Source organism: Dendropsophus ebraccatus, chromosome 10, assembly GCF_027789765.1.
Source record: "Dendropsophus ebraccatus isolate aDenEbr1 chromosome 10, aDenEbr1.pat, whole genome shotgun sequence".
In the NCBI taxonomy this organism is placed as follows: Eukaryota; Metazoa; Chordata; class Amphibia; order Anura; family Hylidae; genus Dendropsophus; species Dendropsophus ebraccatus.
The window spans coordinates 90,339,616-90,411,704 of record NC_091463.1 but is presented as its reverse complement, the minus strand read 5'-3'; the positions used below and the strand labels follow the sequence as shown (position 1 = coordinate 90,411,704).

At 44.4% G+C, this 72,089-nt stretch overlaps 3 protein-coding genes across 4 annotated transcripts; 2 read left to right on the top strand and 1 right to left on the bottom strand.

Annotated features, from left to right (window-relative positions):
- The first annotated feature begins 21,417 nt into the window (after positions 1 to 21,417).
- On the top strand, positions 21,418 to 22,373 carry LOC138766540 (olfactory receptor 2G6-like). Its single transcript, XM_069944129.1, has 2 exons — positions 21,418 to 21,782; positions 22,046 to 22,373. The coding sequence occupies exons 1-2, from the start codon at positions 21,418 to 21,420 to the stop codon at positions 22,371 to 22,373; spliced, it is 693 nt and encodes a 230-aa protein (XP_069800230.1).
- Positions 22,374 to 24,632: 2,259 nt separating this feature from the next.
- Positions 24,633 to 58,388, bottom strand: WDR62 (WD repeat domain 62). Its single transcript, XM_069943857.1, has 31 exons — positions 57,701 to 58,388; positions 53,022 to 53,113; positions 52,701 to 52,763; positions 49,384 to 49,441; positions 49,140 to 49,310; positions 47,439 to 47,576; positions 47,149 to 47,331; positions 46,807 to 46,967; positions 45,517 to 45,706; positions 43,761 to 43,895; positions 41,372 to 41,538; positions 41,164 to 41,255; positions 40,170 to 40,295; positions 39,101 to 39,171; positions 38,883 to 39,004; positions 38,649 to 38,721; positions 37,973 to 38,084; positions 37,344 to 37,407; positions 36,849 to 36,971; positions 36,512 to 36,633; positions 35,795 to 35,847; positions 34,854 to 35,072; positions 34,630 to 34,778; positions 33,545 to 33,624; positions 32,367 to 32,501; positions 30,966 to 31,077; positions 30,778 to 30,877; positions 29,071 to 29,128; positions 27,111 to 27,848; positions 26,513 to 26,598; positions 24,633 to 25,228 (listed from the first exon to the last, which is right to left on the bottom strand). The coding sequence occupies exons 1-31, from the start codon at positions 57,860 to 57,862 to the stop codon at positions 24,998 to 25,000; spliced, it is 4,386 nt and encodes a 1,461-aa protein (XP_069799958.1). The 5' UTR covers positions 57,863 to 58,388; the 3' UTR covers positions 24,633 to 24,997.
- LOC138766326 (oocyte zinc finger protein XlCOF8.4-like) lies at positions 58,113 to 64,059 on the top strand. Of its 2 annotated transcripts, none has more exons than XM_069943858.1 (6): positions 58,113 to 58,210; positions 60,940 to 61,062; positions 61,396 to 61,455; positions 61,860 to 62,034; positions 62,288 to 62,446; positions 63,157 to 64,059. In XM_069943858.1, exons 2-6 carry the CDS (start codon positions 60,952 to 60,954, stop codon positions 63,684 to 63,686), a joined length of 1,035 nt encoding a protein of 344 aa, XP_069799959.1. In that variant the 5' UTR covers positions 58,113 to 58,210; positions 60,940 to 60,951; the 3' UTR covers positions 63,687 to 64,059. The 2 variants fall into 2 exon arrangements, with proteins under 2 accessions (XP_069799959.1, XP_069799960.1); XM_069943859.1 differs by having other exon boundaries at positions 58,148 to 58,246.
- The last annotated feature ends 8,030 nt before the right edge of the window (positions 64,060 to 72,089 follow it).

Here is a 72,089-nt window from a genome sequence, read left to right as displayed (position 1 = left end):
ATTCTTCTATCATCTTACAATATACGGTAACAATATCTGGTGGAAACATAGGTCCCAACAAAATCCTTTCTCTGTTTAACACGGCTATTGTCCCCATGATGAACCCGCTGATCTACAGCCTGAAAAATAAAGATGTAAACTCAGCCCTACGAAGGAAATTCAGATTGTGTGGAATAAAATATTAAAAAATATTCAGATTGAAACTTTTTGAATATATTTGTGAATTCAGCCAAATTTAAGGATGAATCATGTAAATCTCTCACATATCTTTGTCCAGTGTTTAAATAAAGCTGTGAAAGTGGTCAAGTATTTGTTGAATGTGATGCCTCTCTTTAGGATCCCTGTCCCTTTCAGTATGATGCGGATTATAGCATATCCTCTGTATATCTGTTTGCAGTGATTGTTGTATTTTGGGATGCCTTATTCCAGTACAGTTTGCTTGAATATTGCCCAATGGTTATTGGCTCTTCCTTGTACCAGTACTTTGAAAACACTTCTGTAAAACTCAGTTTACCCTGTTTAGGTCCTGTACTATGGTTTACTGCTTATTCTTATCGCCCCAATTTCTGTTGCTTATTTTGCTATTAAGTCTATAGACCAGGGTTAACATAGGGATATTTGCAGTAACAATGACATTTTGTGGTGTCTGGTATACAGTTTAGGGTTCAGGGAAAGACCTAGGGAAAGATTAGGGATAGCTAGCATTTTTGTACTTGTATTTATTACCTTGTGATTCTTTTTGAATTTCACCATACACATTTGTGCCAATTGTGCAATTTATTAATTCAATGCAAGGGAAGGAAAAACAATGAAGTCATATAGAGTTTATTATCCCTCATTCCTTTCCTGAGGTAGAGAGTTCCACAGCCGGACTGCTGTTACTGTAAAAAAAAACCTTAATCTATATTTTCCTCTCCTTTTCTGCAAAATAAAGAAGGGAGACATTTGCGACAAGTTCTTCTTTACAAACAGGGGGCATTGATCATTAAGTGTAATATATGGCTGTAGGATGGAGTGAGATGCAGAATATCGACCCCTGATATAATATATTACAGTGATCACCACTTATTGTTCTTGTTTCTGCTGCCTAATTTGCTAGTAAATCTATAGACTAGGGTTAACATAGGGATATTTGTAGTAAAAATGTACAGTTTGTTGAAGTGTATATCTGTCTAACTGTCTAAAAATCTTTTTAAAGTTTTGTAATTTATTTTGTTGAAAATGACAAATAAAAGGGGGGGGATGTATGTTTTGTGTTTTTTTGGTATAAGGTTTAGTGTTCAGGGAAAGACATAGGGAAAGATTAGGGACAGCTAGAATTTTTGTTGTAGTTGTATTTATTACCTTCTGATTCATTAGTGACTTTCACCATACTAATTTCTGCCAATTCAATCTTCATTTGATCCATCACAAGAGACTGCCTCTTTATAGTATTGTATTGAGAACCACATAAAGGTCCCAGAGAAAGTGACTTCTCCAGGTGAAGCCTAGTTCTGCAGCCACAAAGATCATTGTTCAGTGTGTTCAGACTCAGAAGGGTATGTCTTTTTGACTTGTCTTTATCAGCACTTCATACCCCTTAAGGGTGCCTTCACAGATACCCGGATCTGCAGCGGATTTCACGCTGTCAGTTTGCAGCAAAATCCGCTGTGGATCCTGGTATAGTGAAGGTCTATGGGGTCACATACCCGCAGCGGAATTTTCATTCCGCTGCCAGTATGTAACCCAGCCCCTTTAATCCGCCGCCCACAGCCCCCGGCCCGGAGCATACATTACATGCTCGGCGCCATGGCTGTGTGAGGCTCCCGGCTCTCCCCATCAGCCAATCAGTGCACGGCAGCACTGATTGGCTGATAGGGAGCGAGGGGGAACCAGGTAATCCCAAACCAGCACAATGTGGCAAGACTGGGTTCCTGCAGCGCTCTTGCAGTCCGCTTAAAGTTTCTGTTTTTAGATGGTTACATTTGACGTACACAAAAACATGGTCAACCGTGTTTTTGTGTTCACTGAAAAAAAAACACATTTGTTTTGATCTTTTTTTTTCTTTTTTATAATGGAAGTCAATGCAAGAATGGATCCTAAAAGATTGAAGACAATTGCATCTGTTTTTGCATCCGTTTTTTTTTCTTCATAAAACATATACATTTAACGGACAGCAAAAAAGCAGTGTGAACCCAGCCTCACAGAGCCTTTTCAGACTCTATGGGTGATCTTTCCTGCTGTTAGCCACCTGGGTTAGCTCATGCAAACGGACTTGCATGTCCAGGTCCCCCTGCCATCTCTTTCTTTTCCTGAAATACCCCTTTAAAGGGGTTGTCCGGCGATAAAAAATTATTCACAGAATAACACACATTACAAAGTTATACAACTTTGTAATGTATGTTATGTCTGTGAATGGCCCCCTTCCCCGTGTCCCACCACCCCCACCCGTGTACCCGGAAGTGTGGTGCGCTATACATTACCTGTCACGTGCCGGCCTCCCGAAGAAGACGTCACTGCTGAGGATCGGAGACCGTGGACGACACGAGATGCGGTGAGTATAGCGCACCACACTTCCGGGTCTAGCGTTGGTGGGGGGAAACACGGGGAAGGGGGCCATTCACAGACATAACATACATTACAAAGTTGTATAACTTTGTAATGTGTGTTATTCTGTGAATAATTTTTTATCGCCGGACAACCCCTTTAAGCCGCCGCTTAGTAATGGATTAATTTAATAATAATACCTTTACAAATCCAATGTTGTCCACAGGATCTGGTATGTGAATCCGGTATCTGAAAAACAAAAAAGAGAAAAGAAAGTTGGTAAATCGCTCTTTCCTGCTACACTAGCCGCGGTGACTACCACATGCACTTATGGACTGCAGGTGGAACAAACACATATTTGGTAGCCACCACAGCTAGTGTAGCAGGGGAGAGCTCCTGCAATGTGCTTAAAGGATAACTCCTTTAACTGAAGCTCCAGTTGTTGTCTTCATTTTTCCTTCACTTCCTGGTTTGGGCTTTCCCATGAAGCACTTTGTCTCCTGTGATGTCTAACTGACTCTGTAGAACTGTTAGATGGCTTACAGCTTGCTCAGCCAATCAGAGCTGAGCAACCTGAGTCATCTGACAAAGGGAGGCTGGCCTAACAGGGCTTAGACCCGCCTCCCTCTTGATGATGTCGTTGTCACAAATTGGCTGCCACAGAGCAGCCTGGGGTCAACAGTCATTAAGTAAGAATGAGTTTACTTCACTTCCTGGCAGTGGCGGATTAAATGTACCCTGGGCCCCGGGCTGTCCACCCAACCTGGGCCCCCCCCCAGTCAATTCGCCCACATTATAATCTGCTACTGCGCCCCGCCCCCCACACTGTCCCCAATAAACACTGCCTGCCTCCCCTCCCTGCTGGCCCCAATAAACATAATGTTTGGTCCCTTGCTGCTACCCCCAGTAAGCATTGCCCACCCCACCTCCACTGCCCCCAATAAACATATTGCCACCTCACCTGGTCCCCTGATGTTGCCCCCCCCCCCCCCAAGGTCACAGCAGCACAGAGGATGTCAGGAGAGGAGGGTGCTGATCTTATAGGAGAGGTCACAGCAGCACAGAGGATGTCAGGAGAGGAGGGTGCTGATCTTATAGGAGAAGTCCGAGCAGCACAGAGGATGTCCGGAGAGGAGGGTGCTGATCTATAGGGGAGGTCCCAGCAGCACAGAGGATGTCAGGAGAGGAGGGTGCTAATCCTATAGGAGATAGTCCCCCTTTATAGATGGTCTCCCTCTTTCCCCCTCTATAGATGGTCCCCCTCTTCCCCCCTTTATAGATGGTCCCCCTTTCCCCCTTTATACATGGTCCCCCTCTTCCCCCCTTATAGATGGTCCCCCTCTTTCCCCCTTTATAGATGGTCCCCCTTTCCCCCTTTATAGATGGCCCCCCTCTTCCCCCCCCCCCTTATAGATGGTCCCTCTCTCCCCCCCTTTATAGATGGTCCCCCTCTTTCCCCCCTTATAGATGCCCCCCCTATTTCCCTCTTTATAGCTGGTCCCCCTCTTTCCCCCCTTATAGATGGTCCCCCTCTCCCCCTTATAGCTGGTCCTCCTTTCCCCCCTTATAGCTGGTCCTCCTTTCCCCCCCTTATAGCTGGTCCTGCTTTCCCCCTTTATAGCTGGTCCCCCTCTTTCCCCCCTTATAGCTGGTCCCCCTCTTTCCCCTCTTATAGATGGTCCCCCTCTCCCCCCCCCCCTTATAGCTGGTCCCCCTTTCCCCCCTTATAGATGGTCCCCCTCTTCCCTCTCCCCCATTATAGCTGGTCCTCCTTTCCCCCCCTTATATCTGGTCCTCCTTCCCCCCCCCCCTTATAGCTGGTCCTTCTTTCCCCCCTTATAGCTGGTCCCCCTTTCCCCCCCTTATAGATGGTCCCCCTCTTCCCTCTCCCCCCTTATAGCTGGTCCTCCTTTCCCCCCCCTTATAGCTGGTCCCCCTCTTTCCCCCCTTATAGCTGGTCCTCCTTTCCCCCTTATAGCTGGTCCCCCTCTTTCCCACTCTTATAGATGGTCCCCCTCTTTCCCCCCCCCCCTTATAGATGGTCCCCCTCTTCCCCCCCCCTTATAGCTGGTCCCCTTCCCCCCCTTATAGCTGGTCCCCCTCTTCCCCCCCCCCTTATAGCTGGTCCCCCTTTCCCCCCCCCCCCCTTATAGCTGGTCCCCCTATTTCCCCCCTCTATAGATGGTCCCCCTTCCCCCCCTTATAGCTGGTCCCCCTCTTCTCCCCTTTATAGATGCCCCCCAGTCAGTAAATAACACAAAAATAACAAAATACAACTCACCTACCCTGTGTTCCCCCGTCGATCCTCTCTCCGTCTGCAGTCTCCGGCTGAGCGCGGCTGCCGGGGGTGTCTGGTCCTCTCCCCGGCAGCGCGCGCATCACACAGCTCCTAGTGCCGTCTGGGCCCTGACTTCCGGTACGTGCGCTCCCAGTACCGGAAGTCAGGGCCCCAGGCGGCACTAGGAGCTGTGTGATGCGCGCGCTGCCGGGGAGAGGACGGGACACCCCCGGCAGCCGCGCATCAGCCGGAGGCAGCCGGAGACTCTTGTGACCGCAAGCGAAACAATGCTTGCGGTCACAAGAGCCTGCAGTGGCGGGGGGAAGGGGGCCTCCCGGGCGGCATTATAATGTGGGCGGCAAGGCATGGGCCCCCCGGAGCCTCGGGCCCCGGGCGGCCGCCCAAACCGCCTACATTATAATCCGCCATTGCTTCCTGGTGGGGGTTTGAGGGGGTAAAAGATAGGGAAGAGGGGCAGATAGGTGATTGAAGCATATTACAGAGTTCCAGCTCCCATCTGTATGGCATCATCCCTGCACTGCAGCAACTAGTGATAACCTGACAATCAGTAGAGGCTGCAGTACACTTGAAAACACAGCTAGGATTGCAAGGGAGTAAGTATTCTGTGCTGAAGAGCAGATCACCCATCATTTTGACAGGTGTCCTCTGCAATATGCAGCATCTGTCCTGCTCACTGTCCGGCCCCCAGGGGTTAAATAGGGATGCTATCCACCTCTGGGTGCCAGCCTATCCTTGCCGCATGGGAATAATGTACACAGTGATATTACTGTACTGATCTTGGCACCTATGAGGTTTACCCCATGAGGACGAAACTTCTTTCTCACTTTTTAAGAGCCATACATTTTTAGTTTTTCTACAAAGCGACATGGGAGCTTGTTTTTTGTGGGATAAATTATACTTTATTTTTGTGGGGAAAATTGTCAGAAAGCTTCTTAAACACAGCAGTAATCTTAGTGATATTTAACGTTGGTCACTGATGGTAAAGGCAGCATCGTTGTACCTAAAGCCTGCTTCATACTCCCTGTGTGTGTGTGTGTGAGAATTCTTGGTACCGGGGATGTCACCAAGGGGTAAAACAAAGAGAAGAGACCAGACCTCATATGGCACGTCTAAGTTATTTAATGTAAATTTTAAAAAAAGTGATAAACAACAAAAAATATAACATGATGGAGGGAAACTGAAACAAATTTGGCCATTTATTACAGGTCCGCTGTGGCCTCACATATTTTTCATTAAAGTGATATAGGAAAGCCATTCCCTCTATGAGTCAGTGTGAGTCAGCTCCTTTGAGGGTTACGGCTGTGAGTCAGTATATTGTAGACTATTAATGAATAAAACATACTCTGAACAGAGCGTGTAATCTCCAGTGTATACAGATATATCTAGGTGTTCTAGTTCTGGTTCAGACCTCTGGAGGTTTCATCCCGCGGCTCAGCTACATGTATAAGAGCATCTCGTGTGGTGACTAAGCACCCGCCGTCTATGTTACACCACAAAATGGCTCACGTGCATCGTGTTATATTGTTATTATTCTTGTTTTACTTTTTTATTTACTTTTTCCTTTATAATGTCACATAAGGTGATGACGTCTCATTGAGTAGCCACAATGTCTCATGTAATATTCCTACAGGTAATATATAGGACCTGGATGGGATTGTTTCTAGTACTGTATATTCTACTCTATTTATCCTGTATGATGATGTGGAGTATTGGACTTATGACCCATTTTAGGGCTACGCTCCCATGGTCTTTTAAAGTTACATTTATTTAACCTTCTTTTTCAATTTTGCCATTTTTGTTCCTTTTAAAGGAGATTTCCAGGCTAGAGTGATTCTTCGGGGAGAGGGAGGATGGAGAAAGTAACATGTCTTCTGCCTCGCTCCAGCACTGATGCCGGTAGTCCGCAGCTCTGCTCCCTCGGTCCCGGACACTTCTGGGTCTTAGTGGGGACCTGGGACGTGATGTGTCAGGCCCGTTCAGCTAGTGGGTGGCCGAGGTGGGACCCTGCTATGACCGTTGATTGGCTGAGCTGCCTTGGCACATCACGTTTCAGGTCCCCTCTCTTACCATGATGCAGCTTGGGGGCCAAGGGACATGGGGACTGGAGATGCGGGATACCGGCATCAATGCTGGAGCGAGGCAGGTGATAGCATGTTACTTCTTTAATCCTCCCTCTCCCAGGAACAATGCCAAAAAGCACCCCAGCCCCGAATCCCGAATCCCCCGAACTTTTGGGGCAGTATGACAAATCAGACCTTCAAATGAATGACCAACCAGATGGGCAGGATACATCAGAGTGAGAGATGTTCTTTCTTAGCAGGGTGCGACACTATTACCACAGTGCGGCACTATTACTGTTCATGTGACCATATCCGAAAAATATTCAACTAAAATCAAAAACATTCTCTATCCCTTGTTACGAGCTCACTTCTATACGGATAAATGTAGACTTTTCATTTTCATATACAGTGATCCCTCAACTTACAATGGCCTCAACATACAATATTTTCAACATACAATGGTCCTTTCTGGACCATCGTAAGTTGAGACCAGACTCAACATACTGTACAATACTACAGAGAGTCAGGATCTGCTGCACATGTAAATAACTAGATGATCAACCAATGAACCTGGCCATTTTACTGGTAAAACCCCAGTATTGGTGAGATGCATGCACTGGTTGGCTGTCTAGTAGTGATTCTCTGAGTATAGTGTGATACTACATGTCCTCTGCTGCTCTGTACTTGGGCCAGTTTTCCATAGAATTTTGGTTTCAATATACAATGGTCGTCCTGGAACCAAATAATATCATATGTGGAGGGATCACTGTACTTGAAAGAAAGATATTCCCTTAATGAGCGTAGGCTGAATAGGTGTTTAAGATTATTTTTATAGTTTGTTCACATTTTGTCTTACATAGTCTTGTCATAGTATATATGTGACTGTATCGTTCCAGGACAATAGACGAACCGTGAGGAAAACTGAAGCCTCAGCGAGGACACTGACACCCGGCCCGCTATTCTGATATCTCCATACAGGTACCTGTCTATACTTACTGTATATTTTGATTAGACTATGATGATGAAGAAGAAAAAAGGAAGGGGAATCAACAACGCCACCACCCACTAAGGATGGGAATGGAAAATGTAGTATTTTTTGTTCTATAGGTTTCAGTAGTGCTGTTATCATCCTTTTTGCCTATTTTTTGCTTGAAGGAGAACTATCAGCAGGTTAGACAAATCTAACCTGCTGATACCCCCGAAAGCGCCCGGGACGCTGAGGAGGAAGTTCTGTGTGTTACCTTCCTTCTCTGTGCTGGTCCTGCATTGCTAGTTGGCGTAATCTTTACTCCGGTGAATCCTTAGGTCCCCCCCATTGATTATCATTAGAAGGAGCGGGCCCATGACGCAGCAGGGCTCCTAACAGTACACCGGGGCAAAGATTACGCCAACTATCAGCACAGGACCTGCACCGAGGAGGAAGATAAGACACGTACCTTCCTCCTCTATGTCCCGGGTGCTATAGAGGGCTATCCGCAGGTTAACGGATCATTGGCTACAACGGCTGTACTTTTCGCAGAGCGCAACATAACCTTATCTGATATGGGATCCCAGCCGGAGCGTATACACATCGGCCAGAGTGTATACACATCTATCTCCTATCTATCTATCATCTATTTTCAGATGGAAAAATCTTTTATTGAGTTAAATGGCAGCTGTATGATTCTGTCTTCCGTTAGATCCCACTGTTAAAGAGACTCTGTCAGTAGGTTTCTGCTGTCCTATCTCAGTTAAGTATAAACTAGTGACGGAGAAGCCGAACAGAATGATGTATCACTTACATTGTTCTGCGCAGCTGATCCGGAGATATCCTCCTGAATAACATGGACAATAAGTAGTCCTCTCCATTATGTGCATGAGCCCAGTAGTCCTGGATATTCATGAGAAGCAGAAAACTCCATCCCACTAACTGCTGATTGGCAGTTGTCTATCCATGCTGTGTATAGGCAGTACACTGTCAATTAACAGCCGGAGGGCAGGGGGAGGGGTGTGGCAAGAATTCTATTCTCCTGCATATTAGGAGAACGGTTAAACAGAATTATAGAACTAATGCAATGATCTGTTCAGCATTTCTGTCACTAGTTTATGCTGTTTTATTTAAGACCTCATACAGCTAGTGACAGCTTCCCTTTAAGGATGTGATATTTTGTATTTTTAGTGAAGCCATTACAATATGGCACTGACCTTCTAAACAGGTAGAGATGTTTACATTACTTAAAGCTTATGCAAGTAAAAACTAGTGCTATGCAAGTAACTCTTTTCGTACCTCAGCCAATGAAGAACTGACATATATATATATATATATATATATATATATATATATATATACACACAGTGTGTATATATATATATATATATATATATATATATATATATATATATATACTGTTTGCCATCATTAAATAAACAAGATCCACCTTCACCATCAGTGTGTTAGTGTGGTTACTCATTTTAAGCTTTATAACTCGTAAATAGAAACAGACAGTACTCCAGATGGGCATCCATTAATAAAGATTAACAGTATATTATCAGGGAGCTTCATGGCTATGTGAAAGAATGGCAGGGATATGCAGAATTCTATCTGACTAAATAGTTTTTCCCAGTCTGGTTCACAGTCCATAATTCTCTCCTTTACTGTGTACACAAGCACACCAACTAAGCTGTGTCCTACTTAGACAGTCTATGGAATGAACAAGTTGGATTTGATTGACAGCTAGGGAGATACATGCACTGCCATCAATTCCCCTCAGCTGCATCTTAGGGTCGCAGTGGGTCTTGAGAGTGAGACCAGGCACGATCAATAACTTTTAACATGTCTAATGGCATGTCAAACGTTACTATAACACTTCTGTAATAATAATAATAATATTTTTTTTATTTATATAGCGCCAACAGATTCCGCAGCACTTTACAATTCTATGGTTAATACAAAGTAATAATGTTGGACCAAATAGGTTGTATTCATATCTTCGCCATCAGTAAAGAAAGGTGAATTTATTAATCTTTGCTTTTATACTTTTACAGCAAGGAAATCAAGTCCATCCATGACTTCCATAAACCAGACCATGATAGAAGGCTTTAGGCTTAAAGGGATCTCCGATGTTCCTGAGCTACAAGTTCTCATCTCGCTTCTGGTTCTTCTCATTTATCTCATCTGTCTTGTTGGTAATCTCACCATTCTCCTCCTTGTTGGCCTCGATGTCCACCTGCACACTCCCATGTACTTCTTCCTATCTAACTTGTCTGTCATAGACATATTCAGCTCCACTACAGCGCTCCACAGGATTTTTGTTATCGCCACCACACAGAACCACATGGTGTCCACCTTGGCCTGTAGGGCTCAGTTACATTTTTTTTCTATACTGACTAGTAATGAGCTCTCGATTTTGGCGGCCATGAGTTATGACCGGTATGTAGCCATCTGTAGACCCTTACATTATCACACGGTCATGAGTCGGAGAGTCTGTGGTCTGTTGGCCTCAGTCTGCTGGGGTTTTGGGTTTGTAGAGCTGGTTCCTTTTGTTCTATTCATATCAAGGTTCACCTGTTACACTTCCAAGGAAATCGATCATTATTTTTGTGACCTCTTGCCCATCCGGGACATTACATGCAGTGACACTTCACTTCTTGACTATTACATTCTGATTTTTGGCAATATTCATGTATTTATTTTACTTGTCCTCACTATAGTTCCCTATGTTTCCATTATTTCCTGTATATTAAGGATAAGCTCGAGTGCCGGCAGACGTAAAGCCTTCTACACATGTTCCTCACACATCATGGTGGTCGTGCTCTTCTACTCTTCCATCATCTTACAGTATATAGTAACAATTTCCGGGAACAACACGGGTTCCAACAAAATGTTCTCTCTGTTTAACACGGCCATTGTCCCCATGATGAACCCGCTGATCTACAGCCTGAAAAATAAAGATGTCAAATCCGCACTACGACGACAACAACTCAAATTGTGCGGTATAAAATATTAAGGATTTTATTGGAACATGCTGAGTGTTGTTGTCAAAGACAAATGATAGATCACAGCCAGCCTATCAAATATTGAAGTCTAGTAGAATGCAAAACCACTTTGGCCATTTTGAGCACCCCCCCCCCCCCCCCCCATTGTTTCTTAGGGTAGGGTGTTCCACAAGTCAACTGTTCTCACTCATACTCCACCACTACCTAAAATAATTACAGGGGTTATCCTTTTTTTTAACATTTAACAAATATCAAATGCTAGAAAATAAAAAGGAAAAATAATATTAAAAGTGTTTTGCTTATGACGAAACCTATTGTTTACTGTCTAATATATATTGGTAAAGTTATATTACTACCTTTCTGTGGTCTTTCATGCTTTCCTTATGCTTATGATGTGTTCTCTCTGCTACACCACTTCCTACCAAGTGCACACCCTTTAAGAGACTTCCTGTTTCTGACACACACTGGAGCTAGGATTTCAGCCAATCTTCCTCTCAATACACCTTTTTGACTATAACCACACCCACTACTCCTGTAAGAGATTTCCACATAGAGCAATGGAGAAAACATCACACGCAGTTTGCATCAGGAACAGAAGGAAAGCATAAAATACCACAGAGAGGTAACAAAAATAATTAACCAATATATGTTCAGCTATTTGATGGCTTAAGATAGGTAAAAAAAAACTCTTTAAAGCAGACCTAACAGGAGGAAAACAGGGGTGTTAACAAGCACTCAGCTAGGTAGGGCTAGTCTTCATGATTCTTCCATAGCCCAGTGTCAAAATATAAGCTTTTTGTTACTATATAAATGAGGTTCACAAGCCCAAGAGGCATTGCAGCATAGTAAAAGCCCAGGTTAGTCCAGCCCATGTTATTTTTATCTAGTAACTGTCAGTCAAATGGGGTAGGCAAACATAAGCAGGTACAGAGGTGGTGAACAAGAGATGCCCTTACTGGACTTTCCTGGACTCCTATTGTCCCAGGGAACACCCCCTGGACTTTTGAGCCTCATTTATTTTATTATTAATTAACAAAAAATCTTATGGAGAAGATTGGAAAGGACTTTGGATATATAAAATTTATGATTGGAATCATAATAAGTTTTGACTAGCCCTATCTAGCCATGTGCTTATTAATACCGCTGTGAACCCCAACATCCCCACCTTCCAACCTATCAGGTAAGTGGGGCTTTCACCTGGCATACACCACGGAAAAAGTAAGAATTTGTGCCTTTCCCATCGTGTACGCCGGGGTGCAAAGTTAAAAACTGTACCACTATACCTCTATTCGCCTACATTAAAGACCTACATTATAGCTATACACAACAGCCAGACCACTGCTTTTAGAGCAGAGAGGTGGTCGGTAACCTAGACAGTGAGCTGTCAACAATCGGGGGAAAGAGCATCATATCAGGAGGAGACAAGTTTAGTAAATGAATGTATCTGCAAAAATTTTTAACTTGAGGAGCACTACAAGTATAACTACATTAGTTGAGATGAGAATACCCCTTTAAGGCCACATCTCATTGCAGAAGTTTCATAAATGACATATATTTCGTACCAATTATTCTACAAGTTTAATTCTTCTTATAGATTTCATTTCTTGTCCAGACCCCTCGAGGTTTGATCCCACAGCTCAGACAGAAGTATAAGTGTTGGCGTCTTGTATGGGGGATATAGAAACCTTGTACTTACCCTCCATGTTACACCAGGACACTGTCTTATATTATTTAGCAATTGCTTCATCCTTTATAATATTCTATAAGGTAAATGATTCCATTGCATTGTCCTCTTTTCATAGTAACGTGCTCATACATGGTGGTGGTTCTTAATGGTCTCTTTGATACCTCTTCCACTCGTTCTGGATCTCTGTTGTAGCTGGATAATACTACGGAGCGAAGTCCTGTTTTGGCCAAAGACTGGTCCTGCTCCAAAATGCTCATGTCAGAAACAGGAAAAGATTGAGGGACCAGACAGAACCGAACGAGACCTGTGGGGGGAGTAATGGGAAACCCTGGCAGACTCCACCTGATCACTGCTGTATTCTCTTGTACAGTGTGCAGAGCGTCTCTGTAGACCTGATATCCGACCACTATATGGTGGTATTATTCATGAAGTAAGTTCAGCAACAAGGTATTCTCCAATCCAAATGACTTTATTGCATATGAACTCAATCCATATGTGACAACCGACACGTTTCGGTCATGTTTAACCCCTAATCATGGGATGGTGGTATTATTGATGCTTTTATATCCACCTGTGCCTGACCTAGTGATAATGTAATTCTATGCTGCAATTTTAATCCAGCAACTTTTGAGAAATGTTGTTTCTTTTACTGTCACATTCTCTTTAAAATTGACATCTATACCTATTTTTTGTTGTTTTACTACTTTTCACATTTTTTTATAAATTCTTTTTAGAAATAAAAATGTAATTGCATTCCCTTATTCTGACCTTTATAATTTTTATATATATATATATATATATATATATATATATATATATATATATATATATATATATATATTTTATTTTTAACTGAGATTAGTGTGGCTTGATTTTACACTGTAATCTGAAATTTTGACACGTATTCAGTATTTATATGTAGATTGACATAACTTAGATGTTTTACTTACTTTTATAAATTTTTTTCCTGATATATAAAATGACTAAATATATCAGCAGCTCTGTCATTTGTTGTTTGTTTATGTGGGATTAATATCTTTGTGATGACACCAAATATGTATATTTGATGACATATTTTGTTTGTTTTATTTTTTATTTCAAATAGAAAAGGCGGTGGTTTGAATTTTTTTTTTTTAATGTTTTTAAGACTTAGTTCTATTTCTTTACACTTTTTAGATTGCTTCCACTGATCAATGTAAGGCTATTGCATTACATTGATCACTTTAATATGTGCTCTGAGGCAGGCTGTATAACTGGATCCTTCAAGGGGTACTGCGGCAAGGACCCCTTTATTCACAATCGAGGGGGGTGGGTGAAAACCATAACATCTACTTACCTCCCCGACTCCAGCGCTGTCGTCCACATCCAGCTGCCCCGATCCCCTGTTCTCCAGCCGCCCCCTAGGCTTAAATGGGACTTGAGATGTGATGTGAGCAGGCCCATTCAGGTCCGAATGGCTGATCAGGCCTGACACGTCACGTCTCAGACCAGGAAGTGGCTGGAGACCGGGAGATCCGAGCAACTGGATGGTAGTGCTAGAATCGGGTACCAACTTGAGTAGAGTGGACCAAGTGGATGTATTGTTTTCACCCACCCTCCCCCTGGTAATAGTGAAAAAAGGAGTCCCAGCCAGAGTGCCCCTTTAAGAAGGCTTTCAGCTTAGTTAGAAACCTATTGGCAACCATCAATTGTGTCATAAGGGGGGCAATATGACCTCTGCAACTTGCCCCATAGGAAGTAGGTTGTCCTAGTCTTTAGTTCAAGGTCAGTAAGAAGAAATAAAGATGTGTTAAATTGATTATATTGTTATCTCTATTTTATTATTATTATTATTTTATATCTCTATTTTATTATTAAGACATAGAGGTGAGTTGACATGCATGTATTTATACTTTTATAGGAAGAAAAGATAAGTACGCCTATGAGTCATATAAACCAGACTGTGATAGAAAGCTTTATACTTAAAGGGTTCTCAGATGTCCCTGTGCTCCAGGTTCTCATCTCTCTTCTGGTTTTTCTCATTTATCTCATCTCTCTTGTTGGAAATCTCACCATTTTACTACTGGTCTGCTAGTTTGTTGGTTTGTTAGTGCCATAACACAAAACCACATGATTTCCACCTTGGCCTGTCTTGCCCAGTTATACGTTTCCACTTCTCTAGCCAGTAATGAGATTTCCATTCTGGCCGCTATGAGTTATGACCGGTGTGTAGCCATCTGTAGACCTCTCCATTATCACACTATCATGAGATGGAAAGTCTGTGGTCTGCTGGCCTCGGTCAGCTGGAGTTTCGGGTTTGTAGAGATTATTCCTACCCTTTTCCTCATTACAAGGTTCACCTGTTTCATTTCCAAGGAAATCGACCATTACTTTTGTGACACTTTACCCATTCGCAGCGCAGCGACACTTCAGTTTTAGACCTTTAAATTCTAATTTTTTTTAAATATGAACGTAGTTATTGTACTTTTTATGACTCTGATGCCTTACATTTCCATTATTTCATGTATTTTAAGATTAAGCTTGAGGTTGGGTAGACGTAAAGTCTTCTACACATGTTCCTCGCACATCACGGTGGTTTTGCTCTTCTATTCCTCTATTATATTACAGTACGTAGTAACAGTCTCTGGGAACAACACGGGTTCCAACAAAATCTTCTCTCTGCTTAACACGACTATTGACCCCATGATGAACCCGCTGATCTACAGCCTGAAAACATGTCAGATCTGCTCTACAACGACAACTGAAATCGTGTGGAAAACTGAAAAATTTTAATTTTACAATTTGTGCTTTTTGAATTTTATTGCTAAAGATGAGATAAAGGATGGATTATGTTCAATCTTTCACATATGACTCTTACTGTCTATGGCACCCTGAGTAATTGGTCACTTTACCATTAGTGCAACTTCTCTACCGTTTTGGGTCTGCAAAGTCCAATCACGTCATCTCCAGTCTCCTCGTTCTCCTCTATTTCCTGTCCCCTTTATCCATCACATGACCTGCACTGTCTTTATGCCAGCTACGATGTCCATGACCACACTGTCTTTTTCCATTCTAAACCCCCCACAGCCCTCTTTAGCCTTCCTAAAGCCCAACCACTGGTCTCTTACATGTCTTTCCACTCATAGGCTTCTTCATAATGAAAGAAACAGACAATATCATAAACCATCTCAGATGTGCTTGTGTCTCACTGAATACCCTTCCACAAACGTCTGAATAACAGCGCATACTCTTATAGTACTTTTATACATATGTAGCACATGATATAATACATTTTTTGCTACATTTGTTATATCCTAGCTATGTCCTTTTTTTTATTCTTTTCTTTATTGATACTACCATTTTTGTTGCATTAAATGAACAATTTTTAATACATTTTCATTTATTTTAATCATTGCATTTCATTGTACTGCATTGCCTTGAGGTCTAGGCACCTATTGTATATTTCTTAAATAGGAATTTGGCTGCAGCCTGCAGCCAATTAAGGGTGCACTGGCCCTTTAAGTGTGAAGTACCCAGCGCATGCCCTAGGAGGCGGGGACGCGCATGCTGGACAGGGACACAGAGAACTGGAGCAGGTGGGGTGCCCGGGAGGGCCAAAGACACAGCAGCGGTGGGACCTTGCACATCTTCTGCTGGGAAGGGACACAGAACTAGAGTGAGGGAGCGGGTGCGGTGGCAGTTTTAGCTTTCTGACTTACAGGATTCAAATAAGTGTCGGGGTCATGTACAGGAGAGTAAGTGAGGTACAGCAGATCAGGCAACATCAGGAAACAGGCACAGGTCAATTGTAAGTAACAGTACAGGAACACACACCCTCACTATGGCAAACCCAAAATGTTGCTCAGGCACAGGTGAGTGGGGGGGAGGCTGAAGCCAGAAGCCAGAAGGCTGAAGCCAGAAAGGGGTAGGTGGAGGACACATTAGAGAGGCAAACACTTGCCCTTTAAGTTCTAGCCAGTGCATGTGTGGTGTACGCTCGACCGGTCACTTGCTAGATTGTAACGTGTGACTCCACTACTGTGGTGGTTAGTCAGGGAATAGCTCAGCCAGTTATGTTGTCGTGACGCCAGTGCCGGTTGGGCACACAGGTATGGAGGCACACCTGCTTTTATTTTAGATAAGCTGTCTATACCCTTCCCCCTGTGGTCAGTAACCTGCCGGGATGCGAGCGGGTCCCTTGGGGACTATCGGTACCGCCACCCAAGAAAGGGGAGATAACCCAAGGAGGATGCAATGGCTATGTAGGTGCTTAGAGAATAACCACTGAGTCCAATTAGAATAAACTTCTTCTTTACTGCAGGAAGGCTTAATACAGTGATATACAGTAGGATCTTGACTTGATAATATCCTTGAATCTCTAGCGACCCAATCTATGGAATTTTAGAGAGAGGTATAGTTGTGCTGACTGAGTTGCATGCGGAGAGGTAGAAGAGGTTCAGAGAAGTGGAGAGGAGGATGTGGAGAGCAACCAACAACTGTCCACAGGGGACCTGGCATGGCCCAGGCCCTCCTTGGCTACTACAGAGACCATTCTGGCTTGCGTCCTTCCTCTACAACAAAAGTAAGATTTAATAAGGTGTGGCTACACTTCTCCCCATGTGACTTCCTTCTACATCATTTGTAAGGTGTGCTGTGAGTGGGTGAGAAGAGAGTGCAAGCGAAAGAGAAGGGTAGAGATAGGTAGAAAAGAGAAAGAACTCCCATTGGTGCACAGATCCCAAAACAATAACCCTTTAGTTACACCCAGCTGTGCAATACTTAGGTACACGATATACATACTAGCAACATCTAGTGGTAAAACTTAGGTACTACTTCATTACCACTTTTAATTTGAAGTACAGACCTTTGCGAGGGGTGTAAAGACTAGAAACACACATGGTGGGATACGACACATGCACATGGCCCCTAGAGGGCAGACCAGAAACTACAGCCATAGTGGAAGCAGCAGGAGAGCCACCAGCAGAGGTGGGAAGGTGGAGCAGAGAGCACGACCTGGCAGCAGTGAGTAGCCTGGAACCCCTGCATGCCAGCAGGTGTCAATTGCTAACACAACATTTCCACACCCTATTATTTGCATGGGGCACAATTGTAAGAATGCTCAGTAACCTCTGTAAGCTGTGCACAGGTGATTTCACAGAAAGGGGCAGGCAGAGTTGTGATCATCATCTACTGTCTCCTTTCTTTACTGGTGTAATTTTTCACTGTAAGGCCATGTTGACATAGCTGGCGGTGTCTGTGAAGTTTAGTACCGGCCGGATAAATTTCATTTCTATTGCAATGAATAGCAGCCATACAAAACTGACATGTTTTCTTTTTACTGTGGCCCCTAGGGATCCCAGTTGGTGCGTATACTATGGGGAACATTTATTAAGTCTGGCGTTTTGTGCGCTGGGCTTAAAAATTCCCCCGCAGCTCCAACAGTACACTGATGTATGTAGAAGCATACTGCCTCTACATAAATCCTGTGCGCACCACTGTGTGTGCCAAAGAAACCTACACCAGCTCAGAGCTGGCATAGGTTTCCTGATCATTTTTCTGCGAGAAAAAAGTTATGTTAAGCGGACCTAGATTCCATGCCCCCTGTAACACCCCCACCGCACTGGACCTGGATACAGTAAGTATAGCTGTTATATAGCAGCCTTCAGGAGACTGGGCCTGGATACAGCAAGTATAGCTGTTATATAGCTGCCTTCAGGAAACTGGACCTGGATACAGAAAGTATAGCTGTTATATAGCTGCCTTCAGGAGACTGGACCTGGAGACAAGTGTAGCTGTTATATAGCTGCCTTCAGGAGACTGGACCTGGAGACAAGTGTAGCTGTTATATAGCTGCCTTCAGGAGACTGGACCTGGATACAGTAAGCATAGCTGTTATATAGCTGCCTTCAGAAGACTGGACCTGCATACAGTAAGTATAGCTGTTATATAGCTGCCTTTAAGAGACTGGACCTGGATACAAGTAAGTATAGTTGTTATATAGCTGCCTTCAGGAGACTAGACCTGAATACAGTAAGTATAGCTGTTATATAGCAGCCTTCAGGAGACTGGACCTGGATACAAGTAAGTAAAGCTGCCTTCAGGAGACTGGACCTGGAAACAGTAAGTATAGCTGTTATATAGCTGCCTTCAGGAGACTGGACCTGGATACAGTAAGTATAGTTGTTATATAGCTACCTTCAGGACCTGGATACAGTAAGTATAGTTGTTATATGGATGCCTTCAGGGGACTGGACCTGGATTTCTGGTAAGTTCAGCTTTGTTTTACAGCAGGATAACAACAACAAAAAAATAATGAATGTAAATTGCAAACTTGCTTTATATTACCTCTACTGTTGATTTAGATTTTGAAAGTCATAACGACATTGACACTTTAAGCTTAGTGGACAGAATGGAAACTGCTAAACTTCAGGTTTATTTATAATATAGATAATGAAATAGAAAATTATTCTGAACAGTATTTGTATTCTCCATTGTATAAGATGTTCTTACTCAAACCCTTAGAGGTTTTATCCCATGGCTAAGCTACACGTATAACTACTGGCGTCTTATGTGTGACATAGAAGCACCTACCATCCATGTTCCACCAGGATGTGACTCATGTACAGTATTGTATATTGTTGTGATTACTTTACTTTGCTATTTCTTTTACATCCTCCTTTATAATATTATATAAGGTAAATGGTGGTATCTTGTTATGTAGTTCCCTTATGTCATATACTTACACTTATACTTACTGTTACTGGACATTGATTGCTTCTTAGAGTTACATATTGTCCTGTATGATGGTATTTATTAACATTCCTCTTAAAGGGGTTGTCTTCTCACTGCAAGCCCACCAAGTGACCAGGTATGATTGGCAGCTATGACCAGCTTCTATTTTATAGGAAAGTTATACCCACAAATATCCCAACTTAAATGTACAGTATGCCAAAAGAACACACTTTCAGCACAGTTGTCATGGGTAGGTGGGGATCGGTGCAGCCCTGCTCTCACCCATTAGCCCTGTCCATGTAACCTACTTGGACAATCCGCTGTGGTGGTCCCCAACTGGGCAATAATGCCTACACTAAACTCTGTGCAGGTCTGGATGGATACAGAAAAACAAGATTCCCAGAACAAAATAAAACATAAGCAGGCTAGCCATAGGTCTAAACCTAGATAATAGCACCATACAACATCAGGATCCAACAAGCCAGTTAAAACAATCCAGGGTCAAACCAGGAAAGATCGTAAGGTCCAAAACCAGAATGCAGAGCTAGGTCAGAAGACAAGGCAAACCATCAGGGCTGCAGGAAAGCTAAATTCACAGAAAGAACCCTAATGCGATATAAAGACCAATCACAGGCACCATAGCGGAGAAACAAAGACTTTCTATAGAGTACCAGGACACAAGCCAGACACTCACCGATTGGCTTACTGTGCCCCGGTCACTGATAGTGCCAGGATCCAAAGAGATGTCAGGACGCTTCCCATTGCCATCTCTGAGCAGACGGCCGTGACACTGAAGCACGGACAGGTACGTTTCTGACATTGGTTTGCCTACTGGAAATCCTTGTCTACGATGGTAACAAGTATGGAAGGAATGGATAGGCTCGCCATGGGCAGCAACATATCAAAAGTTATGTTTAAGAAAATACCCATTTAAATGGTCAAACAACTTCCATTCAAAGCTCCAAAGTCTTGGTCACTAGATGTTTTCCTTCCATGCATTTTGCTGTCCATCACCTGTTAGGTTAAACAAATATTTAGTAAAAGTCTCAGCAAGAAAATTCATGGAAAGTTGAGGTGGGGCTTAACATGTACTGTGTGCAGGGGAGAAGAGAGAGAGAGAAAGTACAGTGATCCCTCAAATTACAATGGCCTCAAGGTACAATATTTTCAACATACAATGGTCCTTTTTGGACCATCGTAACTTGAGACTTGACTCAACATACAACATACAATGCTACAGACAGTCAGGATCTGCGGCACATGTAAAAAACTAGATGATCGACCAATAAAATCCCAGTATTACTGAAGTGAATGCAGTGACTGGGTGTCAAGTATCTCCTCTCTACAGTACAGTGTGATGATACATGTCCTGTACTGCTCTCTAACTGTACCATAATGAGCTGCTCTTTTGGGCACCATTTTATTTTTCTGGGACCCTGTGTGATCTTTACAGGACCCTAAAAACGCTCCCATCTTCTACATAGAAAGTAATTTACAGCTTCCAGTAGCTCTTTCTGACTGCTGTATGTAAGGACTTGCTTTATCTCTATTAGTTAGCTGCTTATTTTCCTTTAAATGTTAATGTTTTTCTCATTTTGGGGGATTTAGAACCAATTACCAGTTTTCCATAGAATTTTGGTCTCAACATATAATGGTCGTCCTGGAAAAATTAATATTGTATGTTGAGGGACCACTGTATTTGCAAATGAGTATCTCTGTCCACTCAAGGTAAATCAAGGCTTCCCTCTCAGCAGCAGTGCATATGGTAACCCTTTCCTTACATCGCTGCTTCTTTTTTTCCTTTTCTGCTAATAGCACTTTGCAAAGCCAGAGCATCAGTACCCATTCTCCTCCTACAAAAACTGTGCAAAAAGCATAAAGCATCAGTAAATGGTCCAGGTTTTAAAAAAAAAAAAACTAAATGAAAAAAAGTTTAACTCTCATTTTGCCTGTAAAATTACTAGTTTTTCTTATTTTGAGGGTCAAAATGAGTTTCAAAGTACAGTGTGTGCCCAAAGTTCAATAGCACTGCCATTAAGCTATGTTCCGCTGACAGTCGATGAGGAGTTTTACCATAAGATTGTATTCTATTACCATCAGTACATAGAGGTGAGCTGATCTTCATGTCTACATATTTTTACAGCAATAAAAAAAATATAATGAATTCAATAAACCAGACCACAATAGAAGGCTTTAGAATTAAAGGGTTCTCCGATGTTCCTGAGCTACAAGTTCTCATCTTTCTCCTGGTTCTTCTCATTTATCTCATCTCTCTTGTTGGAAATCTCACCATTCTCCTCCTGGTCGGCCTTGATGTCCACCTGCACACTCCCATGTACTTCTTCCTCTCCAACTTGTCTGCCATAGACATATCTGGCTCCACCACAACTCTACATAAGATTTTTGTTATCGCCACAACACAGAACCACATGGTCTCCACCTCGGCCTGTATGACCCAGTTGTATATTTTCTCTACGTTATCCAGTATTGAGTTCTTAATACTGGCGGCCATGAGTTATGACCGGTATGTGGCCATCTGGCCTCAGTCTGCTGGGGTTTTGGGTTCATAGAGATGATTCCTTTTGTTTTTTTCATTATATTGTTCACCTGTTACATTTCCAAGGAAATCGACCACTATTTTTGTGACATTTTGCCCATCCGGGACATTACCTGTAGTGACACTTCACTTTTGGACCTTTTTATTCTAATTTTTGGCAACATGTGTGCAGTCATTTTACTTTTCCTGACAATAATTCCCTAGGTTTTCATTATTTCATGTATATTAAGGATAAGCTCCAGTGCCGGCAGACGTAAAGCCTTCTACACGTGTTCCTCACACATCACGGTGGTTTTGATCTTTTATTCTTCTGTCATATTACAATACATGGTAACAGTTTCTGGCAGCAACACGGGGTCCAACAAATTCTTCTCTCTGCTTAACACGGCTATTGTCCCCATGGTGAACCCGCTGATCTACAGCCTGAAAAATAAAGATGTCACATCCGCCCTACGAAGAAAGCTTAACGCCTTAAAGCTCTGCGTCATGCAAGCAGTTGGGCGCTATGAAGCCCTTGTCATGCCCAGGCATTCTATCAGCGTCCAAAATCCACATTGATGTCAGCCATTTAGCTACTTTAATGCGATGATCAATAAATGCCGCACAGGCCTTACAATTGTCTGTCTGCAATGTGATCGCCGGGCTGCCGATCAGTCACAATGGCAGCTAGGGTCCATTACTAGGCCTCCATGGCTGCAATTTTATCTCTACCAATTAAGTATGCCTCAGGCAGGCTCTACCAGCAGAGCACCAATCTAATTGATCAATACTATGGATCAATTTCATAGTATTGATCGGTATAAGCAATGTAAAGATTGGTAATAGAAGTCCCCAAGGCAAACTTAGTGTAAAAAAAATTAATAACATTTTTTTTAAATATGAAAAAAAAAAAAAACATACTCCCCTTAAAAAGTGCAAATCACTGGCTTTTCACAATTTTTAAATAAACAAGTAAATAAAAACATGAATAAACATATTTTGTACCGCCATGTGCGGACATGTCTGAACTAAGACTAAGTAGGATATAACGTTATTAACCTCGCAAAGTATACAGCGTAAACTTAAAGAACTTCGAACACCAAAATTGCTGATGTCTACTCGGTAATCCTACAGTCCATCCTGGGTGAAAAACTAGTTGTTAGACCATTCATGGAACCAGAGAGGATGAGGGATTGGTGATGCCCATCCCATGGTTGTATTACTCGGCTTCCAAACTTCAACATGTACGAGTTTGGGGTAGTGACCAATTGCCATTTTCTTTAGGCAAAATAATCCCATTTTTGGCCAGGACTGCTTACTATTTTCCTTGGAAGCAGACAACATCAATCTGGTGGAACTAAGGGATTTATCTCCCTGTGGCCAAGTCCAGACAAGTATTTTTTTTTTTTTAAAGACAGGGGCAGGGGGGAACATAAAAGACGATCTCATCGATTGGGGTGGGACGCAACTGCAGTCACTGATTGGCTGAGCGAGCTGTCCATCAGCTGGGACCCGCTGCAGATGGCAGACAGGGGAGAAGTAAGTAAGGACTGATTATTATATGATAGAAATGTAAAATGGCCCCCAGACGACCATGTGACCTTTTTTGGGGGGGGGTTGGGACAGCTAATGACATCATTTTTGCCATCCCCTCTTTTTTCTTTACTACACCTTTTTTTGAGGATCCGGATTAAAAAACTGAACACAATACGGATGCAAAACGGATGATTTTTTTGCGGATTGCAGATGAAAAATAGAGGATCCAGATTTTCATCCAGGAAAATATACTGATGTGTGAACGTGGCCTAAGGTTGATAGGATACTATTGATTTGTGTTCTGGGAAATTTAATTTAGCATTTCTAGACTGATCTGATGGCATCCTCAGGTCAAGTACAGGTAGTATAGACATAACATTATGTACATATACAAGGATCACCCAGTATGGCTCCGTTCACACAGAGGAAGAACGGCGGAATTGTCTGCGGTGTAATGCCACCAGCCTGCGTGTCTTAATCTATGGGAGGCGCACGCGCTGCATCTCTCGGCTCTGAAGAATGAACATGGAGAGGAGCTGCGCGTGCGTCTCCCATAGATTAAGACACGGAGGCTGGCGGCATTACGCGGCAGACAATTCCGCTGTTCTTCCTCTGTGTGAACGGGGCCTACAGGGCAGATTCTGCTGGAGGAATCCTATAGAAGTCAATGGGGGCTTGAATTCTGCACAAATTCTACTCCTATTCTGCCAGAGCTGAATGGGCGAGGAATTTCAAGCAAAAAACCTTCCTCGAGAATTCCTCAGTGTGCACATACCCTTACACGGGGCAGTGCACGATATGGAGTCCAATAATTAGAGATACAAGAATTCAGCTTTATGACCTGTGATTTATTATCACCAGCACCACACAGACACGACAAGAGGACAACGTACAGTCACAAGCTTCCCGCCTCTCTCTGGAGTGACAACTATAAGACAGAACATTTCCACAAAGAAATTTTACTCCAAATAAAATCTTTGATATATTTTACATACAGAAAAGCAGAAAAACACAGAAGCGGGAGCAGCGGTGCTAACATGTGCAGAGCGTAGAGATCAGCAGACACTGAATAAACATACAAACACTGTACAGTACAATCAGCCATCATTGTTGTAGTGACTGCTTATAGCAAAAACATTATTTGCCGATCGGTTGCGACCTTGCTGACCTGAAGAAACTCAAGCGGAATCATAAGATCCTGCTGAAAACTGGGTTATCAAGCATCTACTGCAACCAGCAGGCCTGCCACAGCAAGTGAATAGCAGAAAAACATCCAATGCCAGGGCTCTTGCAAAACTACATTTCCCATCATGTTTGGACCACTAAAGCTTTGGCTGTCCAGGCATGATGGGAATTGTAGTTTTGCAATAGCTTGAGGGACGCGAGTTTGACATCCCTTTCCTAGACACATCAAGTCTAAGTTTTGGATAGTGGACCACGATTACTATGGGAGTAGGGGAAAGCTTTTGGGTCACTATGTAAATAGGTTATGTTACAAAGACAGATACAATACATTCATAACCAAGACAAAGTGCAATGTAACTAAATACTGTTAGATACAGCAAATCTTCTACCAAAGAGGTGTCATGGATGGACAAGGTGACAGTGGGCATGATGGGCTTTTCTTCTAGAAGACACCGATGATGTTAACAAGACTGTGTCCCCATTCACTGACCATTGATCTTCTCCCTCATGAGCTGCAGCATCATGTCCGAATAATGCTCCAGTAACCGCAGGGTCGGGGTTGAGCTCCTCTCATGGGCCAATGGCTCTTTGGTAAGAGAGTTTCTCTGCCCGACTCCCACCAAGTCTATTTCACGCTGAATGTGATCAAAGGCGTCAATGAATAATGATCGGAGATGGGACTTCTCTTCATGGGAACTGCCACAGCTCTCAATCTGTCAATAAAATCAATAAGAATGAAGGGTCGGGGTTCTCAGCATACATATATGTAGGGGCTTTCATAAACGCTGGAATGTGAGATCAACTCTCAACCCTCAAATTATAAAGAGTCACTGTTGTTTTTTTGTTGTTTTTTTTCAGAGATCAGGTGATTTTAGGAAACTTTGTAATTGGGTTTATTAGACAAATATGCCATTATCTGCATTCACAAAGACTCCCCCCCCCCCTCTCATTTTCTGCTCATTATCAGGAAATCACAACTCTTTTACATGAGTCGTGCCCTTTGTAGCCTATGGAGAGGGGAGGGGGGAGATTAGTCGTCAGCAGAGAACAAAGGATTACACAGTGGGAGCTGTGTGAAAGCCGGAATTCAGAGGTCAGAGAGGACAGTGACTTCAGAGGAGATAGCCCGGTGATGTAGCTGTAAATTAACTCTTTGCTGTCCTGTTTTGGTGCCTCATCTCCCTCCACCCCTCCCCTCTTCATAGATAACCATGAAGACAGGGGGGAGAGCTTCACACTGCTTTTTCATGATAAAAATGTATTTTTTGGCTAATAAACCCAATTACAAGGTTTCTTAAAATTGACTGTACTATTAATTTCTGTAAAATCACTTCTGTTACTAATCACTTGAAAGTCCCTTGTTTCCATTTTGTTGCACAGAAACAGGCTGGGGTCTCTCGATCAGTATTTATCGCCGTGCCTTTACGAGGCAAGACTAATTGAGCAGCCAGGCCACATGAACAATAGTTATATCATTTGTGCGGCCATTAATACATTGCTATCGGCTGCACATTCCCTTTTTAGACCAGATGCATAATAGATCAAATCAGCCGACACGCTCGTAGGCTATCAGGTGAATAAGTGCGATTATCGTGCAAAAAATTGTTATATCGTTCTAATTTAAGCGATAATCGTTCTGTGTAATTGCAGGCAATGATTGAAAAACAGTTCGTGTGTCATTGATCATTGATTTAGATCTGAACCTAAAATCATCGCTAATCGTTCGCTGTTATTCCACATTCGTTCGCTCAAGTTCCGCATTTGTTCACTAATCATCCAGTGTAATTGCACATTGCTCATTGTTTCGCTGGGATCAGATGGAGTAAAAGATCATAGTAACGATCATAACTAACGACCATCGTTAAGTGTAATATGGTAAACGATTTCAGGTTAACGATAAACAATCTCGTTTGCGATCGTTTACTGTCAGTTGTTAATCGTTAAAAATCGCTTGGTCTAATAGGACCCTTAGAGTCCCACCATTCATCATCTCTTACCTCTTTGTAGGTCTGTAGTGTCTTTTGGAAGGCGCTGTGAAGCTCCTCTACTACCCGCTCACACCGGCTGGTCATTGCTTCCACATCTGACAGAGAAGCCATAGAGAGATGAGCAGAGTGATCTGTACACACCAGTATATTATACTTCAGTATAAGAGCATGTTCACACTGAGCAAATATGGCAGAATCCCGCTGTGCTCGGTGTCCCGCTGTGAGTGAATGAGAGGGCGCGCGCTCCTCCACTCTCTGCTCAAAGCAGTGACATGTCACTTCTTTGAGCAGAGAGCATCAGCTGCGGAGGAGCTCGCGCTCTCCCATTGAGATGATATGACACAATGAGGCAGGCATAATTCCGCGGCGGAAAGTTCCGCTGCGGAATTATGCCTATTTTACTCAGTGTGAACATACCCTAAGTGTTCGGTGGGCTTGCATTGAGGAGTTTGACCAATATGCACATTGCAGCTTCACTCCAATTCCCATTATATAAATCTCAACCAGCCCACTCCAGCCAAACCATGTGACCTTAGCCCCCTCGGTAATCACACCTAACTGTACAGGATTTGGTGGAATCCTACTTTATACCATTGATTTGACTTACTTGGCTCTCCAGGACTGCTGCATGAAGACGCTTGAAGAGACGATGGGTTCTGAAGTTCTTCCCTGACCTGGCTGCCAGTATTGACACTTGTGGGAATATCCGCTATCGATGCTCTTCTCTGGATATCCTGACCATCTGGTGGCTGACCGGCTGAGGAAGAGCTTCTCCTCTTTGGGGTTTTGGCGCCAGGCGCTTTCTTCGGGACGTCACCCTTGGGCTTTGCTTCGCTCGCCTCTTCCTTCTTAGACGTCTTTGAGAGGTTATTGACGGATTTGGCTTTCTTCTTCAGACGTGGAATAACTCCACAGGTTGATGGCGGCGGCATTAGAAGCTTATCGGATAACACGTTCGAGGAGCTGACTGAAGGTTTTGCTTTCTCTTGGTGAGAGGAGGAAGAGGAGGAGGAGGAGGAGAAGAGCTGTTCACAGGAGGTGGACTTATAGGACTTCTCCTCTCCAGGAGGCAGCTTACTCTGCTCTATGGAAGACAAGTCTATGCTGGAGAGTGGCCGGGACATATGGGACAGCCTCTTGTACTCGTCTGCCTGGGCGCCATCAATGTTCTCACCCATCGATACACTACGGAATATTTTTGCCTTGAAGCTAGCAGTGGCGTCCATGTAAGATCTCCCTTTATTGGATTTGTTCTTATTTGGCCAACAAGGAGGGAATGAGAACCTTGCAGATGACTCCTTCTCGTCCTGTTGAAGTTTTTGTAAACTCAACGATTTTGAGATTTCTAAAAAGTAACAGAACAAGAAATAGCTAACAAATATATATATATATATATATATATATATATATATATATATATATATATATATATATATATATATATATATATATATATACATATATATACATACACACACACATAAATATATTTATTTATTTATTAATAGATAAAAAGGACATAAAATGGACAACTAAAAACTCTGTTACTCCGGGAATAAAATTAAAGAAGTTATCCAGCCAAACATAGTTCTTTAAAATCAACTGGTTTCAAAAGGTTATATAGATTTGTAATTTACTTCTATTTAAAAAACTCCAGTCTTCCATTACTTGACACTGCTGACAGTGCTCTCTGCTGCCACCTCTGTCCATGTCAGGAACTGTCCAGAGCAGGAGAGGTTTTCTATGAGGATTTGCTGCTGCTCTGGACAGTTCCTGACATGGACAGAGGTGGCAGCAGAGAGCACTGTGTTAGACTGGAGAGAATACACCACTTCCTGCAGGACATACAGCAGCTGATAAGTACTGGACGACCTGAGATTTTAAAATAGAGGTAAATTACAAATCTATATAACTTTCTGACACCAGTTGATTTGAAAGAAAAAAAAAACAATTATTGCTGAGATCAGGACATGCCGCTCCCCTGGAAATGGCCGTTTAGCATACACAGTATGAAGTCTTTTGCTGAGTGTCCATTTCCTATGGGAATCAGAACACTGACAGCAGCGGAGAAGGCGGCCTAGGAACTGGCAGTGGAGCAGGACAGGTAAGTATACGGCACTGTCAGGTCTCTTGCTGCAGGGTGGATTCATAGTTTTTCATAGTCAAGCCCTTTAACAACGGAGGAAAAAAAAAAGAGGCTATGTGTTGGTCTAGCCCAGGGATGTGTCAAAGTCACAGCCCTCCAGCTGTTCCAAAGTACAACTCCCATCATGTCTGGACTGCTAAAGCCTAGTAGTTTAGTGATAGCTGAAAGGGGTTATCCAGCGCTACAAAAACATGGCCACTTTCTTTCAGAGACAACACGACTCTTGTCTCCAGTTCAGGTGCGGTTTGCAATTAAGCTCCATTCACTTCAATGGAACCGAGCAGCAAAAACCCGCCCAAGCTGGAGACAAGAGTGGGGCTGTCTCTGGAAGAAAGGGGCCATGTTTTTGTAGCGCTGGATAACCCCTTAAAGGGAGCACACCTGTAGTCTAGCAGGGGGGCACACCCATAGCAGCACTTACCGACGCTCTTTTCACACTTCTTTGCTTCCATTTTGTCAGGTGCCTTTTCTGTCGGTCTCTGAAAACAAAACAGAAAGAGGAGATCGATGAATTAAAAATGGCCAGAATGAGGATCCAAAGAGGTGTCCTAAACTGCCCATCCATAACTCTCAGCAGAAGAATCTTTACTGTTCTCCTCATACACATGAGAATTCGGCATGGACAACCGTCTCTGTGTTGTCTGTAGGAAGGAGAGGGATAATGAGCAACCACATGAGGTGGTGGCTTATCTCTCCAAGAACAAAGGGGTCAGGCAGTGAAAATCCATCACATCTCCACCAACATCTTTTGAGGGTGGAGAATGGGGAGGCCCCCATACACAAATTAAAGCAATAAACTGACTGCGGGAGACCGCTAAGGTTACATGATGTGTTGTCTGTCTAGGGCAGGTGCTCTGTAGAAGGTTATGGTAAAGTGTTAGAATAGGTTGCTGGATTGTGATTGGTTGGATCTTTGGATCGTGGCTCTGATATAATGGGACTGAGGATCAGTGGGGTCCAGACAGCTCTGGAATATTACAAGTCCCCCCCCCCAGTAGTCAGCCTATATAAAAAGGTCCTTAGTCAGTTCTGAACAGGGGACATATAGGGTTACAAGGAGCCCATAGCTCTGTGGTTACTCTCTGCCCTGGCACTGGAGATTTTCTGCAAGATTTCTATACTAGCGCTTCAATACACAAATTAAAGGGGTTATCCAGCGCTACAAAAACATGGCGACTTTCTTCTTGTCTCTGGAACAAAGTGGCCATGTTTTTGTAGCGCTGGATAACCCCTTTAATCTTTTCACACAACCTTAATAGGCACAACCAGATTCTGTTAGCGTGATTCTTTTTTCAAACCGCCACCCGATTCCCAACTAAATATGCAAATTAGGCATTTTAGTGCACTGGAGGCGGTCCTGGGGCCCCCATGTCTCCTCCCCCAGGTGATGCCAGCCTTCTCTGTTCTCTCAGTCCCTCAGACCTCATTTGCATATTTAGAAAACAGCAAAGATCTCAAGAATCGGGCGTCGGATTGAAAAAAGGACCACAGTTGCAGAATCGGTGTGACGGCACCCATTAGGTCTTATGAAAAGATTAATTTATGGATTGAAGTGGTACATTCGCTTTAAAGGGGTAGTGCGGCGCTAAAAAATTATTCAAAGAATAACACACATTACAAAGTTATACTCACCTGTCACGTGCCAACACCAGTCTCCGATCTTCATTCAGTGACGTCGGGCGGCTGGCGAACAGCTCCGACTGTTCCGAATGCCGGCCGCCCTCTGCAGAGTCATCCGATGCTCAGCCGCGATTGGCTGAGCATAACTGTGCTCAGCCAATCCCTGCTGAGCACAGTTGTGACGCGGTGGAGGGGGGGCGGGCGGCAGCGACTCGGCCGTCCGTCTGAAGATGACGTTTGGCACAAGATGGCGGACGGCCCTCGACACAGATCAGGTAATGTATAATGCACCAACACTTCCGGGTACACGGGCGGGGGTGGTGGGACACGGGGAAGGGGGCCATTCACAGACATAACATACATTACAAAGTTGTATAACTTTGTAATGTGTGTTATTCTGTGAATAATTTTTTAGCGCCGCACTACTCCTTTAATGGGAAACTAAAAGATTGTGACAACCTATACTAACAAAGCCAAATGACTAAGATCACGCTAGTATTCCTCTTACTTCAGGAAGTCTTCTCTGCGGTCTGTCACTCTCCAGTTTAGGTTCTGTACTGACGGCTGCCGACATCTGCTGGCTGCCATGTAGACAGCCGCATACAGTCCTTGAGGATGAAGGAAGAGATAGCATGGTATAAGTGGATGAGGAGCCAGGACCGGCTGCTGTTACGGCAGAAGGAAATGACAGGTTACCGGTTCATCCTCAGGCTCCGAGACAGGAACCTAGAAGAGAAGCTCAGGCGCAGGTTCAGCATCTCATCATCCTCCTCCGGCTGCAGATCAGTCAATGAGTTGTCAAACTTTTCTATAGGAGACAAGGCAGGAACAGAGTTAGGACACGTCACCATCAATAGCAAAAGACATGAAAACTGATCCTTAAAGGAATATGGTAAGGATTAAGGATTACAGTGGTGCCTTGGATTATGAGCATAATTTGTTCCAAATCACTCTTAAACCAAAGCAAATTTTCCCATAAGAAATAATTAAAATTCAGACAATTGGTTCCACACCCTAAAATGATGATTTTTTTTATACTGAACAACATGTAACACAAATAAAACAAACATTTAGAAACAGCTGAATATGTGATATTATAAGTTACTGTACAGTATAGCGCTCAGCATGTGGAGTATAGTGTATAGTAACTGTATAACCCTGATAACACAGCAGCTGGATATGTGATATACAAGTTACTGTACAGTATAGCAATCAGCACGTGGTATATAATGTATAGTAACTGTATAACCCTGATAACACAGCAGCTGGATATGTGATATATAAGTTACTGTACAGTATAGCAATCAGCATGTGGTGTATAATGTATAGTAACTGTATAACCCTGATAACACTGCAGCAGTTTGTAGATACAGGATGGAGCTGCAGATCCCTATAATGCAGTAGTGTAGTACAACAGGCTAGAATAGAGAAGCAGGGCTGCTGTCAGAGGTCTGTGTGGTCACATGACTGCAATGGGAAAGAGGAGTGTGTTCAGCATGGACCAATCAGGAAGTGAGAATCACAGAGCTGTGCAGGAGGACAGTGACAGAAACCTTTCTATAAAGCAGTGTGAATGACTGAGTGTAAGTGCAGGCACATTTTAGCAGCAGTGTGTATAGCTGAGCGGGAGTGCAGGCACATTATATGGAGAGGATGGCAAACACATGGGCAGACAGACTGCAGGGAGCATGAAGGAACGAGCAGAAGTGGGTCTGCTATTATTTGGAAGGTGAGGGAGACTTCCTGGGTCAGAGTCAGGGATGTAGACCCCGCTATGCAGACCGTGCCCCTCCCCCCACTCACCCTCCCACCCAGTACAGGGAGGCTTTAAACCAAAATAATGCTCTTAATCAAAGTTACAATTTTGAAAAACTGTGAGCTCTTCTTGCACAATGTTCTCAATCCAAGTTACTCTTAAACCAAGGTACCACTGTATATATATAAAATGCCACCTTACAGCAGACTTATGGGCCCGGCAACTATAAGCTATTGTGGAGGCTCATATACCATAAGGATGCGGATAGAGTGCGAGGCTTCAGCTGTCCTATATACCAATATATACAATGTCATCTATACTAGATCCCATCCCATAGTCACCTTCAGCGAGAGCATCAGCCAACGTATCAAAGTGTTCCTTCAGAAACCTCTCCTGTTCTGGTGTCTCTGAGCGGCCATTCTCCTCCGCGTCATTATCGTCTGAAGCCAAAGAATCTGACGTCAATGAATCTTCATCTGCAAATAAAAACCCAAAAATTAAAAAATACCCAAGAAAAAAATTATAGACAAATGCAGACATTAGCAGAGCAGACTGTCCCAATAGAGGGGATCACTTTTTTTTCTTCTTACAAATATATGACCAATAAGTCAGTAAGAGACCGAGAAGGAGCAGTGTCCGTTCTGCAGATTTTATAGTCTCCTCTTTGCAGTTAGGTTAGTGTCAATCCAGTCATGAGCTGCAGATTAGGACACATTGCTGATACAGAGATGTCAGGCCTAACTTTGTGTTACAGAGCTCCAAATCCCCAAATCCAAGTCACATTAAGTTAAATCATATAATTCAAGTTGTATGAAGTCACCTCTAGGGGGAGCTGAAGTGCTTATCGCATACTGCATCTCCCATGTGTCTCCTTCACTGGTTACCAGGCACAGCGCCATTCTTTTAGCAGTGGCTGCGTTTGGTAGTGCAGCTTTAAAGAAACCTAGATTTATTTTTTCACTGATTAGAGCGGATACTGAATCATGTTTTTTTTTTTTTTGTAATCTGTTTGCATTTTCTGATTGTAATTATTTTTAATATTGGTGGGCTGCCATCTCTCCTGTTTTAACAGCATTTATAGATATGCTTTACATCAAGCTCCATGGACGTAAAACAGTAAATAACAGTAAATATACATAACCTGTGCATATTCTGTGACTTTTTATGAGGTCTTGCCACAGGTAGAGGCGGCTGAGCATTGAACTTCATTTATTGTCTTCTCTACTGGTGCCACCTTTACTGTAATTCTGTCTAGATCACTTTCCAGCAGCCTCCTCCTTATCATTACTGACACAACAGAAAGTCTCAGCTTAGTTTTAGGACTAGGGGTGAGAATGAGAACTGGCTGGCCAGGCTGCGGCGGTCTGTAGGGCACAGCTGCTACTATATATACAGAGCTGTATCCAGACATGGATGCAAGGTGATCCCTGTGTATTGTGCAATAAGTGGTAAAAAACAGAAATAGTAAGCTAGAACATAAGATGAGGTGTGTGACAATGTTATAAGCGATGACACTTACCTGGGTCACAGCCGCACAGCTGTCCATTACCATGCGAGTCATTGCCCTTGTCGAAAGTCCTTTCTTCAACAGAAAAATCACTAAAAAAAATAGCCAAGAAAGTACAGATGATGAATATTACATACAGTATGTGATTTCTATGAGGAAGGATTGGTATGGTGGGATCACTATGAGGGGGACATGCTGACACAAATGGCAGACAATTTATGACACTAGAGGAATACTACTAGGAGTACTGCCTGTAAACTTGGCTGTGATATGCAGTGTCCCAAAGCGGGTGTTCCACTGCTGTCTAGCATGTATGTAGGTTAGTACTATTAGGTGTATATGCTCTGGGCTGAAGGATGCATTCTGTACTCCCACCACTAGATGTCTCACTATATCATATGTATTCTCTGCTCATGTGCCACTTATCCCAAGTTAGAGCTTATGTCTTCTAATATGTTTCCCCCAATCAATTAGTCATATTTATGGTGTGGTAGAGCAGGTTTTGGGCAGATCAGTCTAGTCAAGTCAAGTCAGAGTCAAGAGAGGGTACAATAGTGTGTCCCTGCTGAAAGACTTTTAGGACCTGGAGGCCAGGACCCATCTGTAGGGTTCCAAGCTGATTCCTGTTTACTTCTTTGAAGTGTTTCTACACTAGCCATGCTCACCTAGTAACACCTACTGTGGGGCTACTGTGGACAGAGAGCAAAGACCATATACACATGGTGGTGGGGGGTGGCTATCTTTCTTCTATTTCAAGCTCTGATAACTGAGACAGGAGCTAAACAGTCAGCAGTTAGGTAAGAGCTACTGCAAACGTGCTAGGTTTCCTTACGGGTCACCCTAATAGCTAGCTTGACCAACTAAGTGGGGCCTGTGTCACTCTGTGCCCATGGACAGCATTAGGCGGATCTTCATAGCCGTAGATACAGGCACAAGTGTAGTTCCTCTGCACTACACTGCACCTCAACTTTAACGGACGAGTGTCTAGGACCCAGGGAGGGCACATACTACTCAGGTCCTGTGGCAAGAGCTGAAGAGGTAAACCTACAGCTGCCCTAGCTAACACCACCTGACTGCCAAATACAGTATATAGATACCTCTCCTCCTGGTGGGACGACTGCAGAGATGAAGGGTAGAAGATGCCAATGGATTCTGAAGACTGTGACTGGATATCTGTGTCCTCTAAAGCTGAAGAAGCCTCAGTGATGAACGTCCTATTGTCCAGTAAGTCATTCCCATCCTCTGACTGCACAGAATAGAGAGGTTATGAGTGGATGCAGGGTAGGGGTGTTTAGGGTCAGCAGCCAGAGCAGTCACTCACCTCAAGTAATTCCTGCAGACTTTTTGGTTCCACACCCTCCATGTCCGCCGTCTCGTCCAGGAAAGAGTGCTGCCCTGGCTCTGGGGTGCCGCAGTAGCTCAGGTCATTGCTGTTCAAGAAATTTCGGATGAGGACGGTGCTGTCGCTTTGGGCCCATCGTCCCTGAGGCCGGTAATGATTTTGGGATAGAACAACCAGTGGTTCATTCTGGTCTTTAACCTATCAGGCCAAACCAATAGGCATTGTTATAAGAGCAGAATTGTTAGAGATGTGGGGAGTAAGGAGGGGAACATAAATGGGCATTTCTGCTACTCAGAAAGAGAATACGTTCACACTGAGGAAAAAAGAGGCGGAAATTCCAATCGGAATCCCTGCCGCGGACTCCACCTGCCTTAGTGTCTCAATGATAAGTATAGGAGAGCAGAGGCATCCTATATTTATCAGAGACACTGAGGCAGGCAGGATTCTGAGCAGAGTCCGCGGCAGGGATTCCACTCGGAATTTCCATCTCTTTTTCTCAGTGTGAACATACCCAGACACAGGAACTCAGGACTCTGATAAATCTCCCCAAATATTCCCAAACATTATGCAGAGGAGCAGTTGCCAACCAATCAAATTTAAGCTTTTATTTTACAGAGGCCTTTTCAAAAATGAAAGAAGCGATCTGATTGGTTGCTTTGGACAACATTTTCACTGTCCCTTTGCCCAGTGTTTGATAAATCTCCTTCAAATTGTCTATAAGTGGGGTAGATGGTGGATCCCAATACATCAGGAACTAACCTATAGGATAATGGTAACATGGCACAGACTAAATTCGTAAAGAAGGGTCCCTGCCCATAGAGGTGAGGATGCAGTGACCTAGCACCATATTCCCATTGTTACATTATACTATATAATATATAGGACATTACAATGCAGATCAGGCATGACATACGGCTTACCAGCTTCCTCGCCCACAGTGGTAGTTTCCCATTAGTCTGTAGGGATGTGGGATCTAGGATGAATTAAAAGACAAAGGTCAAAGTGGAGCTTTACCATTTTGTCACGTCTATGTAATGCTTGGGCTATGGATGGAAGTGGGGTCCTAAAAGCCTTTCCCACTAGTGTTACCAAACTGGTAACACTCAGTTGTCAATTTATTCAGAAAATTCTAGGGGGAAAAAAAATAGGTTCAATAATGATCTTTATATTAAGGATTATGGTGCATTTACACAGATTTATCTGACAGATTATTGAAGCCAAAGCCAGGAACAGCCTATAAACAGGGAACACTTCATAAGAGGAAAGACTGAGATTTTTCCTCTTTTCAAATCCATTCCTGGCTTTGGTTTAAAAAAATCTGTCAGATAAATCTGTGTAAACGCACTTCTAAGAACACAGGTCGGGAGAGTAGTCATCTCTTATGGAGGGGTGCAGAGAATCCTTTACAGGGTTCTTTGGAGGACTCGGCAGTGAGAAGGGGGCTACAAGGTGCTGAGAGGTGACCATGACATGATATAGTATAGGAAGAGATGCAGCGAGAGGGGGACTACAAGCTTCTGAGAGGTGACCATGACATGAAATAGTATAGGAGGAGATGCAGCGAAAGGAGGGCTACAAGCTGCTGAGAGGTGACCATGACATGATATAGTATAGGAGGAGAAGGATATGAATCTTACCTGCTTCATAGCAGTCTTTTGTTGGGGTATCCAGGGAGGGCTCATCCACATCACTGCTTCTCTCAAAGAACAAGTCATCCTGGGAGCTCTCGTCCAGGGGGCACACTATGAAGGTCTCTCTCCTGGAAATAAGAGACATCATTGCTTTCATTTATGCGTAATGGGTTCATCCTTAAAGATTTGAGGTACAAAGAGTAGAAAGAAGCATCACTCGTCCACAAGCTTCTCCTCCATCATTCTAGCCATCGGTAAGAAATCCGCCCATCAAAACTTTGACTTGTCAGGGGATTTTCTTGATATGACAGGTACACTGAAAAGACTGATACCATGGCCTCACCTGGTATTAATATGGGGTCTCACATCTTCAGTAATGTTGCTCTTCCCCTCTGCAGCCATCTCAGCCAACTGGTGCCTCATACAAGCGGTCATGACCGGGTCTAGCTGCCAGACGAATATGCAGCTGCAAACCAACATAAGAGGACATTACAAAGTGTTCAGAATCTGCAGCTACATCCCCCTCCTCCCACTCATCATTTACATTGTTTTAGACCAGGGATGGGAAACCTTTAGCTTTTGCAAAACTACAATTCCCATCATGTCTGGGCAGCCAAAGCTAAAGCTTTGGCTGCCCAGGCATGATGGGAATTGTAGTTTTGCAACAGCCAGAGGGTTGAAGGTTCCCCATCCCTTTAAGCTATTCCACCTTATTTGCCCACCATCTGTTATACAGGAGACACTAGTAAACATTGCACCATCTGCTTTCCCTGTAATAACCATCTTCCCAAGGTATCATATAATACCAAGTATAAAACCCCTTGCGAGGGCACCAGACCTGTCTCCAGATACCGTGATCAGTCTTCTACAGTCATAGGTGAACTTCATGTCAGTCACAATATCTGTAAGAAAATGGAGAATATAACCACCCTTCATAGTCCTGGAATTCAGATAATATAGGAATTATAGGCAGAAGATAACTCTGAGCTTGAGTGTATGGCTATGTATGTAGCCATATACCTGACATGGCCTTCAGCTAATCCTCTGCCCACCATAAACACATGGGGAGAGGAGAGGAAGTTCTACCGGATGCTATTGGCACTGGCTCATGATACATAGGGATCAGGCAGGCTGAGAGAGAACATGTCTGATCCATAGGTGTCAAAATCAGGCCCCTCCAGTTGTTGCAAAACTACAATTCCCATCATGCCTGAAAAGCCAAAACTTTAGCTTTGACATAGATAGTCAGACGATCGTGTGACTTCAGCAAACAAATCTAATGGGTTTGGGCATCTTTAGGGTAGGCCCTCAATGACGGATACTGCTGAATACCGCCATCTTCTCCTTTATGAGTAAGAGAGAAAGGTCAGCAATGGTGAACATGTCAGCAGGATGCAAACACATCTATACAGCAGCTTGTATTCTGCATATGGGCTGTAATGGACTATGTGGAAGCCTATGGCATACCCGAGTGTCCAAACATCACGGCGACGCATTCTCCAGTTTGTAAATCGAAGATTGAGATGTTCTTGTTGGAGCAGCTTGTGGCAAAGAACCTTCCTGATGGATCCATTTGCACCTGGTAAGAGGTTGAAGAAAGAAAGCGCAGTTAGAACAGGAGGGTATGCCTTATTATTTTACACATACACTGTTTAGAGTGTAACAGCTCGAGGCTAGAAGATTTAGACCCTAGACCAGAAATGTATCATAATATATCTTATCAGACAAAAATGCTTCCTTCTCCTGTTTTTTAGAATCTTCCCTCTCTGTGTGCATATATGTGCAGGGTCTAGGCCATAAATAGAGAACCTTTGGCTCTCCAGCAATTGCAAAGCTCCAATTCTCATCATGCTTGGATAGCTAAAGCTTTGGCCTTCCAGGCATGATGGAATTAATACTTTTGCAACAGCCGGAGGGCCGAAGGTTTTTTATCCATGGCCTAGACCCTGTGAGGAAAGATTTCTTAAATTTCTTTTCCTACTAATGATCTATGCAAGGTTTGTTGAAACTGTCTAGTTAATCTTATGACATATTATGGGGTATATGCATATGACCTTCGGTCTAATAACATTGTCGCAGAGGCATCACAGGCTATAAGATATGATAATTTTGGGACCCTTCATACAGGACAGTATGTACCCACCTTTAGCAGCGCTCCTCCACTAGCGGAGCCCTTCAGAGCCTTCTCCAGCTTCCCGGATGAGATATTATACAGCCTGTAAATTAAAGAACTACTGTAATACATATCAAAGATGTCTGCCGCACAATAGGAAGACGGGAAGATAGAAAAAAAGAACGCAGGAAAGACGCACCCAAAACCGGGCAGACAGCATTTGCTGAGCCGAGAACAACGTCACATTATAAAAACAATACTTACCTGACGTTCTTATCCTGACAGGCGACTGCTGCCGTTTTCTGGGTGACATCTACGTCCAGGTCATACAGGGTGGTCTTCTCTACAACATGGTGCAGACGCACAAAACTGAGCCCATCCGGGAGCTAAAAATGAAGAGAGGAAGAGAACTGAATATACTGGAGGATACAGGATCCCAGGTGGTCGGCAGTGATAGATAAGACTGAATATAAGGGAATCACCATCTGAGCCGGACGGAAGTAAATGCTCTTATCCGCTCCGCAGCTGATCATGTGCATCTGCTCCTCATCACCTGCAAGATACAAAGGGAAAATGTATACCGGAGACCATAGCGCCCCCATACACTGCTGTGTACTCACTGTACAACACTACAGGCAGTGTCACCCCATAATATGTATACCGGAGACCATAGCGCCCCCATACACTGCTGTGTACTCACTGTACAACACTACAGGCAGTGTCACCCCATAATATGTATACCGGAGACCATAGCGCCCCCATACACTGCTGTGTACTCACTGTACAACACTACAGGCAGTGTCACCTCATAATATGTATACCGGAGACCATAGCGCCCCCATACACTGCTGTGTACTCACTGTATAACACTACAGGCAATGTAACCCAATAATAACATGTATACCGGAGACCATAGCGCCCCCATACACTGCTGTGTACTCACTGTATAACACTACAGGCAATGTAACCCAATAATAACATGTATACCAGAGACCATAGCGCCCCCATACACTGCTGTGTACTCACTGTATAACACTACAGGTAATGTCACCCAATAATAACATGTATACTGGAGACCACAGCGCCCTCATACACTGCACAACACTATAGGCAATGTCAACTGATTATATTACTGAGGAAACAGCGCCCCCATACACTGCTGGGTGCTCAATGTATAACACTACAGCCAATGTCACCCAATAATAACATGTATACCGGAGACCATAGCGCCCCCATACACTGCTGTGTGCTCCCTGTATAACACTACAGCCAATGTCACCCAATAATAACATGTATACCAGAGACCATAGCGCCCCCATACACTGCTGTGTGCTCCCTGTATAACACTACAGCCAATGTCACCCAATAATAACATGTATACCGGAGACCATAGCGCCCCCATACACTGCTGTGTGCTCAATGCATATAACACTGCAGGCAATGTCACCCAATAATATGTATTACTGAGAAACACGTCTAACATTCTGGAAAAATCATCACTCAGATAGTAGCATTACCCAAGTTCTGGGCACATACGGGAATAAATCGTACCTGCAAACTTCACTGCCGTGATGGAGGACGAGTGATCATCCAGGGTCTGTAGTAAGGTATAGTCCTGGTCCACATTCAGGATGTGGATTAGCCGGTCCCTGCTGGCTGAGGCTAAGAGAGTCACACCTGAGAGAGAGAGAGAGAGAGAGAGAGAGAGAGAGAGACACCATGTGTGACTTCTCTGCAAGACAGATCGGATCTAATAGAAAACAGGTCTGTAAAACGACAACACCGAGTGTATAAGGCCCCACTACATGGAAGTATTATCTGCCTAATCAGGTAGATATTGCCGGCCGAGTTAAAAGGACGACAATCAGCCAGGGAGTGAGCAGTCATTCACTGTGCATCACTCAGTGTAATAGGAGGAGCGCGGCTGACAGCGGATTAAAGGGAAAAACTAACCCATGTTCCAGCCCCGGCCACACACTTATCGAGTCAACTAATAGGCATTTGCAAAATTGCGTTCTTTAGGTGATGGGAAAACACCTTTAGGCTGGGTTCACACTACGTATATTTCAGGCAGTATTTGGTCCTCAAGTCAGGTCCTCATAGCAACCAAAACCAGGAGTGGATTGAAAACACAGAAAGGATATGTTCACACAATGTTGAAATTGAGTGGATGGCCGCCATATAACAGTAAATAACGGCCATTATTTCAATATAACGGCCGTTGTTTTGAAATAACAGCAAAAATTTGCCATTATATGGCGGCCATCCACTCAATTACAACATTATGTGAACATAGCCTTTCTGTGTTTTCAATCCACTCCTGGTTTTGGTTGCTATACAGCCTCACAAATACAGCCTCAAATATACATAGTGTGAAGCCAGCCTTAGGGTGCGTTCACACCTACAGGATCTGCAGCAGATTTGATGCTGTGTTCAGTTATTTAAATGAAATCTGCTGCAGATCCTGTAGGTGTGAACGCACCATTAAAGCTGAAAAATGGCAGTGACAAATACAGACTAGACAAGATCGTTCTTTAACACCTACCGTTCCAGGGCCTGGAGTATTCCAGACACAGAACCTCGCCATCATGGGCTTCAATGGTTACCAGCTCCTCGAAGCTCCGCAGATCATAGATTCTAAAGAGACCAAACAGAGAATCCATGTTATATAATCTCTTCCCTTTCCCATCCCGAGGGTCTCTGATAGTTACAAAGCTACAGAGAGCAGATATATAAGGACGGGATGGAATTACTGGATGTTTCCTGTCCGGTCTCCGGAGGCGAGCTGGCGACCATCATGGCGGACTTTCAGCACGCGGATGCCACTTTTGGAGTCTTTGGGCTCAGGCTTGTCTGCAGTGGCGGAGATGTCCTTCAGGTACAGCACATTGTCATTCACATAGATGACTTTATATAAATCCTGGAGGGATAACACAGAATTATATTACTCCTGAGCACGAGCTCTTCTGCCATGTTTCCCTACAGGGGGTCTGGGTCTATCTGACCAGACCATGTTTCTCTATGATAGGCTGTACTCCAGGGTCATGTATCTAATCTACATACAGGGAAACTCCAATCATGAAAGCAGAGAGGGCTCCAGTACAGCGGTCATTCACAGTATATACCTATACACCAGGAGGATTAGGATTGTTTTATTGTTCAAATATTTTATTGAGTTTCACATAATATAACATTGGTACTGAAGAAAAGTATCAGTAGCAGTATAAATTCACAAATATACATAACTAATAAAACAAGGCCGACAACAATAATTAATTCTTACTCCACTTATACATAGAGTGTAGATAGTAGATATATGGTGCTATTTATTACAAGAATATAGTGTACAAATACAAAGTAAAGCCTACAAGAATGGATCTAGGGTGCCGGCAGCCGACATCTTATAATACCAGGTGGCTGTGGTAAAGTGAGACATGATGGGACGTCTTTCTGCCTGCGAGAAGCCATGGATAAGGAATAGTTTCCACTTCTTAAAGAAGGAAGCTGTAAAGGCCTCCTTATTGCGTACAGTGTCCAGCATCTCCCAGTGCAAGGTTTCCTTTAGAATAGAGGTCAATTCCGAAATAGTCGGTAGGCTAGGCTGTAGCCAATGGTTTAATAAACATTGAAGGGCTAGTAATAGGGTGAGATGTACCGCGGGGGGGATAGGGTGGTGCGACATGGGATCAGCCACAGGTCCAGTGTCACCATGAAATATATAAGTGATTGGATCTAAAGGAACTGTAAGCGACCACACGTCATGTATAAAGGATTTTACTAGGAGCCAATAGGATTGTACTGAGTTACAAAGCCATAAACAATGGAAGAGGTCCGCCCGCGGCTCATCATATTTAGGACATTTTTTGAGATAATGTTCCAGAGAGTAGGTAAAGGAACGGTCAAAGGCGTATACTGCTTTATGGAGGATTCGGAAATAAAGTTCCCTTAGCTTCACACTGGGAGTTGCTGTACGGACTGAATGAATCCCTTTAAGCAGTTTATTTTCTAAATTTTCCGAGGCCAGGACAGACTACCATTTCTTCAGAAAAGGAGGAGAAGACTTATTAATGGAAACCGAGCAGAGGAGGTGGTAGAGTTGTGATAGGGGTAAGGGTGCAGGTAGGGAAATACTAAGGTTATGGAATTGTCCAGGTTTTTCGGCGGATGCAATAGAGGAAGCGCGATTCAGAATGAATTTTCGTATCCAGGTGTAATTTCTAAGTTGGTCTGAGGGCAGGTCGTATTTTATCTGGGTCTCAGGCCAAGACAGAAATGTTCCGTTTTCTAGGTCTAATAAATGGCCGAGATCGTGGATCTGTTTATGTTTCCATATGGAGAAGTCAGAGGTGATGGATCCTTGTGGAAAAGAAGGGGAAGACCATAAAGGGAAGAACTTAGATAAGCGGAAAGGTAGATTGTATAATTTACGTATATGTTTCCAGGATGCTATAGTGTCTCGGAGGAGGATGTTTTGTTTCAGGAGAGGAGGTAGTTCAGAGATTGTAGAGTGTAAGAGTGCGGATAGGGACCAGGGACGGACCAGGGAGGATTCTAAGGTGTAGTTAGAGAAGTAGGAGGTGTGATGGAGCCAGTCTCTGATGTGTCTGCACATGGCAGCTAGGTTATACAGACGTATATTAGGTAATTGGGCGCCACCCTTGATTGATGACATACATAGGGTATCATAGGCTATACGGGGCCTCTTAGATCTCCAGATGAAGTTAGTAAAGAGGGATCTGAGTTTTGTGACGTCTTTATGTGTAATGAGGAGTGGGATCATTTGCATTGGGTAGAGCAGTTTAGCGAAAGACATCATCTTAATTAATTGTATGCATCCTAGAATAGATAGGGGCAGATCTTTCCATTTTTTTAATTCATTTTCTATTTTCTTAAAGAGAGGGAAGTAGTTAAGAGAATAGATAGAAGAGGAAGAATGGCCAATCTTAATGCCTAGATAGGTGAGGTAATGTCTGGCTACAGTGACTCCTTCAGGGTAGTTGTCTTGGGCTAGATGTGGGAGCAGAGGATTAGGATTGTGATCATGAAGAGAGAAGCACTGGAGCTCTATATGTATCTACATGTACCCATAATAATGGGATCAGGCTGTGTATAGATGGGACGCGGGGCTGGTTCTATAATTACATTGCTGTAGATGTTCCTCCTCATCTCGGGCTCCGAGCTCCTCTCCAGGCTCCACAGGCGGATGGTGTTATCAGAAGAACAGGTGAAGAACGAGCCATGGGTCACACCTCGCGTCTGTCCGTTCTCTGGGTAAACCTGCAGGGTAAGAATAGATACAAGAGGAAGGTAAATCATCTATGTAACCTTGGATTAACACTGGCTCTATAGTCAATATATACAGTCATTAAAATGTTTTCCACTTAAACATAACTTTTCATATGTTGCTGCCCATGGTGAGATTAACAATTCCTTCCTTCCATACTTATTATCTTTTTAGTCTCCTTCCCCCAGTTCTGGGCTGCTGCTTTCAGCTGTGTGTGAGCTGTTCTCCATCTCCCCCCCCCCCTTCCTTCTGAGACAGCTGATGTACACAAGTCCCTGGCAGGCTTTCTCTGCAACATTGCAGTTTCTTTGAAATGCTAGGAGGGTTATTCTGAGGTCAAGTTGCTGATGAACTGTGAATATCCCTCCCTGTATTACAATGAAGCTACAATGTTGCAGAGAAAGCCTGCCAGGGACATGTTTACATCAGCTGTCTCAGAACAGAGGGGGAGACAGAGAGAAAAGCTCACACACAGAATTTTGTTTTTTTTCAGCAGAAAGTAGCAGCTCTGAACTGGGGGAAGGAGTCTAAATAGACAAAAAACAGAAGAAATATATGAAAAGCTATGTTTGAGTGGAATTCCCCTTTAAATATCAAATCTATAGTGATTAGAAAGTAAGAATATCCTACTGCTACTTAGAAACCATTAAAGGGGTTCTCCAGGATCAGAAAAAAAAAAAATAATAAATCACAGCTACTTTCTTATGAAATCAGTGCCACCCCTGTCCTCAGGTTGTGTGTGGTTTTACAATTCAGCTCCAATCCTGTAGGGTGTGTTCACACCTACAGGATCCGCAGCAGATTTGATGGTGCAGATTTGATGCTGTGTTCAGTTATTTAAATGAAATCTGCTGTGGATCCAGTAAGTGTGAACGTACCCTTAAAGTGTCACTGTAGTTTAATTTTTTTTTTGCAGAAATCAATAGTCCAGGTGATTTTAAGAAACTTTGTAATTGGTTTATTAGGCAAATATGCCATTATCTGCATTCAAATAGACTTTCCCCAGGTCTCCCCTCCCTCTTATTCACTGCTCATTATCAGTAAATCTTGACTCTTTTACATCAGTCGGGCCCTGTGTAACCTATGGAGAGGAGAGGGGGAGGAGGGAGATTAGTCGCCAGCAGAGAGCAGCGAACAAAGGATTACACAGTGGGACCTGTGTGAAAGTCGGTATTCACAGGTCAGAGAGGTCAGAGCTGACTTCAGAGGAGATAGCCCGGTGATAAAGCTGTAAATTAACTTTTTGTTGTCCTGTTTTGGTGCCTCATCTCCCTCCACCTCCACCCCCCCCCCCTCCATAAGAGAACAATGAAGACAGGGGGGAGAGCTTTAAACTGCTTTTTCATGATAAAAATGCATTTTTCCGATAATAAACTCAATTACAAAGTTTCTAAAAACGCCTGGACTATTGATTTCTGCAAAAAATAAGTAAATAAAACTAAACGACCGTGACACTTTAAATGAAACTGAGCTGCAATACTTTACCCAATCTGAGGACAGTTGAGGCGCAGTTTCTGAAAGAAAGCAGCCATGTTTTTCTAAGCCTGGATAATCCCCGCTGTTCTATTACATACAGGGTCGTATCATGTGACATCATCTGGAATCTCCGCTCACCTCTATGTTCCACACGTAGGAGCTGTGGTATAGGGCTGAGTAGACCTTCCCCACCTTGCGGGTGTTGCTGACGTCCCAGACGTAGACGCTGTGGTCATTGTACACACAGCAGAGCCACTGGTTGCCTCCGTCATACACCAGGGCGCAGGTGTCCGGGTAGCTGCGATCCCCTTGTTTCGTGAAGAGCGCGCTTAAGAGAAAATTAAGCAAAAATTAAAATACAACAATCTCCATTGACTATGCCTCAGGACGGGAAAAGCAGCAAGGCAAGCCAAGATCAAAGGATTGGAGGGGGTCTAAGCACTCAGACCCTGACCCAATCCAGACTTTTGACATGTTTCTAGGACAGAGGTGTCAAACTCAGGCTCTCCAGCGGTTACAAAACTATAATTCCCATCATGCTTTAGCTGTCCAGGCATGTTGTGAATTGTAGTGTTGCAACAGCTGGAGGGCCTGAGTTTGACATCCCTGCTCCAGGAGATGGCAAAAGTTTTTTTTTTAAAGTGACAGTGTCCCATTTAAAAGGAAAAGTCCGCCCATTTTTAAAATCCGGAAGGGGCAGGGGGTAATTGATCACAAGTACAAACTTACCTATTCCAGTGCCTGTGTTGAGAGGCGGAACTGGCCTCAGGCCTTTCCCGGGTGATGGACTGGACGGTCGGCCAATCAGTGACTGGAGCTGTGTCCCACCCCAGGTCACTGATTGGCTGAGCAGCCAGTCCTTCAGCTGTCGGGACGTGTCAACACTGGAGATTCTGGAGCCCGGAGGGAGTTTCAAGGCCTGTACTGCCGCTCACTGCAGGCACGAGGACAGGTTAGTTTGTACTTATCAAATTCCACCCTGCCAGATTTTAAAAATGGCCACACTTCTCCTTTAAAGAGACCACCTGGTACAACCTCTTTAACCTAAACCCACTGATCGAACGGCGCCGGCACGGGGAAGCCGGTGCAGTGGTCCGTTTTTATCGGACCAAGGCCCCGTTCCCGCGCACGGCGCCGTTCTATGCACCGGAGGCGGGCCGGGCCGCCCCCAGTGGGAGGGAATTCCCTCCCCTGTATGACGCGGCTCCATTCATTCTAAGGGAGCCGCGTCATACAGGGGAGGGAATTCCCTTGCTTGAGCACCGGCAAGTTCCGGTGCATAGAACGGCGCCGTGCACGGGAACCGGGCCTCAGTCCGAAAAACGGACCGCGGCACCGGCTTCGCCGTGCCGGCGCCGTTCGATCAGTGGGTTTAGGTTAAAGAGGATGTACCAGGTAGTACATCCTCTTTAAGACAAACAAATTTACCTTGCATTAAGACCCAGAGCGACATCTACGCCAAGGTTGTGAGGTTTGGGGAGGTCGCTCAGGTACTGGAGGTTGTGGGCGTTGAATATCCTCACCACTCCTTCCTCGCAGCCGCAGAACACAAACTCCTCGGTGACGCACAGACAGGTGGATGAAGAGACCTGAGAGTAATGGGAACAAGGTGACTCCAATGAGCACCACCACAAGGGGGGGTGGGGGACAACAATAAATGGAGTCCCTCAGCCTACGCTGAAGCTTTGGCTGTCCAGGCATGATGGGAGTTGTAGTTTTGCAACAACTGGAGGGCCTGAGTTTGACACCTGTGGCCCACAGCCCTCTCACCTTCAGCTTCAGCCACTTCTCCAGGACTCTCTTCTCATTGAACTGGCAGAGGATCCCGGAGTAGGACACGCAGTAGGTGCTCCCCGCGTTCTTCCCTTTCCCGCACGCCACTCCACCAAATACATTATTATGGAGGTCACCCAGGAGCCCCGATCGGCCCACCAGAGGAACGGTCCCATTCACCTGGAGATGCAGACATGGTGGGAGAGGGACGATACATAGAGCACATATCACTAGGAGGGAAGGCACTTACTTTCCTGCCCCCATACTCCTCGCTCATATCCACGTACCTGAGACTTTCTAGAATTCTCCATATACCAGAACTTGACGTGGCGATGGCCGGCGGTCACAAAGTAGCTGCTGTCCTCCGAGAAGGAGACGGCGCTCACCTTACTGGAGACTTTGTTCTTGGCCACAATGTTATTGTTCTGGGAAGACGAAAGGGGTCTTTTACAGTAAAGCGTAACTGTCATCCCCCCCCCCCCCCCAGAAATCAGTAGTATAAACGATTTTAAGAAACTCTATAATAGGTTTTATTAGGCAAAAAAAGCCTCTTTCTGTACTCAAAAAGCTATTTCCTAGCCTCCCCCCCTGACTTCTTATCTGTGCATTATCAGGCAAAGCCGTCTTCATTACAGAAAAGCCAGTGAAGACGGGTTCTGCTGTGTCCATTATATCCCATGGAGGGGGGAGGGGCCGAGGGAGATGAGGGAGCAGGAAGAGGTGACATGAAGGTCAGCTGTTTGTAGACTGTCTGGGCACCTAAAACGCTGGATTCAGAGGTCAGAAAGGTCAGTGCTTATCTAGGAACTTGCTGGAGAAGATTGCAGGGTGTTGTGCTGTTCAGGACTTCTCTGTGCTCACTCACTCCTCTCAGCCCCTCCCCTCTCCATAGAACATAATGGACACAGAAATCCTGCTTCTTCTGAAGTGACAGGGGAGCTAGGAGAACAGATTTTTCAGTACAGAAGGAAACTATTGGTAAATATAACTACAGAGTTTCTTAAAATCGCATGTACTATAGATATTTATTGTTTTCAGAAAAATGACCCTAAAAATGACAGTTACGCTTTAAAAAACCTTGGGGCATTCTGGGCCTAAACAGGGTGAGAAATACTGAGGAACACAGTATTGATGGGTTCTAACATTGTGACTGCCTGGGGAATATAAGTAATCGCTTAAAGGGACTGTCCAGAAATGGAAAAACATGGCTGCTTTCTTCTAAAAACTCCATTCACTTTAAAGGGGAACTCTGGCAAAAAAAATTCTTTCAAATGAACTGGTGTCAGAAAGTTATACAGATTTGTAAATTACTTCTATTTAAAAAAAATAAATAAAAATTCAGTTTTCCAGTACTTATCAGCTGCTGTATGTCCTGAAGGAAGTGATGTATTCTTTACAGCCTGACACCTGCTGCCACCTCTGTTCATTTGAAAGATTTCTTTTGCGAGAGTTCCCCTTTAAAATGAACGGAGCTTTGCTGTAACGCGAGGACAGAGGTGGCGCTGTTTTTAAAAGAAATCAGCCATGTTTTTCCATTCCTGGACAGTCCAGGAAGTCCCCTTACTTATATTCTCCATGGAGTCACAATTTTAGAACCCCTCCCCTGTCCAGGAATGGAAAAACATGGCTACTTTCTTCTAAAAAGAGTGTCACTTCTGTCCTCACCTACAACTAAGCTCCATTTACTTTAAAGGGGAACTCTCTCTGACACCAGTTGATTTGAAAAAAAGTACTCCTTTAAAGAAACTGACCTGCAATACCTCACCCAAACTGAAGACAGAGGTAGTGCTGTTTTGTTTTTTGTTTTTTTTAAAGCAGCCATTTTTTCCAATCCTGAACAATCCTAAAAAAGGGAGTTTCCGCCATCCTTGCGTACATTGCCACTGAGGACTGCAAACAGTGGGGCAGGGGCCTCCCGACATCTCAGACATTTATGGCTAAGCTCTAAACATTCAAGGTTCGAAAAAATGCCAGAAATGAGCCTTTACCTTCCAGTCCCACACATTGACCACCATGTCGTGCTGATAGCCCACAGAGACCACGTACTTAGCGTTGGGGGAGAAGCACACGCAGGAGACGCCATATTTGTGGCCGAGCATCTCAGACACTTGGACTTTCTCAGCAACGTCCCAGACCCGCACTGCTGGTTTGTGACCGCTCTGAAAGTGGAAGATGATCAATACAGAGAAAGAGAGAAGAGAAAGAAGGGGGGACGCGGGGATAAGCCCCTACCTCTCCACTGACGATAAACCTCCCATCCGGAGAGAAGGACAGCGCGCTCAGCTGTTTGCTATGGAGAGAGATGACATGGTTACAGCCGGATATCATACCTGGACCCTAACAGATCAGGACATCACTAACGTCCCCTAATCCAGAACAAAGCGACACTCCAGCTAAAACGGATACACCCACACCAAGATCAGAGACCAAGGGGAACCTCTCTTTAGTGTTTTGCACTGCATCGTTAGTGGAAGTGTTGCTTTAAGAAAGAGAGTCTCCATACGTGTCTGGACACTACAGCTGGTCTGTCCGGACAGAGAACCTGGCAGAGCCAGGCTCCTGGCTAAGTTCAGCAGGGATGCCTGATCTGTGCGTGCTACTACTCAGAGAATCAGAGAAGTAATGAACTACACTTCCTCTCCCCATGTGACTACTTCCTACAGTGTGTATGTAACAACCTCTGTGAGTGGTGAAGAAGAGAAGTGCATAGAAGAGAAAAGGACAGGGATAGGCAGAGAAAGAACAGCATCTCTCATTTGTGTACAGGATACCAAAATACAATACAGTAACTAGAGATGAGCGAACCAGGAGCATGCTCGAGTCGATCCGAACCCAAACGTTCGGCATTTGATTAGCGGTGGCTGCTGAAGTTGGATAAAGCCCTAAGGCTAGGGCTGGGCGGTATACCGCAAAAATACAAATACCGTCACTGGCGTCGGTTAAGCGACCTCAACTCTGCCAGTACGGTATCTGCGGTATTTTTCCTCCCCTCACCCAGCAGCCGCTTGCTCTGCTCCCCTCAGGCTTCCTCGCGTCCCTCTTCCTCCGCTGCCTGGGTAAAACTATTCTGCTGTCTGGGGGGGGGGCGTGCGCCATGTGTGACGCTCGGCTCAGGACACTGTTAACAGTGCTGCTGGGGGTATGGAAGAAGGCTGGAGATCTGACAGGCTGTTTCCAGGTAGCAGCTCCCCCTCCAGTGTGTGCTCATCGCTGCTGCTGCCGGACGGCTGCACTCACAGTGAGCCGTGGCCCCCCCTCTCCCTCACATACAGTGGCTGCAGGGGGTCAGGTATAGGTCAGCACATCCTCCCTCCACCGGGCACCGCACTCTGTCCCGCGCAGGAATCCTCGGCGCCCGTTATCATTTGTCTGTGTTGGAAGCAGCCGTGTGTGATGCTCTGCCCGGGACACTGACAGCAGATATATGTGACAGGGAGGATTCCTGTGCGGGAGAGAGCAGTGCCCAGGAGAGCAAGGAGGTGCCGACCCTATACCTGACCCCAATTGTATGTGCGGGAGGGGGGAGGGGTCAGGGCAGAACAGCAGGTAAAATAGATAGATTGATATGAGAGAAATTAGATAGATTATAGATAGATAAATGAGACATAGATATCTATCTCCCATCTATCTCCCTATCTATCTCCCATCTATCTCCCTATCTATCTATCTCCCATCTATCTCCCTATCTATCTATCTCCTATCTATCTATCTCCTATCTATCTATCTCCCATCTATCTCCTATCTATCTATCTATCTATCTATCTCCCTATCTATCTATCTCCCATCTATCTCCTATCTATCTATCTCCTATCTATCTCCTATCTATCTATCTCCTATCTATCTATCTCCCATCTATCTCCCTATCTATCTATCTATCTATCTATCTCCTATCTATCTATCTCCTATCTATCTATCTCCTATCTATCTATCTCCTATCTATCTATCTCCTATCTATCTATCTCCCATCTATCTCCCTATCTATCTATCTATCTATCTCCCTATCTATCTCCTATCTATCTATCTCCTATCTATCTATCTCCTATCTATCTATCATCTATCTCCCTATCTATCTATCTCCCTATCCATCCATCCATCTATCCATCCAACTATCTCCTATCTCCTATTATCTATATATATCTATATCATCTATCTCCTATCTATCATCTATCTCCTATCTATATAAAATCTATCTATATTAGATCGATAGATGATCTATAGATAGGAGATAGATGATATATAGATAGATATGAGAGAGGAGATATATTATAGCTAGATGATATACAGATCGTAGATAGATACAAGATAGATAGATAGGACTCCTATCTATAATATATCTCCTCTCTCTAATATCTATATATTATCTATCTATCTTAGATAGAGAGGTTGATCGATAGATAGCTATAGCAAACAATCTAGGCAGCACTGTGGGTACCAGCAGACAAATCCTAGACCTTGGATCAAATCGGCTAGTAAAAAATACTCTGCAGCACTCTGATTGTAGTACAAATGTGAAAATGTGGATTTATTCCATAAAATGATGTGCAGCAAATTCATAAGTAAACCACAGGGTTTTGGCATCTGGTTTAGGAGACGCAGAAACGTTGTGTTTCAAATGGGTGTGGTTTTCAAAAGGGGGCGTGTCATTATTATCGCTCAATTTATCGTTACCGCGGCAATATGTATGATAAACCGCGATATTAATTTAGGCCATTATCGCCCAGCCCTACCTAAGGCTATGTGGAAAACATGGATATAGTTATTGGCTGTATCCATGTTTTCCAGACAACCTTAGAGCTTTATCCAAGTTCAGCAGCCGCCGCTAATCAAATACCGAACGTTCGGGTTCGGATCGACTTGAACCCGATTCGCTCATCTCTAACAGTAACCCTTAGGTGACTACAGTTGTGCAACACATATACACATAAACAGACATAGTCACAGCTAGTGTCAAAACTTATTCAATACTTCATCACCACTTTACTTTTGAAGCTTTTGCGAGGGGTGTTCCAAACAGAAACACCACAAAGTTGCTAATGAACTCCCTCCCAGCATTACAAAGAAGCTACAAAGTTGCTGATAAAGCCTGCCAGGGACACAGAAGGGAGGGGGAGGCGGAGGGAAAGGGGGAGGAGAAAAGCTCACACACAGATTATTGTGTCTTGGGGGAAGGAGACTGAATAGATAATAACAAGTATGGAAGGAATTGTTAGTCTTACCATGGGCAGCAACGTATCACAAGTTATGTTTGAGCGGAATACCCCTTTAATAATCCAGAGTACCACATAGTCTCTAGTATATTTGTATGATGTTGTGAATATCTTTAAGGTGTTATCCAGCATAAAAAAAAAAAAAAAAAAGCGCCATAGCTAATTTCTTGCAAAAACAGCGCCACCTCTGACATCAGGTTATATGTGGTTTTGCAATTAAGTTCCACTCACTTCAATGAAACTGAGCTGCAAAACTCCACCCAACCTGTGGACAGGAGTGGAATGAAGCAGCTTAGTTTCTCTGGCCCTGTATAACCCCTTTAAGAATTGCCCATAACTCACCTGGATGTGTTGAATATATGGGACTGCTTGTTCTTCCTCGGACACAAGAGAACAATGACGCATCTGGGGAGAGGAGGAGAAAATCAATGACACCTACTGGGTGCGTCATATACAACACAGCACGGGCGGGGGTCATGTGTAACCGTGGCACTATGATGGTGTTCTACCATTTACATACAATGTGCAGTAGTACTGGAGTGGGGGGGGGCGCTATAGAGCGGGTCCCCCCTATCATTCGGCAATGACTGCTGTATAATACCCGGATGATCTATTCACCAACAAGGAGGGAGACCATAAACAGCATAAAGTATACACACTTACCCTGCGGGGTACGCAACCAGCCCCGAGCCGGGGTCACATGTCAGACCGCTGCTGCTGGACACAGTGACCCCCAGAACCTTCTCCAGCTCCACCTATAATGGATAACAGCGTATTATATCATATATCCCAATATGGTTATCATACAGAGTAATACAGGGGTGTCCCACAGCAACCAATCAGATGGCAGCTTACCTCCACTCATAATGAGAGCTGGGATCTGATTGGATGATGCATAATGTATACCTGACACCCTGTATCCATAGTCTAGTCTCCAGTACAGGGAATCCCTTACATAGGGACAGTATTATAGTAGTTTGGCCAAATTATATACTAACTTCTGATGTTGGTTTTAAATGTAGCTGAATAAGCTTTCGTGTCAGCCATGGGTGCGATGTGCTGCCATTTCTGTCTTTTTGGCTTGTGCATATTATAGTAGTTATATTCCTGTATATAGGAGCAGTATTATAGTAGTTATATTCTTGTATATAGGAGCAGTATTATAGTAGTTATATTCCTGTATATAGGAGCAGTATTATAGTAGTTATATTCCTGTATATAGGAGCAGTATTATAGTAGTTATATTCCTGTATATAGGAGCAGTATTATAGTAGTTATATTCTTGTATATAGGAGCAGTATTATAGTAGTTATATTCCTGTATATAGGAGCAGTATTATAGTAGTTATATTCTTGTATATAGGAGCAGTATTATAGTAGTTATATTCCTGTATATAAGGAGCAGTATTATAGTAGTGATGTTTTTGTATATAGGAGCAGTATTATAGTAGTTATATTCTTGTATATAGGGGCAGTATTATAGTAGTTATATCCCTGTATATAGGAGCAGTATTATAGTAGTTATATCCCTGTATATATGAGCAGTATTATAGTAGTTATATTCCTGTATATAGAAGCAGTATTATAGTAGTTATATTCTTGTATATAGGAGCAGTATTATAGTATTTATATTCTTGTATATAGGAGCAGTATTATAGCTGTTATATTCTTGTATATAGGAGCAGTATTATAGTAGTTATATTCTTGTATATAGGGAGCAGTATTATAGTAGGTATATTCTTGTATATAGGAGCAGTATTATAGTAGTTATATTCTTGTATATAGGGGGCAGTATTATAGTAGTTATATTCTTGTATATAGGAGCAGTATTATAGTAGTTATATTCTTGTATATAGGGGGGAGTATTATAGTAGTTATATTCTTGTATATAAGGGGCAGTATTATAGTAGTTATATTCTTGTATATAAGGGGCAGTATTATAGTAGTTATATTCCTGTATATAGGAGCAGTATTATAGTAGTTATATCCCTGTATATAGGAGCAGTATTATAGTAGTTATATTCCTGTATATAGGAGCAGTATTATAGTAGTTATATTCCTGTATATAGAAGCAGTATTATGGTAGATATATTCTTGTATATAGGGGGCAGCATTATAGTGGTTATATTCCTGTATATAGGAGCAGTATTATAGTAGTTATATCCCTGTATATAGGAGCAGTATTATAGTAGTTATATTCCTGTATATAGGAGCAGTATTATAGTAGTTATATTCCTGTATATAGGAGCAGTATTATAGTAGATATATTCTTGTATATAGGGGGCAGCATTATAGTGGTTATATTCCTGTATATAGGAGCAGTATTATAGTAGTTATGCGGAAACTGGAGAGAATGGAACCGCTGCACATCCCATCTATGGCTGACACAAATGCCGCTAGGCCTATATTAAAAATCAACACCAGAGTGTCTGTATATGAATTGATCAAGCCATATTGCCCCGTGTACCACCGCGCAGGTCCTCTGGTCCACACGGGTCCCTACGCTAACTCCACACCGTGTCGGTCAGCGACCGCCATATCCGGATACCATATCCATACTTGTGTCGTTTGGGGGCAGCCTTCCCCGCCGGTGGTGCTGGCTGGGTTTTGGTGGGGCTTTTTGGGTCTGGTCCTGTGACATTGGGGTTGCAGGGCCGTTCCATGGCCTCCCTACCCTGCACGTGCACGCTTTGCGGGGTTGGCGGTCGCTGACCGACACGGTGTGGAGTTAGCGTAGGGACCCGTGTGGACCAGAGGACCTGCGCGGTGGTACACGGGGCAATATGGCTTGATCAATTCACATACAGACACTCTGGTGTTGATTTTTAATATAGGCCTAGCGGCATTAGTATCAGCCATAGATGGGATGTGCAGCGGTTCCATTCTCTCCAGTTTCCGTGTATTATAGTAGTTATATTCTTGTATATAGGAGCAGTATTATAGTAGTGATGTTTTTGTATATAGGAGCAGTATTATAGTAGTTATATTCTTGTATATAGGAGCAGTATTATAGTAGTTATATTCCTGTATATAGGAGCATTATTATAGTAGTTATATTCCTGTATATAGGAGCAGTATTATAGTAGTTATATTCCTGTATATAGGAGCAGTATTATAGTAGTTATATTCCTGTATATAGGGGGCAGCATTATAGTGGTTATATTCCTGTATATAGGAGCAGTATTATAGTAGTTATATTCCTGTATATAGGGGCGGTGTTATAGTAGGTATACTCTTGTATCTAGGAGCAGGTTGCAGTGTGATACTAGTTGCAGTCGCTAGGGGGCGGTGTTATAGCAGTTGCAGTCCTGTAGACAGGGTGCAGTGTGATAGCAGTCGCTAGGGGGCGGTGTTATAGTAGTTGCAGTCCTGTAGACAGGGCGCAGTGTAATACTAGTTGCAGTCACTAGGGGGCGGTGTTATAGCAGTTGCTGTCCTGTAGACAGGGTGCAGTGTAATACTAGTTGCAGTCACTAGGGGGCGGTGTTATAGCAGTTGCAGTCCTGTAGACAGGGTGCAGTGTAATACTAGTTGCAGTCACTAGGGGGCGGTGTTATAGTAGTTGCAGTTCTGTAGACAGGGTGCAGTGTGATAGCAGTCACTAGGGGGCGGTGTTATAGTAGTTGCAGTCCTGTAGACAGGGTGCAGTGTAATACTAGTTGCAGTCACTAGGGGGCGGTGTTATAGTAGTTGCAGTCCTGTAGACAGGGTGCAGTGTGATACTAGTTGCAGCCGCTAGGGGGCGGTGTTATAGTAGTTGCAGTCCTGTAGACAGGGTGCAGTGTAATACTAGTTGCAGTCGCTAGGGGGCGGTGTTATAGTAGTTGCAGTCCTGTAGACAGGGTGCAGTGTGATACTAGTTGCAGCCGCTAGGGGGCGGTGTTATAGCAGTTGCAGTCCTGTAGACAGGGTGCAGTGTGATACTAGTTGCAGTCACTAGGAGGCGGTGTTATAGCAGTTGCAGTCCTGTAGACAGGGTGCAGTGTGATAGCAGTCGCTAGGGGGCGGTGTTATAGCAGTTGCAGTCCTGTAGACAGGGTGCAGTGTGATAGCAGTCGCTAGGGGGCGGTGTTATAGCAGTTGCAGTCCTGTAGACAGGGTGCAGTGTGATACTAGTTGCAGTCGCTAGGGGGCGGTGTTATAGCAGTTGCAGTCCTGTAGACAGGGTGCAGTGTGATACTAGTTGCAGTCGCTAGTGGGCGGTGTTATAGTAGTTGCAGTCCTGTAGACAGGGTGCAGTGTGATACTAGTTGCAGTCACTAGGGGGCGGTGTTATAGTAGTTGCAGTCCTGTAGACAGGGTGCAGTGTGATACTAGTTGCAGTCACTAGGGGGCGGTGTTATAGTAGTTGCAGTCCTGTAGACAGGGTGCAGTGTGATACTAGTTGCAGTCGCTAGGGGGCGGTGTTATAGTAGTTGCAGTCCTGTAGACAGGGTGCAGTGTAATACTAGTTGCAGTCGCTAGGGGGCGGTGTTATAGTAGTTGCAGTCCTGTAGACAGGGTGCAGTGTGATACTAGTTGCAGTCACTAGGGGGCGGTGTTATAGTAGTTGCAGTCCTGTAGACAGGGTGCAGTGTTATACTAGTTGCAGTCGCTAGGGGGCGGTGTTATAGCAGTTGCAGTCCTGTAGACAGGGTGCAGTGTGATACTAGTTGCAGTCACTAGGGGGCGGTGTTATAGCAGTTGCAGTCCTGTAGACAGGGTGCAGTGTGATACTAGTTGCAGTCGCTAGGGGGCGGTGTTATAGCAGTTGCAGTCCTGTAGACAGGGTGCAGTGTGATACAAGTTGCAGTCGCTAGTGGGCGGTGTTATAGTAGTTGCAGTCCTGTAGACAGGGTGCAGTGTGATACTAGTTGCAGCCGCTAGGGGGCGGTGTTATAGTAGTTGCAGTCCTGTAGACAGGGTGCAGTGTGATACTAGTTGCAGTCCCTAGGGGGCGGTGTTATAGTAGTTGCAGTCCTGTAGACAGGGTGCAGTGTAATACTAGTTGCAGTCACTAGGGGGCGGTGTTATAGTAGTTGCAGTCCTGTAGACAGGGTGCAGTGTAATACTAGTTGCAGTCGCTAGGGGGCGGTGTTATAGCAGTTGCAGTCCTGTAGACAGGGTGCAGTGTGATACTAGTTGCAGTCACTAGGGGGCGGTGTTATAGCAGTTGCAGTCCTGTAGACAGGGTGCAGTGTGATACTAGTTGCAGTCGCTAGTGGGCGGTGTTATAGTAGTTGCAGTCCTGTAGACAGGGTGCAGTGTGATACTAGTTGCGGTCGCTAGGGGGCGGTGTTACCAGCATTCCCCCTCCTCTCAGCCCATACACTGTGCACCATGAAGCATCTCTCCCCCGCTGACCTGTCTGCCCCCTTTGCCATTGGCGGCCGTTCCCATGGTTCCTCGGGATGAGCGGCGGCGCTCCGGTGGCGGGCTGGGGGGTAGGAGCCCGGGCTGTGACCGCCGCTGTGCGCTGCTCTCCTCCGACATCCCCCGGTTCAAATCTGCCGCTACTCCCGGCATCAACTGCCAGCCCGCTGATTGGCTGACAAAAACACAAAGGGCGGGGTTACAGGACCCGTCACCCTCTGTGTCTATGCCTTAGTGTCTATTGGTCACAAGAGAGGCGCCGGGACCTGTCACTCGTCTCACAATCCGCCGTCGTGATTGGATAATAATAAAAATAGGCGGTACTATTTCCACCACATCATTTCCGGACTCTTGCTCTGATTGGCCCCGACCGTTCTCTTCTCCCATTGGCCAATCCCTACAGCTCGTCAGTGACTTTGACTACATCTCCATGCAATCATTGCTTCTACGGTCACGTGATACGGAAGTAACCAATCGAAGCGGAGCCCGTTTCTAGGGAAGGTGAGGACTGGCTGTATCTGTGTTTGTTGTGGCAGTGTAAGTGTATTACCGCGTCCTGCGTCCCTCTGACTGGATGAGGGGGACTATAAGTGCCAGCGTGCACGGTTATCCCTCTGCTACCCGCGACATTCCTTTCATGACGGGCGTTTTCAGTGTGTTCAGATCCAGACTCGTCCTTGCGCGGCGGCAGCCAATCAGCGACTGGCTTGTAAGCTGCGGATTGCACGTAGCGGTTGTAAGCTGATCGCTGATTGGCTGTCGGGGCTCCGTGGCCATATTGTAGCTGGTTGCCGCATCGGCCCTTATTGTGCGGCTTCTATCACTGCGGTTCTGTCCTCCTCGTCTATTTCTCTATATAAAACATGGAGAACTTGTCACTGACTTCTTCTATACTACAAATCCCACATATACTGAATAACTCTGCCCTATACCGTCTCCCCTCCCTCATACTGTGTATTGTATGGACCCCAGAGGCTCATATAACGGTATTCACACCCTCAGGCGTGTGTGTCCATGGCAACCAAGTGTCCTTAGCGACAAAACAACTCAATATGAAGAATTCTTCATTGTTTCCATGGTTTCTGCTTCCTTGCGGTGATCCGGAGCGCCCCCTGTGTACAGACCTGGTAGTTGTCACAGCTGGGGGTTTGTTACAGTAGAGAATAATCCGGCAGTGCACATCTGTCTCGTATAGATGGTTTGTTTCAGTGTATCGGACCGGCGGTCACACCGGTTATCGCTCAGGGGGTCGTCCAGGCCGGATACAACTGTAACAGACCCTCAGCTGTGAGAAGTCACTGTGGTCGTATAGAATCAGCGCGTTCTCAGTCAGGTAACCTGTGCGAAGGGAATCCTAGTTATAAGCTTTATGGACTCACTTACACACGTTATATTATGGGATGTTAAGGGGGTTATCCAGGATTAGAAAAAAACACAGATTCTTTTTTTTTTTTTTTTGGTTGCAAAAACAACGCCGCCCCTGTCCTCAGGTTTTGTGTGGTATTACAATTCAGCTCCATTTACTTCAGTGGTACTGAGGTGCAATATCACATCCAAACTGAGGATAAGAGTGTCACACTGGAAAGAATACACTACTTCCTGACCTAACCTCTGACCTGTATACTCATATACCCCATGTGTAACCTCTGACCTGTATACTCGTATACCCCATGTGTAACCTCTGACCTGTATGCTCGTATACCACATGTGTAACCTCTCACCTGAATACATACCCCATAGTCTCCATGTGTAACCTCTGACCTGTATACTCTGATACCACATGTGTAACCTCTGACCTGAATACTCGTATATCCCATGTGTAACCTCTGACCTGTATACTAGTATACCCCATGTGTAACCTCTGACCTGTATGCTCGTATACCCCATGTGTAACCTCTGACCTGTATACTCGTATACCCCATGTGTAACCTCTGACCTGTATACTCGTATACCCCATGTGTAACCTCTGACCTGTATACTCGTATACCCCATGTGTAACCTCTGACCTGTATACTCGTATACCCCATGTGTAACCTCTGACCTGTATGCTCGTATACCACATGTGTAACCTCTCACCTGAATACATACCCCATAGTCTCCATGTGTAACCTCTGACCTGTATACTCTTATACCACATGTGTAACCTCTGACCTGAATACTCGTATATCCCATGTGTAACCTCTGACCTGTATACTAGTATACCCCATGTGTAACCTCTGACCTGTATGCTCGTATACCCCATGTGTAACCTCTGACCTGTATACTCGTATACCCCATGTGTAACCTCTGACCTGTATACTCGTATACCCCATGTGTAACCTCTGACCTGTATACTCGTATACCCCATGTGTAACCTCTGACCTGTATGCTCATACCCCATGTGTTACCTCTGACCTGTATGCTCATACCCCATGTGTTACCTCTGACCTGTATGCTCATACCCCATGTGTTACCTCTGACCTGTATACTCGTATACCCCATGTGTAACCTCTGACCTGTATGCTCGTATACCCCATGTGTAACCTCTGACCTGTATGCTCATACCCCATGTGTAACCTCTGACCTGTATACTCATATACCACATGTGTAACCTCTGACCTGTATACTCGTATACCCCATGTGTAATCTCTGACCTGTATACTCGTATACCCCATGTGTAACCTCTGACCTGTATGCTCGTATACCCCATGTGTAACCTCTGACCTGTATGCTCATACCCCATGTGTAACCTCTGACCTGTATACTCGTATACCCCATGTGTAACCTCTGACCTGTATACTCGTATACCCCATGTGTAACCTCTGACCTGTATACTCGTATACCCCATGTGTAACCTCTGACCTGTATACTCGTATACCCCATGTGTAACCTCTGACCTGTATACTCTTATACCACATGTGTAACCTCTGACCTGTATGCTCTTATACCACATGTGTAACCTCTGACCTGTATGCTCGTATACATCATGTGTAACCTCTGACCTGTATGCTCGTATACCCCATGTGTAACCTCTGACCTGAATACATACCCCTTAGTCTCCATGTGTAACCTCTGACCTGTATACATACCCCATAGTCTCCATGTGTAACCTCTGACCTGTATACATACCCCATAGTCTCCATGTATAACCTCTGACCTGAATACATACCCCATAGTCTCCATGTGTAACTTCTGACCTGTATATTCATATGCCGCCTGGCCTCCATGTATAACTTCTTCTCTTCTTGCAGTCATAAGCAGCAATGCTGGATCACATTGCATCCTCTGTGATGAATATGGCCCTCTCTAAGGAGAAGATATCTGAGAAGATCCTCAATCATGCCCTGGAGATCATCTACCTGCTGACAGGAGAGGTGAGAAGACACTCAGCTGTGGGGGGGATTAGGGGTATACACCGAGCAGCCATAACATTAAATGGGAACTATTAGCAGATTAGACTAATGTAACCTGCTGATAGCTCCCTAGTGGGCACGGGGCGCTGAGGAGGAAGCTATGTCTCTTCCCTTTATCCTCAGGGCCGTTCATTTGGGGGGGGGGGGGGGGGGGGGGGGGTTGATCCGGGGCTGGATGGGTGCTCGTAGGGGCGGTATATGGCTGATCGCTGTATATGATCCATTTCTAGTATATTCCACCATCATTACTACTGCTGCCACAGAATCTTCTCTCTGTATTTTTCTGCCCTGTAGAAATACGTCCTTGTGAAGAAGTCGTCTCCTCATTGCTGCATTCACCCGCAGTCTGGGACGGTGAGAATCCATTACATCATATTTCATCCATTATATTGTGTTTTTTCCATCACTACCTCTTGGGTTGATTTGCACAGGACTTTCCATCACAGACAGACTGGAGATTTATAGGAAACACAGTGGTCTAGATTGTGGTAAATGCTGGAGAACTTGCTTCATGCAGATGACGCCACAGTATTCACTGTAAATATGTCACATGCTGTACCTACAGCTGTATTCAAAACAAAGGTACCAGGGGGTATGGAGGTCGGACCACCCCCCTCTCCCCCGGAATCTCTTACTAGTTACAACTACGTTTTAATCAGAGAACCCCTTTAAAAGGAAAAAGAGGGATAATACAGACCCTGTAGGTCTCATTGTGGTACATGGGACGGCAGCCTCATCTAACCATCGCTCTGTTGCAGGTGCCTGTGAAATGCGAGGACGTAGCCGTCTATTTCTCCATGGAGGAGTGGGATTATGTCAAAGGACACAAGCAGCAATACCACAGCATTATAACAGGAATTGAACCCGAGAAGATGGACTCTACAGACGTAGGCGTAACAAAGGATGATGATGTGGATGAAGGCAGCTCCCCAGGTAACAGCATGAGGTGGAGATGGAGGTCAGCCAGGAGCAGACTGAGATTAGTACCGTGTCCAGTCAGGGGATGAGGGAGTCATTCTGGTTCCCTATCTGCAGTTCAGAGAATCGGGTAATACACTTCCCTGCCAGAATCTCTTGGGGACGGGTGTTTATCCCTCTTATAGCAGAAGTAACCTGTGTTGGTGTCCTGTCTTGCTGCCTATGTCTGCTCTTTTGCTCATGGTGTCTCTGTATAATCTTTATTCAGAGTTAGAAGACTTTCAGGTAGAAGAAATCGAGTACGAGTCTACCAGCGGTAAGGATGATGAAGACGATGAGGAAGAAAACAAGGAGAAAAGCAAATATGAGCAGAGCAGTGGATTACCCGGGACCTCGGCCATCTCTGCAGGTGTATCATCTATAAGTGGCAAGTACTGACAATACTAATGATAATACACCTGCCCCTCGAGTGGTATCTAGAGGGTGACATATGTGATTGCAGATTAACAAATCCATACTCTCCTGACAAATCGAATAGCTTAGCTGAACCCCTATAATGTAGGGGGACAGTCCGTTTTTCCTTGGCATCAGATGACTGTACACTCCCTAAAATGCAAATCAGCACAGCAATCATCATATAAGGGGGGATGATAGTCGATTTCAGCTCTGAAGCCTTTAGGGCAGGGGTGTGGAACCTTCGGCCCTCCAGTTGTTGCAAAACTACAATTCCCATCATGCCTGGGCAGCCGAAGCTTTAGCTTCGGCTGCCCAGGCATGATGGGAATTGTAGTTTTGCAACAGCTGGAGGGCCGAAGGTTCACCATCCCTGCTTTAGGGCATTGGTCTCCAAACTGCGTCCCTCCAGCTGTTGCAAAACCACAATTCCCATTATGGCCGGAGAGCTAAAGCTTTGGATTTGGCTGTCCGGGCATGATGGGAAATGTAGTATTTCAACAGCTGGAGGGCCACAGTTTGGAGAGCCATGCTAGGGTGTGATGCTGGCCATACACCTATTATAGCCCCCAGCTGTACACTGGCTTGGGTCATGTGGTGACCGCAGCAGATTGGTTTATGTGGTGAGGGAGTAGGAATATGTCTTTTCTGGTATTTTATTGGTTTTCTTTTTGTTCTCTTCAGCCCCTCCATTCAGGCCCATCATGGAGGACCCTTATCCTGTCACCGCCCATTTATTGACTGAACAGGAAATCAAGGAGGAGATTATCGAAGAGATTAAAGAAGATGGGACTTACGCTGACAAGTTATCAGCCCCGGACAGTGCCAGCGCCCCCCATTATCGCTGGCATCCCAACATCTGGAGCATCAGCGAGCGCTTCATATGCAGCGGCAGTAATCGAACCTATGAGCCGTACGCGGGCATAAAGACTACCCCCGAGGAGAAGCCCGCCGACCCGTCTCGCCTGCAGTTCATGAACCAGGTGGCCTTAGAGGAGAAGCCGTTCCGATGCATCGCTTGCGGACAGATGTTTAAGTACAAATCCAGCGCCATGAGACATTACAGTGTGGTGCACGGCGTGAAGCCTCACCAGTGCAGCGAGTGCGGCCGCAGATTCTCCACCAAATTCAACTCCGTCGTTCACAAGTGCAAGGCGCGCAAAAACTCCAGGGATTTCTGGGATGACCAGAAGGGCGTGAATGTAGAGAAATGAGCCTTCTCCTCTGTGTATTCCCACATCCTTGTTGTCTGTCAACTTGTTCTCCATTCTCTACGGCTGTTTCTCAGTTCTATCTGTTCTTGGGAAAGCTGGGTGACAACCTGTATGGCTGCTATAATGGCTTCTCACCGGTTGTCACACAGAAAGAGGTTCGCCGAGTTGACCTCTTTAAGACCCCCCCCCCCCTCCCTTAAGTAAATGAAGTCACATACTCAGCCACTTCTCCCCACTATCTATAATACATCTAAGGTTAGCAGAGTGCTATACCCTGGCAGTGCCATAGCAAGTAAAGGGACATGTGACCTGCTACACTCAGGTCTGAGACAGTGGAGCTTTGTTCTCTTGAATAGCGGTCTGCCCCCCCCCCCCCCCCCCCCCCCCCTCATAATCAAGTACTGATCACCTATCATGTGATGATAAGTTTTAACCTTAGGATAACTCCTTTAAAGGCCAGGCTTAAAAAAACATGGCCACTTCCCCCCCCACCCCCACCCCCCACAAACAGTCTTGTCTTCACTGTGGGTGTGGGGGTTTTCCAGCTCCGTTCCACTAAAGTGAATAAAGCTGAATTGTAATCCCACATACAACCTGAGGACAGGGGTGGCAGGGATAGGCCCCTTTAAGCTTTCTAGACTTTCCTTAATTGCAAATCTGACAATATATGAGACACATGGGATGTAGCTCTGTGTGTGTTATACAGGACCCCTGTGGGTGTAATGGTGGGCACCCAGCTTTCCCAGGTGCAGATATGATCAAGAAATTATGTTCATTTATTACCCAGAGAAAATCATAGTGAATGAAGGGCTTGCATGTTTAGTCTTTTGAAGGCAACTTGTCATCGCTTTTATGCTGCTCACCACCCCGCCTGCCTGGATTGATATATCTATCCCTGCTGGGTATAAAGAAAGATCTATTAAAGGAGATTGCCGCCGCCCCCCCCCCCCCCCACAAAAAAAAAAAGTTATAGAAATCCCCAATATACACTTATTACGGGAAATGCTTATAAAGAGCTTTTTTCCCTGCACTTACTACTGCATCAAGGCTTCACTTCCTGGATAACATGGTGATGTCACTTCCTGGATAACATGGTGATGTCACTTCCTGGATAACATGGTGATGTCACGACCCGACTCCCAGAGCTGTGTGGGCTGTGGCTGCTGGAGAGGATGATGACAGGGGACACTGAGCATCCCTCTGCCATCATCCTCTCCAGCAGCCACAGCCCGCACAGCTCTGGGAGTCGGGTCGTGACATCACCATGTTATCCAGGAAGTGACATCACCATGTTATCCAGGAAGTGAAGCCTTGATGCAGTAGTAAGTGCAGGGAAAAAAGCTCTTTATAAGCATTTCCCGTAATAAGTGTATATTGGAGATTTGTATAATTTTTGGGGGCAATACAATACTTAAAAGGAGAAGTCCGGCAACATTCTTTATTAATCAAAGCTGGTGCAACAGGGAGAAGCTACGAGGGATTGGCTCATGGTTGGAGCAGCATGAATGCGATGACTAGTTCCCCTTAAAGGGGTTCTCCAGGCTTAGAAAACATGGCTGCTTTCTTTCAGAAACCGCGCCTCTCCTTTCTTCAGTTTAGGTGTGGGGTTTTGCATCTCTGTTCCATTGAAGTGAATGGAGCTGAATTGTAATACCGCACACAACCTGAGGACAGGGGTGGCGATGTTTGTGCAATAAAGTAATGTGTGCTTTTTCTAACACCCGATAACCCCTTTAGGATAAGGCCTGATTTGAAGGGGTGAAGATGTATAAAGAGCTCTTATTGTAATCACCTTTCACAGCCTTTTCTTCACGTTTGTGCTTGTGGGAAGAGAGAGGGTGGGGGGCAGATATATGATGTGACAGGTGGGAGAGCACAGCCTGTGGATTGTATGGATGATGGAAGACCAGCCGATGTTCTAGGCTACGCTTCCTTGACAAGGAATGGCAATGGTGCTGCTGCCCGACCTCCAAACATTATAGATTTGTTTCTGGGAAAGCTGGCTGATACCTCCCTAAGAGCGCCAGACATCCAAGGATCTGTCCTCCAATACTGTATCACTGTGCAGATTGGTCAGTCAGGATCCTGGGAAAGCTGGGTGACAACCCTTGTGAGATGTGTAATGGCAGATGTATATGTACTACATGTTATCTTTCATCAGCGATCTTTAACCTGTGGTTCTCCAGCTGCCCCCGCTCCAGCGTTCCCCCTCCATGCTGGGAGTGGTAGTTTTGCAGCAGGTTGGAAATCACTGCTTTAGATTTAGACTTTTTAGATGTTGGATTTGTAAAGAATAAGAGATGGGGGCGGATTATTGTGATGTGAATGGGGATAAGGGCTACAGATCATGTCAACGCAGCATAATTCTATCTCCCAGCAGTGAGTGTGTATAGATATAGATGCTGTATCCACCTCCATGCACTGCATTATGGGATGGACACAATGGGCGAGATTTATCAAACATGGTGTAAAGTGAGACTGGATCAGTTGCCCCTAGCAACCAATCAGATTCCACCTTTCATTCCTCACAGACTCTTTGGAAAATGAAAGGTGGAATCTGCTGCAGCGGACATGATATAGGGTTGATTTTTATTTTTATTTTCCAAATTATGTTCAAACTTGATACAAAAACCAAGATCCGAAACCTGTGCCGATCCCTCACAGTACATAGAGAGCGTGGAAAGGTGTTGGATGTCTGTCACTAGGGGGCGCTCACTGTATATCCTGTATTAGGGTGGGTTCACACTACGGAATTCTTACGGATAAACTCAGCAGAATTCCGTCGTGTGTCCGCCGGCCTATAGAATGGTGTCTATGGAGCCGGCAGAAAGGCGCGCGGACACACAATGGAATTCCGTGGAGTTTACCCGCAAGAATTCCGTAGTGTGAACCCACCCTCACTGAATTAAGTGTTTGTTTGCATGGAGTACTCCCAGAATGTGGCCACTTATGGAACCTGGAGCCAGGGCATGCTGGGAGTTGTAGTTTTGCAGCAGTTGTCACGTGACTACAGCTCTGTCTGTTACATGAGACATTTGGAGGTGTCTAATGTTCCAGCTGTGGATTGGACAGATATGATGATGTGACCAGCTTGTGAGTTACATGCTATACTACAGGGATGGGGAACCTTCGGCCCACCAGCTGTAGCAAAACTACAATTCCCGTCATGCCTGGACTGTCCAGGTATGATGGGAATTGTAGTTTTGCAACAGCTGTAGGGTCGAAGGTTCCCCATCACTGCTATACTAGACTAAGTCCAGGGATGGGGAACCTGCAATCTCCGGCTGCTGCAAAACTACAGTTCCCATCATAACTGGACAGCCAAAGCAGGCATGATGGGAATTGTGGTTTTGCAACAATCGGAGATGATCATGTCATTAGCTGTAAAGCAGGACGCTGTAATGTCACCATGTAACCCCAGCCTTATATACTGGATGAAGGGGGGGGGGGCATATAGAAGGAAGACTTGGTGTTTTTGTTTTATTTTGTAATTGTATGAAAATCACTGTAAAAAAAAATTTTTGTAAAACTTCTAGTTGATTTTTTTTGTATGCGAATGTCTAATAAATAAGAAAGCGAATGTGCTGCAAACCCGGGGGTCTCTGCTTCTCCATCCTCCTGGTGTCAAAGCTCCATCACGTCTACCAGAATAGAGCTGTAAAACCATATACAGCCCCTGTAAGAACAGTGCAGCGTGACTATAGGAAGATCCAGCAATCTAAGGTCATGTGACCTGGGAGCTGTTGTGGAATCTTAGCCCATTATTATTGTATTTTAGACTATTTGTATCTTACGTGACAAGAGGCATCATGGAGGGGGGGGGGGGGTTGGATGACCTATTCTCCAGATATCACACCGGGCACCCACAGCCATCTCATACACACTAGGCTTACTACTGGTACTACACTAGTGATATATTTGCACCTTGTTAAAGGGGAACTCCAGAAAACAATACAAAAATACTTTATAAAGTTATACAGACTTGTAATTTACTTCTTTAAAAAAAAAATCTTCAGTCTTCCAGTACTTATCAGCTGCTGTATGTCTTGCAGGAAGTGGTGTATTCTTTTCATTTCATTTATTCTTTTCTTTTTTTTTAAATCAACTCTTTTAAGACTTTTCATAAAGAAAAATGCTTTTTAATACAAACAAAACCTGAGAGAGCATACCCACTCATCCCTTCCCTCCTCTAACACTGTACATAAATGTCCTTGTATCAAACAATTATAACCAGTAAATACAACTCCTACTGCACCGATACCTTGTTCAATACGGACAGGGTACCTTCAGCGCCCGATCAGCAATGGTACCGGCCTACTAACATCTATACAGGCAAGCAGACCTCTATCACACGATATAGACAATGAAAGTATAGCTGATGTGCGGGAGCCTGAGGGGTAAGATTAGGGATATTCAGCCAATTACTCCATGTTTTATTGAATTTATTTATTTATATATATTTTTTTTAATAGAAAAAAAAAGATTCATGTTTAAAATCATGTAGGATCAAGAACAGTACTTTTGAATTATTCCAAACAGAGGGGTGTATCCAAGAAGAATACATTTATACCAAAATTCAAGAGGGGGTATCCCCGAGAATGCTTCTAGGTCATCTAATGATGCTTACACTGGACCCGCTAAAATTTAGCCCCTTGCAAAAGATACTGCTTCTCCCTTGTCCATGATTTTTTTTCGCGTCTTATGCATCCAAAGCCTACCACTACAAAACGAATTAGTTCTTAACAATCTTTGATATTACCTACTAGCACTCCTGGAGAGGAGTGACTCAGACCATTTATCTATTGTGCTAGCTGGAGCAGTGCACCCAGCGGCCCCCAACACCTTACAATCCCTAACCACATTCATCCAACAAATTAAGCGGTCAAGGTCTTATTTTTGTGGGTGCCCCTTCCACACTTCCACTGAAGTCCGACTTGGTACAGCGAATGTCCCTATATTAGGGACCTTATCCACTCCACCTGCTGAATCTTCAAACTGCCGAGCTTTCCAACTCCCACACCCTCATGAACCACAAGGGCTGAGAGTCAGATGCCCCAAATCTTACACCCTTCTGTGGCATCTGAGGACCCCTGCCAAGAATCCCCACCACCAACCAGATTATACCACTCATTCTGTGGGGCGCCCACCTCTATTTTCATTTTATTTCAATTGACCTGCTTAACCACAATTACTCAACCCATTCACCCTAAGAGGCCACTGACCACAATGCCCCAACCAGCACCCTGCTATCCATTATCTATTACTATATCTCCACCTAACCTACTTTTACTACTTAACCTTCATTTCGCCATAAAACCCTAATTAATATTCATTACTTCTATGCATGGACAGGGATTGGCAGTCTCTCCGCCCCAATTCTACAATCTTGGGCACCCTCCAGCAATCCCGGAGTATACCCCCCCCCATTCACATCTCAATCTTTGTACAATTTTACCCCTCTTCATCCCCCATATCCTCCTATTCCACCTTCCCTAATCCTATCATAATAACCATTTCTAACCTTATTACCCACCCATCCCCTCCCCCCCCCCCCCCAGTTGCCCCTGGCAAGAAGAGAGAACTGACAAAAAAAAAAAAAGGCGCACTTACATAAACAAAAATACACCTAGGTGCCTATGTTGCTCCAATATTGTACCCACTTATTATTATACTCCTTCAACCTGGCGTAGTCTTTTTTATCCTTGTTTTTCCTTTCCTCACATCTCATTATATTTCTGACCACTTCTTTCCACTCTGCTATAGACGGAGCTTTTGGGGATATCCAATTCCTAATGACCACCAATCGTGCAGCAAAAAATATTTTATATATCACCCCCCTTTGCAATCTTGTTAACTGCAAGCCATCCATTTTTTTATTGAATTTATTAGTTGCTTTTCTTTTCTGCCCATCAACCAGTCACCTTTCCTATGAACTCTGCAACTGTTGGAGGAGTCTCGTCACGTCATCTACATACTACAATATCGGAATAGCTTGGGACAGCGCCAAAACATATGTAGAAGTCCCCCCCCGTGTATATGACATCTTGAACGAAGAGGTATAGTAATGTGGAATACAAACTGGTGTGCGGTAGACAAGCTGCAACAAGTATAAGGCTGGGTTCACACTATGTTTTTGCAATCTTTTTTTTCCATCTGTTTTTTTGCAAAAACCAGATGCCTTTGTGTGCATGACATGGACACAGGTGGCAGCAGAGAGCACTGTCAGACTGGAAAGAATACACCACTTCCTGCAAGACATACAGCAGCTGGTAAGTACTGGAGATTAGCCATGTCCATCTCTACCTAACAGACCATGGTGATGATGTCACTAAAGCCTGTGATGCACATAGTACACTCCTATGGAACTGGTGCCAGTTATACCAACAGAAGAGAGCCCATCGCTGTACAGCAACTATCACTGTTCATTGCCTCTTAGTGACACAGATGTTCCCAGTAATAAATCTAGGGAAGGATTGGTAAAGAGAGATCGGGTAAGGTAAAGCCGCCAGGAAACTTTGTAGTTGGGTTTATTAGGCGAATATGTCATTATCTGCATTCACAAAGCCTTTTCCCAGGTCCCCCCCCCCCCCCTCCTCTCTCTCATTCACTGCTCATTATCAGGAAATCTCGACTCTTTTACATTAGTCGGGCCCTGTATAATTTATGGAGAGGGGAGGGGGGAGATTGTTCTCTGCTCTCTGCTGGCGACTAAAGGATTACACAGTGGGACCTGTGTGAAAGACCCTATTCAGAGGTCAGTGCTGACCTCAGAGGAGAGAGCCTGGTGATGTAGCTGTAAATTAACTCTTTGTTGTCCTGTTTTGGTGCCTCATCTCCCCCCCCCCACCCCTCCCCTCTCCATAAGAGAACCATGAAGACGGGGGGAGAGCTTCAAAATGCTTTCTCATGATAAAAATGCATTTTTCAGCTAATAAACCCAATTAAAGTTTCTTAAGATCGCCTGTACTATTGATTTCTGCAAAAAAACTAAATTAAACAGGTACACTTTAACCCTTTGAGGACCAGGCCCAAAATGACCCAGTGGACCGCGCAAATTTTGATCTTAGTGTTTCCGTTTTTCCCTCCTCCCCTTCTAGGAGCTCTAGCACTCTCAGTTTTCTATCTACAGGCCATGTAAGTGCTTATTTGTTACAGGAATAGTTGTACTGTGTAATGGCGTCTTTCATTCTCCCATAACATGTATGATGGAATCCCAAATATATTATTTATGAAGATATAAATAGGTGAAATCGTAAAAAAGAATGCAATATGGTAACGTTTGGGGGGTTCCTGTGTCTACGTAATGCACTATATGGTAAAAGCGACATGATACCATTATGCTATAGGTCAGTCCGAACACAACCATATGCAGGTTACACAGATTCTCTAATGTTATATATATTTTTTTAAAATGAAATCCTTTTTTTTGGCAATTAATTATAAATAAAATGGGCTTATTGTGACGCTTATAACGGTTTTAGTTTTTCACCTACGGGGCTGTATGGGGTGTCTTTTTCCGCCATGATCTCTAGTTTTTATTTAATAATATTTGTGAAGATCGGACGTTTTGACCACTTTTTATAATTTTTTTTTATATATATAATGTAACATTAAATCGGTAATCCGCGCATTTTCCCCTATTTTCGTTTACGCCGTTCTCCGTTCGCAATGACGCTTGTAATATTTTAATAGATTGGACAATTACACACGCTACGGTATATTATATGTTTATTTATTTTTATATGTTTTATTGATATAATAGGAAAGGGGGTGATTTCAACTTTTATTGGGGAGGGGCTTTGGGGTAGTGTATTAGTGTTTTGAACTTTTTTTTTTTTTACACATTTGAAGTCCCTTTGGGGGACTTTTACATACACTAGTGTGATTACACACACTGATGATTGCTATGCCACAAGTATAGCATTGATCAGTGTCATCGGCGATCTGCTCATTGAGCCTGCCTGTGCAGGCTTAGTGCAGCAGATCGCCGATCTGACCGCACGGAGGAAGGTGAGAGACCTCCAGCAGTCCGTTTTACAGATCGGGACCCCTGCAGTCACACTGTGGGGGTCCCGATCGGTAAGTGACAGGGGACTCCCCCTGTCACTTACACGCCGCGGTCGCGCCGGCATTTAAGGGGTTAATGACACGCGGCAGCGCGATCGCTGCAGCGTGTCATTACCGGTGAGGTCCCGGCTGCAATCGGCCGGCCCCCACCTGCTATGAAGCGTGCTCCGCTCCGGAGCACGCTTCATAGCCGGAGAAACACCCAGGGCGTACAGTTACGCCCTAGGTCGTCTGGGGGAGAGACTTCCATGGCGTAACTCTACGCCCTGGGTCGTCTAAGGGTTAAAGTCATTACAATCCAAATGGCCTCTACCTATTAACCTCAGAACAACAAAC

Coding starts and splice junctions, on each gene's coding strand:
- LOC138766540 (XM_069944129.1), top strand. CDS start 21,418: ATGAATTCAATAAACCAGACCACAATAGAAGGCTTTAGAATTAAAGGG. Junction 21,783..22,045: donor GCGGCCATGAGTTATGACCG/GTATGTGGCCAT, acceptor ATGTATATTAAG/GATAAGCTCCAGTGCCGGCA.
- WDR62 (XM_069943857.1), bottom strand. CDS start 57,862: ATGCCGGGAGTAGCGGCAGATTTGAACCGGGGGATGTCGGAGGAGAGC. Junction 38,085..38,648: donor GTGGAGGAGCGCTGCTAAAG/GTGGGTACATAC, acceptor ACCTCTTACCAG/GTGCAAATGGATCCATCAGG. Junction 37,408..37,972: donor CGTGATGTTTGGACACTCGG/GTATGCCATAGG, acceptor ATTTTCTTACAG/ATATTGTGACTGACATGAAG.
- LOC138766326 (XM_069943858.1), top strand. CDS start 60,952: ATGCTGGATCACATTGCATCCTCTGTGATGAATATGGCCCTCTCTAAG. Junction 61,063..61,395: donor TCTACCTGCTGACAGGAGAG/GTGAGAAGACAC, acceptor TCTGCCCTGTAG/AAATACGTCCTTGTGAAGAA. Junction 62,447..63,156: donor AGGTGTATCATCTATAAGTG/GCAAGTACTGAC, acceptor TGTTCTCTTCAG/CCCCTCCATTCAGGCCCATC.